A 63,336-nucleotide genomic window follows, 5' to 3' on the forward strand; every position below is an offset into this window, starting at 1 on the left:
CTCCACACTATGGTGGAGGGTATAAAAATCGATTATAAGATTATTGTAGTCGCGCATCTGCGTAATTTGATATGTATTTTGTGTATGTAGTATGTACAGCTCCAGAATAATACTCATCCGAAGGTGCGAATTTTGTGCGATCAAATTTCTAAAAAAACCTATTTTTCGGGCCAAATTTTTAGATCTGTCAACTGAATGATATGGGTACCCTCGATCAATAAGGTTTTTTACGTTTCGGATGATATAAAATCTTCTTCGTGGAAATTCATCTACTAGAACGACGGGATCTGGCCTTCCAAAAACACGAAATTTGGAAAAAAATGTTTTTGAAAATATCGCGGATTTATTTGCGTTTTCTGTGTATCATTTCCGCTTCAATAAATGACCTCATACGGATTTTGATCTTTTTCGAAAAGAGAACTGTAAAAACTTCAGCCGAAAGAGAGATGTACGCAATTTATCTCAAAAATAGTGTGAGCTGGCACATCCATGGTTCTTAATGGATCATATTGAAATCGGTGTAGATCGATGTATTTGTTTAGGGTGCACACCGAAATCGGATGCGCGTTAATGGCATATGGAGTTTTCGGAAATTATTCGCGTTTTACGATTTTTTGGGTACTTCAATGTAACGTGTGGCACATCTTAGCCGTCAAATGAAATTTCGCAAAATATATATGGATTGGAAGATAAACTTCAGTACTTCCTGAAAACCGCATGCGCATCAGATGATTTTGAGAATTACGCGATTTACACGCAATTCAAAATGTATATTCCATAATATTATTTTATTTTAAGATTTATTCCTATTTATAGAATTCTAAGATTTATCGGAAGGGTCTTGATAAAATCCGCAAGGCGTATACTTATACACAAAAAGTTATTATTATATATGTCAATTTTTCGGCGAAATTCGGGTAAAATAGCAGAATAACTCCAACATTTTTTTCTGAAATTTCTTGTATACAATTAAAAAAATAAATATGATGACATTATTTTTTCGAACCAAAAACAAATATTTTTCCTCAATATCATGTTTTGTTGTCGCTGTGATTTACAAGCCGCTGCACGGACTTGTGTGATTTTGATATCATTTGATTTATCATGGTGTTTAGATTATGTAGATATTTTTCAATTAATTTTTAGGTGTGTGTATGTCATTAATATAATGAAAATATTGACGTAATCTCCTATATTTTTATTATTTTTCTCATATTTCACGAAGATGTGCAACTTTTTCGCGATTATTATAATATATTCATATTCTAATTTTACGAAGGATGATATATATCAAAGTTTTTGGTCAATATAATAAACGGCGTAATTTTAAGATTTTTTTCTTATGCCCAAAATTAAAACCTCGATAACTTTTGCGCGCATCAACCAAAAATTTGATCGCGAACGGTTTCGGAGTCAGAACATTTTTCTCTATATGTATACCAAAAATCATTGATGTGCCACAAAAACAAAAAAGCTGATTTTTTGAAAATGGAATATTAAAAAATTGGCAATATTGCCCATATATATGTATATGTTGAATATACTCAAAGTGCTGAATGGTATCATATAGTCGGCATTCGGACTTCTAAAGATATAGTGATAAAAAAAATCGAACCTGACGGTCATTAATTAGGCATAGCCCACATATAACGATTTCCTCAAATATTCGCTAAATCCTAAGGTTTGTATGTATCAATATTGGTAGCCTTTTAGGCATAGCTTCATATCGACGCCTCCGAACCATAGTATGCTAAGTCGACTTAGCATGTTTTAAAGTTCTTTACGTTTTTAGATACTACGGTCCTTAATTTAAATTCTCTGAAATTTTGGTAATCATCGGCCAATCCAAACCAAAGTTATAAGCAAAAATGTACTTAGCATGGCACGTAAGATTTAAGAAACTTCCATACCATAATGTGGTAAGTACGCTTAGCATAGTTCGGCTTGGAACTTTTTGAATTATTTCGAATGCTAAGTAGACTTAGCATATTACAGCACGGACTTTTTTTATGACGAGTTCGCTATGTACTTGGCATTGTCGTTATTTTATTTTTAGTGTTTCTAAGTTCACTTAGCATGATTTTCCCCGAACTTCAAAAAGTAGTTTGTGTGTGTAAGTATACGTAGCATACTATAGTTTGGAAAAAATAGTCGACTTATAAAGAACGAAAATTTTCACATTTTTACAAATGATTGCGTGGAAAAAGCTGAAATTGGCACAAAATATGTCAAAAGGTAATAGTTATATATATTTAGTTTTATATTGTGTTATTAATCTGATTTCGCTTCTAAAAAGGAGAAGTAATAACTACAGAGACCATGCTAAGTAACAAAGAGGAAAATAAAGGTAAGCAATTTAAGAAGACATTAGTTCTCGCGTTTATAAAATATTATATCATTGTGCATATTTTTGTAACAGGCAAAAGAAAACGAGATAGACCTATAGTTCCTTTTGAGAATACGCATAGAATCACTTTCATAGTCGATTTATGCATGTCCGTCCATCAAAATGAAATTTCGGTGCCGGTTCCTTAATGGTCTTGGGAGAATTTTATAGCGACGATGCTTGATTTGGCATTTCCTAGTTGCCGGATGAATTCAATGGAGTACGTTCTAGTCTTTAAAGACAAATTATTGTCACTTTGAGAAAGCAGCAACGATGAAGCAGGACAACTCGCCATTTCATAAAAGTGGCCATACTTTAGAATGGTTAAAATAAAAAAATATTTAAAGTATGAACTGGTCCGCATGTTCTTCCGACGTCGTGTCTATGCGGACCTCACCTCAAGGAAGTAATAATCGATAAATGGCGGTCAATCGACGATGATTTGCAAAAAAATTGATAGAGAGTATGATGCATAGAATTTTTGATCTTATTCAAAATAAGGGAGACCCTACCCATTATTGATTAATGTTATGTTATTTTGTTTAATGTTTTAATAATCATTATATCTAATTTTGTAAAAGTTGTGCAACATCAATAAATTTAAGATTGCAGAATTAGGCGAAACCATAAAGAATAAATCAATTATTTTTGTTGAATAATATGTGTTTTGGTTATTTTACTGTGTACAATAACTCAGTGGGTCCATTTTATTTGTCAACTAATATACCAATTGAATTAATGGTGCGTCTATAGTTGTGACACGTAGTGTATATTATAATCTTAGTTCGTCTAAGTATAATGACAATAAAATGTATCACCATTTTGTTCCAAACCAGCGCATGCTATGTATACTTAGACGACTAATCAGAGTAGAAAGGTCCGTAACAAAACATGCTAAGTCGACTTAGCCGACTTCTTATGAAATGTTTGTCGATGCTAAAGCATTCGTTTTAGCTATAATCTGCTAGAAAAAGTTAAATTTAGACGTCCTACCCAACTTATATTTAAATTTCGTTAAAATCAGTAAAAAACTCAATGTTATATCTCACACAATTCCCGAGATAACGTCCGTAAACTTTGAGAGAAAAAACTCACTTTTCAGACTTAGCATACTATGGTTCGGAGGCGTCGATATAACTTTGCAATCTAAATTGCAGTAGTTTGAGGATTGTATACTCTACCATGCATTATTAGTATCCGTCCACGCTTTGGGGTTTTCATATTTTAGCAAAAATTTCCATTAAAAATTGCTGAAATTTGTATTTGGTGTATATAATCGGTTACATAAATCGGTTTGTAGAATTATCGGTATAGCCCTACTTTTTAGTATGTTCCCTATATTATTGTTGCTAGCATCTGTCAGTAAACCTATGGTGGAGGGCTATCCAAAATTCGGCCCAGCCGAATTTAACGCTTTTCTCACTTGTTTAATTACACTGTGATACAAAACAAAACAAAAAATTTTTTCAGGGGTTCTAATGTACCAATTCCGTTTAGTTGGAGTCCCTGGACTACGAATATACCTTTGGTTTTTCTGGGTCACTTCGAAAATTAGTTTTATAACGGTAAATGTAGAGAAAAACGTGGTTTCATAGATTTTCAACTTGAAATGAGTATAACTTATTTTCTTTCTAACGGATTTATATTATTCTTTCTTTTCGTTGAAAGAGTAGAATTTTTTCTTTCAAACAAGGTATATACTTGGTAAATCGGTTTAGTCTTGGCTGAGTTACAGTGGTTGAAATGTGAAAAAATACGCATAAAATGACAAAATTTATTTTTCTTCGGACTGTACGAAGAAATTATGACATCAAGCCGTATAAGTTTTATTATATTACGGGGAAGACAATTAAATAAGCTTTCGAAAATGAGAAAAATCGAAAAAATCGGTTATAAAATGGACGACTTATACACATTTTTGTATTGATTCTATGCATATTCGCTAAAGGAACTATGGGTCTATCTCGTTTCCTCGCTTCCACATTATGTTTTTAACAGACAAAAGAAAATGAGATAGACCCATATTTCCTTTAGAGAATATGCATGTAATCAATACAAAATTGTGTATAAGTCGCCCATTTTTTAACCGATTTTTTCGATTTTTCTCATTTTCGAAAGCTTATTTAATTGTCTTCCCCGTAATATAATAAAACTTATACGGCTTGATGTCATAATTTCTTCGTACAGTCCGAAGAAAAATAAATTTTGTCATTTTATGCGTATTTTTTCACATTTCAACCACTGTAACTCAGCCAAGACTAAACCGATTTACCAAGTATATACCTTGTTTGAAAGAAAAAATTCTACTCTTTCAACGAAAAGAAGAATAATAAACATCCGTTAGAAAGAAAATAAGTTATACGCATTTCAAGGTGAAAATCTATGAAACCACGTTTTTCTCTACATTTACCGTTATAAAACTAATTTTCGAAGTGACCCAGAAAAACCAAAGGTATATTCGTGGTCCAGGGTCTCCAACTAAACAGAATTGGTACATTAGAACCCCTGAAAAAAATTCGTGTCGCACAGTGTTATCCATCAGGCTTTCTTTATAACACGATTTTTAACAAATAATTTTAAGGCAATATTTAAAAAATTTTTGTTTTAGGCAAATACTCGCTTATGGGTAATGAGAATATATTCCCTTTGATACGGCAAAAGGTGTCTCATCGAAATATTAATTTGAGACCCCATTTTTTCTTTGAATCAAACCCATTTTAGACAATTTGGAGTCGATTTAGAAATAACCGTCCGTCTTTGTCCATATGTGTGTTTAATGCCATTTCCCTGGTTTCGATGTAAAACAAAGAAAAAACACAATTTTATTTATTTTTAATACATTCTTTACAAAATTGTTTATTTATTCTATTATATAAAAAAATAAAAATATAATTTTTCACAAATTATATAATTTCTACATATTTATATATACTATATATAAAATCTATTACAAAACTAAAAACAAATTGTTTGCTAAAGAAATTCTTTTTTTCGTGTTTTCTTTTCGTTCACTAGCTTATAAAAGAAATAAAGTTATATAATTAAAAATATTATTAGAACAGATAAGGTAATAGACGATACAACAATTATGTTGAAATACAGATAATAGAAAATTTACAAAATTATAATTTATGTATGTATATATAATGGAAATTGTTTTAAAGCTTTATAAATTATATAGTTAATTTAAATACATTCCATTTAATTTTTAGTTTTTCTTTTATTATAAAACTAATTTAAAAATAATTATAATGTAAATTATATATTATATGTATGTATATAAATCTTATGGCAAGATTTTTCGTTTCGTTTTTTATTTTTATTTTTTTATTTAATGTTAGACATTTTTTTTATAAAAATAAATTTGTATTTTAATTTTTACAAAAGGTATATTAAAAATTTTTCTTTTTATAGCACACTGTATTTTTATATGCATTATTATTTATATATGTTTATATTAATTATACTTTAAATAAAGAAATTTGTTAAATTATGTTATATGAAATTATTAAGCATGGACAAGGAAATCGCAAATATTCCCAATTTTTTTTAACAAAATGAAACTGAATTGGAATTGAAAATAAAGTGAAAATGTATCGAGATTTCCCAACTTTCCATGATTATGATGATTTTTTTATTTTTGTTAAAAAAATGTTAATTTTATATATCCTAATCAAAATGCTTTTAAGCACAAACCTTAAATGTTGTTACATGAGTATGTATGGGTGTATGTATGTCAGTTATGTTTGGCTTGTTGCTATGGTTATTACTTTACAAGTCTGTTGTTACATACATGTTATGTTATTCTAAAATTCAAAAAATTATATATCTATATATGTATATATAAATGTAGGTAGGTGGTAGTTATTGCTATATAAGTTAGGACACAAACCTTGATACAAGGTGATACACTTATATTCAATATTCGATTATTTTTAATTTAACGGTCTTAAAGTATTTAAAAATAAAATATTTTAAACTTATTTAATGACTTAAAATTGTATTAAAAAAAATTTTATTTTATTTATATATGAATTTATAAATTTATGTATATATAAATTTGTTATTAAATCAGTTCATGTTACATGAGTGTTTGCGATATTTTTGTAAATATATTTGTTTTTTATTTATTGTCTTTTGAAAAAGGCACTGTTGTTGTTTATAGTTCATCATATTGGAAGACTTCTTAAATCAAACGAAAAGTATATATTTTTATGTATAAATGAAAATGCTTGTGAGTGAGTATTATTATTATTTGAAATGTTAAATGGCATTTGTTAATTCAGACATTAAATGTTATTTCATATTTTATATATAAGCATGGCATTTAAAAAATGTTTTTTGTGAAAATGAAAAAATTTAAAATTTTCGTTAATTAGTTTTAAAATAAAAATATATGTTTAAAGAAATAAAAACTATTTTTAATTTAGAAAAATAAATTTTCAAATTATTTTTTTATATTAATTTAGAAATAAAAAAAATATAAATTTCAAATCATAAATATTTTAACAAAATTTCTATAGTAATATTAATTAAATTATATATTAGTTTTTTTTTTACATATAATAAACAATTAACACAGCATTTTTTCTCGTTTGCTATTTTCTATGATTTCTTATAATTATTTACTTTTTATTTGTATATATGTATATAAATTTGTTTTTATATATAAAAATTTTTTTATTTTTATTTATTGTATATATCATTTATATATAGAATGGTCACAATATATATTTTTACATGAGGTTTGTGGCATAAAAAAAATCGGGAGCTAAATATGAGTCTAGATAAATTGTTATACCCTGTACGATAGAGTCAATACCTTGACAAAAATTTCCAAATATTTATCGGATACCTTATAAAGTTAAGGATAAGCATAGAAAATTTGCACATAGATTGTTACTACTCCAAAGATAATTGGCATTCAAAATGGGATAAATCGGTCCTACTTACGATTGGATCTGTATAATTGTTTATTCATTGGAGATCTCATAAAGGATATATAGTCTCGATCAGTATATATCAATACAAATATTCCATATCCTCTTGAAACCACCATATTCAAGACAGAGCTTTTAAACTTTGCACACAGATTGTTTCAACTCCCAGGATGATTGGTATTCAATGTGGGATAAATAGATCCACCTTATGATTTGGGCCACCACATAAAACGGTGCGGCAAAATTTTCAGATCTTTTCCGGTTTTAGCAGCACTTTTTATAATCGAAGTGGTGTTAAAAACGCATTTCAGATTCATAGATAAACTAATTTCGATATAGGCATTTATTTTTTAATAGCTTCCAGGTGAAGGCTCCAATCTATTCCCGCTATAAGGTGGAGTTTGCAACACCTCGAAATATATACCGGAGAACCCCTAAAGTAAAATTCTATGTCGATATAAATACTTGCCCGTCTGTCTGTTGAAATCTCGATAGAGATCGCCATATTTGAATTATAATTAAGTAGAAAAGTTCCCTAACAAAAATTACCAATATTTGCCCAATTTGTCGGTTAGCTGTCTTATAATCGTAAATCCATTATTTGGTATTTTGGAGGGTTTTAAGTACTTTTAAACGAATCTTTATATTTTGATCTTTTAAGTTCTCATGGGGTTTCAAACCTTCCTACTACTTTCTACTTTTTTTTTTCCTACTATTTCCTACTTTTTGGGTAAGTCCCCATATAACGCTACATAGCAAATTTCGGAATTTTAGGGAGCTTGGGCACATGCTTCAACCAAATTAGCTTTAATTTTATTTTTTGGTTTCTCGTTGAGTAGAAAATCTCCCTACCAAAAATAATCAATATTGGCCCACGTTTCCGGGTGTCGCCATATAAAACCCATTATTCGGTATTCGGGGGGGTTTGGACATGTTTTTCAACCGAATTCGGTCTAATTTCAATTTCTCAAATTATGTATTACCTTGGATCCAGGAGTATTATTTCCATGGAGGTGGCTGTAATTTCCGAATTCTTTATAGTTAAAATGTTTGTTAGCAGAAAATGTTCACTATGGGCCAGATTCCGGACTATGGAATTCCGGATTTTTTGAAGCTAACAAATTGAAAACGACCCCTATATTAAAATCCCGTCTTATTTTGGGGAAGGGTTTCTGGTGGAAAGGAAACTTCATCACCATATTTTAGGTAGGTTGGTTATCCTAATCTTATTTTCCAACCGAAATGCCTGAAAATTGTCATTAGAACCATTTTGTGTAACTGAAGGACGCCTGAGACCTTCAACTTGATGGTATTCCGGTTTCTAAGACCGATGCACATTTTTCAAAGTGGGCGATGATTGCACATTAATGGTTTCTGATGGATAGGTAACTTCTTTGTAGAAAAGTTTCGAAATAGGTTCCGCCATATTTTAGGTACTTTTAATATCCTAGGCCTATTTTCAACCGAAGTGCCTTGACGGCAACAAAAACGCCTTCGAAGAGAGTTTTAAATACTCTGCATAATTTTAAGTACATTAAGGACGACCGAGAGCCCAGGCTGTCCATATTTTTGTAATTCGAAAGCTTCTTAACCTGTCCCGTGCCCTTTTATACTTTATGGATGGTTCTGGCTACATTTTCTAACCGAAGTTGCCGGTAAATTGGTATTCCGATTTCAAAGAGGCTAAAAACCAGCTTCGCGGACGTTTTTCAGAAGGTCCGTTCGGGTTTCTGATAGATAGGAAATGTATTCGCAGAAAATTTGCTAGATTCCGCCACATTTTATGTACTTTGAGTATAGAAGGCCTCTTTCCCAACCGAAGGTTCCTTGACGGCTACAAAAACGTCTTCGCAGAAAATTTTCATTGGAGAACCTTATTTTGAAATAACCCATATATAAATGTTCCACATCATTTTAAATAGCATAAGGGAGCTCGAGACCTTCAACGTAATGATTTAGCAGTCCAGATTCCGGGGGGTCAAAAGCTTCTTAACCTGCTTTTAAACGATGGTCCTGGACACCTTTTCTCACAGAAGTTGACAGTAAATTGATATTCCGGTTTCTAGGGTGTTGAAAAATTGCTTAGCAAACATTTTTCCATAGGTCCATATTTTGTCACAGTGTCCATATAAAAGATCGGGACCCTAGGCACATTTTTCAAACTAAGTGGCCGGTAATACACACATTTCGGGTTTGTGGTAGACTTCCCGGCTTTTAAGTGGATGAGAAAATTAAAATATTCAAAATAGGTCCATGTTTTGTCTACACCCTATATAATTTCGCCATGACAATGCTCCAAACCGAATCTTTGATTCGTCATTGAAAGAGCTCGAAGTTTATCGAAGCGGATTGTAATCGGGCAAAATGTAATCAAATCAAAAAAATGTTTCTTAGAAAAGTTTCAATATAGGTCCATGTTTTGATATATACCCTATATAAAGACACTGTCACATATTAATGGTTTTCACATGATTTAATTCAGAAGTCTTTGAATTTACATGAAATTTAAAGGAAATATATATATATATATATATATCGGAGCCTATTTCAAAAGAAGTTCGAAGTTTCGCCATTTACATAAAATATGAGGAAATTTTATATGGGATCTATATTTAAATCTGAAATGATTGAAATCCAATTTAAACATTCGTCACTCTAGACTCAGAACAATACACTGTGCAAAATTCCGTGTCATTCGGACAGATATAATGTATTTAAATTCAAAAATTTTGGTTCGTAGTATATGCTCAAAAGTAACTATGGATTTATACTGCTTACAGAAAGACATATAACCCTTAGTGCTGTATAAATATTCTACACGCGAATAACTTAAAAATCTCATTAATTTCAGTCTAATTTTCTTCGTGCTCATCACTGCCTGAAAACGAATGAATTTATCGACAATATTCTCTTCAAGCTCCCGATTCTGCTTTTCAGACATAATTTAATCTCTTATAAGGTATATTCTATTTTTACAACAATTATTCTTGGTAAGTAATTTAAATCAATCTCTAACTCTCTCTCTCATACACACGCTCTCTTCACATAAAATTGTCACACTCATTTTCCATAATTCTCATATTTGACATATCTACTTTACTCCTCTCTCTCCCTCCCGCCCTTACTATCTCCATCATACATATTCCTCCGATTGCTTTTGTTGTTGTTGCTGTTGCATTCTCAACGAGCCCGTTGGCCTTTGATCTCCTCTCACCGAATCCGGCAGCTCCTGAATATCCTTAAACACTCCCACAATACTTTGTATATTTGGTCCCCAATTCACCAGGTATTCCCAACCAATTGGTGGTGGTGCTGATGGTGAGGCGGCACTATTCGCCTGCCGGTACAGCGCTCCCATATGTGTTGACATATCATCATCACTGGCCACTAGAGTACTGAGTGAACCACGAAAGGAAGAATCGAAACCATCGAAGGAATGTGGTGGCATTGGTGGTGGTTTCGCCACGCTTGGTCCACGGCTACCATCTCCACTCATGGCCCTACTGACAGGGTTACGTTCATCGGAAATACTTTTACTGGTGGAGTATTTTGCATCGCCATTAATGCTATTGTTGTCATATTCAATTTCGGAACAGGTGAAGCTATCGTTGCCACTTTCGTCGGTCGAGGTGGAGCTATGGGCATCTACATCTGTGCTGTGCAGACCACCTCCGAGAGATAAGTGGTGAGCTCCCACTGTGCCACGGGGAGCTTCACTGCTGGAGGAGACAGCATCGAGGGTGGAAACTAGACTTGAGGTGCGAGGTCTTCCATTAAGACGTTCGATTTCTTCCGCCGTCAGACCCATTGAGGTCTGGGCTGTTGTCTGCGCTGAAACGACAGGTTTTTGGCGACTGGCACTTGAACTCTGTCCGGATAGTTGTGACATTACAGGGCTGTTGAGGCTACGCTCACTATTACTGTGCAGGGCATCTTTGCCCACACCTCCAGAACTGGAAGTGGTGGCCAGAAGGGCACTTTGCAGAGGTTTACCGGATATATCATGTAGCGTCAAGATCCTTGGTTGTTGTGATGAAAGTTCCGAGCTGGGAGACAATCTTGCCAAGGGTGTACTTTGATGTTGCCGTGGGGTACTTGAAGGTGGTGGTGGTTGTGCTGCCTGAGGTGGTACCCCTCTTGGGGCAAATGGTCCTCCCACACCATGCCGTGGAGAATGGCGATGTTGTTGTTGCTGTGTCGCCGATTGATGTTTGTGATGGGTATAACTGGCCACTGGGGCCGGTGTGGCTTTGTATTTCCGAACCCCACCCGCCTCTCGATATCCCTTGTAGTGATAGACAATATCAATATCCGATGGAGCTATGGAACTGGCATTTTCCAAATCATAGTGTTCTAAATATTCCGAATTCATATCTACCGAACCCACATGATCATGCGGGTGATGTGTTTGACTAGGTGGTGGTATCGGCGGATGATGTTCATCCCGCATGGGACTTTTACTAACCACTTCTCGTTCGATAATGTCAGGCCTCTGGGGCCTCTGCTGTTGATGATCTCCCGGATTGATTTCACGTTCTTTGAATTTTTTCGATATCAATTCGGGGCCGACCATATGATGTCCTGGAACTCCGCGTATTAAATCACCACCATCATTGTGATAACCCACCTGGGCTTCGGAGTGCATACCACGTGAGAGTACATGATCTGCCTGATTTTGTGAGGCTCCCGAACCGCCCAACATTGTGGCCGGGGAATTGTGTTTGATTTTGAATCCCGGCACCCCACAACTGAGGCTCCCGATTTTCTCCTGTTTTCCACGGAACCTGTAAATGATGTAGGAACCCAAAATGGCCACAACCAAGATGACAAAGAAAACAATGACCAAGGTGACACCGATACTAATGGGATCGGCGACTTGAGCAGCACCAATGCCCATGACGCCAACACAGCCTTGGGAAACCTTGCCATGCATATGGACATCTCCAAAAACACTTCCGGAACCATTGAACGGCTGAATTTCATTATTGATCGTAAAGTTCGCCAAGCAACCTTCATAGCTCGAGGGCAGGTGCTCCGCTTGAAGAAATTCCTTCCTTGCACCACCCACTGAGAGCACCGTCAAGTAGGGATCCAAATAATCATGTATCCCTGCATAATCCAATTCTTCTCCCGCTCGCGAACCATCAATAATGAAACGTAAAATCCGATTACTCGTATGCAGTGTTAGATTATGCCATTTACCATCATTCAGCTTATTTGTATTCGCAATGGTCATATTGACCACACTATCCTGATTGGAATAATACAAAAGTTTACCATTCATCAGCTCCAGTGAGGTATATTGATTATTTGTGGCCGCAAATAGCATCAGGCCACTCTCCTTAAATGTGCGGAACATAAGGCTAAGAGTCTTCGGGGCTTCACTAATTTGTGCCAGGGCCGTAAAATTATTCCTCTCCAGGGTATATCTCCTCTGGCGACTGATGTCATATGACCAAATACTATTGCCAGCATAGAGATTATCCAGTAACTGCATGCGGCGATGTTTTTCCGATATTTGAAATTCCACATAACCACCTCCTTCGCCGAAGCTTATGGGTTCCAAAGACATTTGACAATTGGGCGCCAATAGACCACCTCCACATTCACACACCGCTGTATCCCATCTATCCATACAAGTGCCGAGTAGGCCACATAGTGATGTGCTGGGATCATTATATGCCGAAGCTGAGCATAGGCCACCCTGCAGATTATGTTTACAGCTTGAAGATATACCACGTTGCTTCAGAGGTTGGCTGAGATTTAAAGCACGACCGTTTATTGTGACACTGTGAACACAGCCCACCAAATCGTCGCTATGTATTTGACCAGGACGTTCCAGCACCGGATCGGCAGATACCAGGCCACCAAGTAGCAGAGGTTGTTTGTTGAAGTTCAGAGTTCTGAAAAGAAAAATAATGGAATTAATATTTTTTGGATTAAATTAAAAATTATGAATACAAAATTGTGATGAAATCGGCCGAATCTATATCCGGGACCTATATCTTAATCTGAACCGATTTGATAAAACTAAATACACGTAATTATAGGCCCAAATCGATTCGCTGTGCAAAATTTCGTCGAAATCCGATAAACTTTGGGTGTGTCGGACGAAAATATATATAGGAGCTATATCTAAATCTGAACCGATTTCAACCGAACTTAACACATGTCATTCTAAGATCAATTCGGTAGACTGTGCAAAATTTCGTTGCGATCGACCAAGGATTGGGAGTTTGGTCCATCATTTAGATTAAATAGGCCTAATAGGATACGCTGAGAAACGTTTCGTATCAATCAGACAAAAGATAGGCATGTGGTGCACAAGTTTCCGGAAATCGCCCGAAAATATATGTGGGAGCTATATCTAAATCGGAACCGATTTGCACCATTTCAAATGAGGTTCACACGCCGAATAACTGAGCTGTGCCAAATTTCAGCTCATTCGGATAATAAATGTGACCTGTACACGAAGATAAGATTCGACGTATATCCTCTTAAGGAACTATGGGTCTATTTTTATATATTTTTGTTCTACTATTAAATTATAGAATACTCACCCAATTGGTCCCACATCATCCGCATAACACGAACTATCACCGGGTCGGCATTCATCACAGCTATCACCATTTTCCGTACACTTGGCCACACTCAACGACATGACACGACCATTCCGCGTCGCCGTCACTTTATGCCAATTACCATCTGCCAAATTCAAATTACTATTTCCGCCAACCACCACTGTGGTTATGGCTGTCCTTACACCACCAAATGAAAAGAAGGCCTTACCCCGCACCACTTCGATGGCAACAAAATCTGATCGACCACCCGATTGTATACCATAATTATACATTAGCAATGCATCGGGTTTAGTGGTGGCAAACACAATTGAAATATCATTGGTCGCGGCATCCAGTGAAGGGAATGTCATATAGGAGAGATCACCAAATCCATAGGTGGTCCTTTCACAATGACGGCCATAACGTCCCTCAGGGCAGTTGCATTTATATCCCGGCTTAAGAGCCACACACACTCCACCATAATGGCAGGGATTGGGACGACACGAATCGGTGGCATGTTCACATTGATTACCACGGTAGCCAGGTCGGCAGAGACAAAAGAAGGATGACCCATCAGGACTGCTGCGACAGGAACCACCATTACCACAGGGATTACCGGAACAAACATCACCTCTCTCCTGCTGGCAATAACGTCCCTCGCGATTAACAGGGCAAATGCATTGGAAGTCGAAGCCCAAACGTCGACATTGCGAGTTACCGTGACAGGGATTCGGTGAGCAGGGATCTTGACGTTTATCGCATTGTTGACCCATAAAACCATCGGGACATTTGCACACAAAATCATGGGTGACCAAAGGACCACTAAATATCAGCGATTCACTGTCCACAATATATAGGGAGTGGGTGTCATGCAACCGGCGTTCGGAGGTACAGAGTCCACCATTATCACAAGCCTTGGCCATGGTACACGGGTCGTAACCAATTACCACCGATGAGGAACCTTGCATCATCCTCTGCAATACTTCACGTTTCTTGGCCAAGCGCTCCACAACATAGTGTGGCAAACGATAACCTTGATTTGACATTTTCAGAGCCACCAAAACTTCAAGATCGGTGGAATTTGAACTGCTTGTGGTGTTGTGGACACTGTAGACTATCAGCTCATCGGAAGAATCTATGGCCGACTTAAGAGTTTCCACAAATTGCCGGTAATGATTGGCTAGGAAATTTTCCGCAGTTGTGTTACGAACCAAAATTGTGATAGAGTTCGCAATTGTACTATTATCGAAGCTCTGGAATCCCACGGTCACCGTGGACACAACATCACCATGTTTACCATCATTACCGGACACAGAATAGGAATAGCCATTATTTAACGAGGTTTGTTCGGTAGTATACAGATCACAGGCATGGTGTATGGTCAGCAGACCTTTGGGACTCGATTGACTGTTGGGTTCAATGCGACAACGATAGTTTCCGCTTATATCCGGATCATTCGGATGGACATCGGCAATTTTGCCCACCGGCATAATATCATTGAAAACATTGAGGAGCACATGGACTGTCCTTGATGTCGAGGGACTATCATTTTGATCGAGGACCCTGATTCGCAATTTGTGTTGGGCCTTTTGCTTCGGCTGGCCATTATCTTCCACCTCTATTATGACTTCCAATTCGGGGGTTTGTTCTCGATCGAAACTGCGTGTGGATTTCACCAGACCTGAATGTTTATCTATGGTGATGAAGGATTTATGTTTACCGCCGATCAGTTGATATGTGAAGGGTCCTCCATTGGGCGGCAAATCAGGATCTGTGGCCTGTAGGGTCATTATTGTACTTCCTGCCGGCTCATTTTCTTGTATGTAACCGATGAGACCCTCCGCTGGGAAGGTAGGGCCATTATCATTGACATCTTGCAGCTCGATGCGTACCAATGTGGTACCCGTTTGAGCGGGTAGACCCGTATCAATTGCCCCCACCACCAGGTTATATTCAGGGATTTGTTCCCTATCCAAATACCGTGCTGTTTCAATTTCTCCCGACTGCGGATCCACCTTGAAGGTTTGATTGATGTTACCTCCAATGAGGGAATAGGTAAACTGATTATTTTGGGGACGCACATCCTTGTCCACTGCCTTGACGGTGGTGACCTTGGTTCCAATATTTACCGCCTCGGATATTTTGGCGGTATAAAGAGATTTCAAGAACTCCGGAGGATCATTACCGTCCTGAATTGATATGATGACCTGTGCCTCATCTGTATCATTACCCCTAATGCTGCCATAATTTTTCGCCAGTACCGTAAGCACCGCACGACTCTGGGTCTCACGATCCAAATGTCGGGATACATAAATGAAACCAGTATTCGGATTAATGGCAAAACCTTTGTCATTGCTGGAACCCACCAGGAGATAATAGACATTGCCATCTTCTCCGGCATCCTTGTCGGTGGCTTGTATAGAACCCACTGCGGTGCCCACTTCCGCCGATTCGGAAACATCAAAATGAAAGACAGGTTGTATAAACTGCGGATAGAATTCGTTGACTCCGCGTATGTGGACCACAACACGACAGAGGCTGTGCATTGGAGAATCGGGATTCGCGGCCATGATGTGTAGCAGATACTCCCTCCTCTCTTCGTAGTCGAAACTCACCGAGGACGTGATCACCCCCGTTGAGGGATTGATGGCAAAGAACGATTTTCCCGATCCACCATTTATGGAGTAACGAATTATGGCATTTTTCGGAGAATCCTTATCCTTGGCCTGGGCCTTGAAGACAAACGATTGTGGGGGTTTATTTTCCGCTATGAAGGCATGATATTCCGATTGATTAAACAAGGGAGGATTATCATTGATGTCCGTTACTATCACAGTTACTTGAGCAATTGCGGTTTTGGGTTTAAAACCCAGGTCCTGGACCGAAATATTTAAATGGTATTCTTGTATCGAATCATAGTCCAACGGTTCTAGTATGATAACAGCACCCGTTTCAGCATCCACTTTGAACTCGGAACGTTCATTACCTCCCGCAATGGCATAGTGTAACATACCATTGGGGCCCTCATCACGATCGGTGGCCGATACCGTGAGAATTGTCGAACCAATTGGCTCATTTTCGGGTACAATAACCTGATAGCTAAGTGCCGTGAATTTCGGTGCAAAATCATTTTCTCCGGTGACAATAATTTCCACATGGGCTTCATCACTTTTCGATGGGACACCGTGATCGGCAGCCTTGACATTCAATGCGAAATGGGTATTGGCTGGAACCTCCAATAATTTGGCCAACGAAATCCAACCATCATGTGGACCAATATTGAAATATTCTGTACCATTACCCCCGGTAAAGGAGTAATGGATCTCGGCATTAACTCCTGTATCCAAAGAATCATGGGCCTGAACCCTTACCACTCGTTGGCCCATGCGGGCATGTTCGGGTATGGGAGAGAGGTAGCGTGGCTTCTCAAATTTCGGTGGATGATTATTGGCATCGACAATATTTATGTTCACCATACATTCCGAATAGAGCGGTGGTTTACCATTATCTGTGGCAATCACAGTCAGGGTGTAGGTATTCTCCGGTGAGGCCTCATATTGGGAGTGTTTATATTTTATCGTTTTCTTACTGAAAATCTCCCCGGTGGCTGGATCTATGGTAAAAACATCTGAGGGTTGTTGCAGCGAATATGAAATGACGGAATTTGGTCCATGTTTATCACGATCATTGGCCACCACTTGACCCACAAATGCCACCGATCTCTGCAGTTCGGGGAAATTAAAACTATAGAACGTGTGATCAAATTCCGGTGCATTATCATTTTGATCTTGTATGGTAATGGTTATGGGGGTATCCGAACGCCAGGCACCATCCGAGGCAGTGATCTTTAGTATGTATTCATCCTGTTCCTCCCGATCAATATGTCCCGCCACAGTGATATTACCACTCAGTGAATCCAAACGGAATTTCTCTCCCGGATTTTCGGTCAACGTGTACAAGGCATTCGCATTAATGCCCTGATCCAAATCCATGGAGGTCACCTGGATAACAAAGCTACCAATCTCAGCATTTTCTGTGACATTAACGGAAAACAGTCTGGTGAATTTTGGTGGATTATCATTTTTATCCAAGAGGTTAATGACCACCGTTGCGGATCCACTTAGCTGAGGCATACCCTGATCCACCGCCACCACGGACAACTCATAACGGCTAACCTCCTCACGATCCAAACGTAGGGTTGTGTAAATTTCTCCCGAATCTGCATCAATTTCAAAGGTTCCCTCATAATCATCCACTAGGCGATAGCTGACCTCTCCGTTTTCCCCGGAATCGCGATCGTGGGCCTTCACCCTGACAATTGTCTGGGGTGGTGATTCTTCCTCCATAATTTCGGTATTATAAATTAATTTCTCCATCACAGGGGCATTATCATTTGCATCGGTGACATTAATGGTCAGCAGCATAACACTACGCAGTGGGATGCGATCCGAATCCAAAGCCTCGAGCCAAATTTCATATTGGCTGGCCAGTTCATAATCCAAACCATCTTTGCCAATTGTGACTACACCATTGGTGGCGTCAATGCGTACCGCTTCACCTAAATTACCACCAGCAATGGAATAGCGAATACTACCGGCCGCTCCTTTCTTGGGGGAACTGGCCATAATTGTGGTTATCCTTTTGCCCGGCTCAATATCTTCCGCCAGTAGAAATTGGGTATTGGCCATATAATTAAAACTGGGAAATGCTGCTGCAGGTTTCAAAGAGATCATCAATTCCGCTTGTGAAGACTTCGACGGTACACCCTGATCATAGGCATGTATAATCAACGAATACTGCCGATTCAAATCGGAACCCAAGTTCTTCTGGGTCTTAATAACACCCGTCTTCGCATTGATTTGAAAATACCCCACATCCTTGCCGCTGATGTTATACATAACCAAAGAATTCAGACCTTCATCGGCATCCCTGGCCCAGGCACCAAAAACAAATTCGTTGAGACCCGTTTTATCGGGGATATTTACATGGAATTGATTGGCTTCAAAACGTGGCATATTATCGTTGACATCGCTGACGGTTATTGTCAAATTTACCGCAGTGGCTCTTGGCTCCGTGGCTGAACTATCCTGGGCCATGAGGGTGAGGAAATACATTGAGGTCTCCTCACGATCCAAAACACTGGCTGTTGTTATTTCTCCCGTTTCGGAATTACAATGGAATCGTTCCAGTTTCTCTCCTAGCAGGGTGAAACGTATTTTGGCATTTAGACCTGCATCTTTGTCGAATGCATGGGGTTGGATCACCTTCGTACCAATCGCCATGTTTTCTTGTATTGTAGCATAATAGGATTGTCGCTCAAATTCCGGGCTATGATCGTTGACATCTTGGACAATGACTTTTACCACACCCGTTCCAGTGAGAGGGGGAGAACCTGGAAAGATAGAAAAAAAGCGAAAATTAATAGACTGAAGGAAGCCGTAAATTCCTTAAAGAATATTTTTTCCACACCTAAACAAGGCGTCGATTTTTTAAAAGAATATTTTTGAAAACCCATAAACAAGGCGTCGATGTTTATACCCTTCACCACTTTGTGGTACAGGGTAGTATATCTTTGTGCATATGTTTGTAACAGGCAAAAGGAAACGAATAGGCACATGGTTCCTTTTGAGAATATGCATATAATCACTTTCTGAGTCGATTTATGCATGTCCGTCCGTCCGTCTGTCTGTCGATGTTAAATTGTAAACAAAGTACAGGTCGCATTTATAATCCGAATTGGATGAAATTTGGCATAGGTCATTTATTTGGCCCAAGGACGAACCCTATTGAAATTGGGAAAAATCGGTTCAGATTTAGATATAGCTCCCATATATATTTTCGCCCGATTTAATGTAAACGGTCCCTATATATCTTTCGATTTCCACGAAATTTGGAACAGCATACTGAATTAAGCCTAAAACTATGTGTTTTAAATTTCGTGAAAATCGGTTCAGATTTGGATATAGCTCTCATATATATTTTCGTCTGATTTTAGGTAAATAGTGCACAAAAGTCCCTATAGATCCTTCGATTTCCACGAAATTTGGCACAGCATTCTCAATTAAGCCTAAAACTATGTGTTTTAAATTTCGTGAAAATCGGTTCAGATTTAGATATAGCTCCCATATATAGTTTCGTCCGATTTAAGGTAAATGGGTCCCTATATAGCATTCGATTTGCACGAAATTTGGCATAGCATACTGAATAAGGACTAGAACGAAGTGTATTAAATTTCGTGAAAATCGGTTTAGATTTAGATATAGCTCCCATATAAAGTTTTGTCCGATTTAAGGTAAATGGTGCACCAAAGTCCCTATATATCATTCGATTTGCACGAAATTAGGCATAGAGTACTGAAATAGGTCCAGAATGATGTGTGCTAAGTTTCGTGAAAATCGGTCCAGAGTTAGATATAGCTCCCATATATATTTTCGCCCGATTTAAGGTAAATCGGTCTGCAAAGTCCCTATATATCCTTGGATTTGCATGAAATTTGGCATTGGGTACTGAATTGGATCCAGAATAAAGTGTTCAACGTTTCGTAGAAATCGGTCCACATTTAGATATAGCTCCCATATATAGTTTCGTCCGATTTAAGGTAAATGGGGCGCCAAAGTCCCTATATATCTTTCGAATTCCACGTCCAATTATATGTAAATGTTGCACCAAAGTCCCTATATATCCTTCGATTTGCACGAAATTTGGCACAGCGTACTGAATTAAGCCTAGAATGATGTGTCCTAAGTTTCATGAAAATCGGTTCAGATTTAGATATAGCTCCCATATATATTTTCGTCCGATTTTTTGCAAATAGTGCACCAAATTCCCTAAATATCTTTCGATTTGCACGAAATTTGGCACAGCGTAATGAATTAGGTCTAGAATGATGTGTGAATGATCGGTTCGGATTTAGATATAGCTTCTATATCTGACCAAATGAAAAAAATAATATCGGCTGCAGTATGACATGTTTATGGATCCAATTTCATTATACTGGTCCTTTAGGATTCATCTGTTTAATACACCCAAAGTGGTGAAGGGTATCATATAGTCGGCCCGTCCGACTTTACTACTTTCCTTACTGTTTATTCTTTAATATTTTTGAAAAGGCCTAAACAAGGCGTCGATTTTTTAAATAATATTTGTATATAAAAATCATGGTGTAGTGTATTGCATTGTCGTCCCCGTCCGACTCTTATATTTTCCGTACTTTATATATTTTTCCATTGTACCTACTAATGCTTAAACACAACTCCATTTTTTTCCTCCAACATTAGTATTGTGCTGGCATGCCGAATTATATTTTGCCAAGGGGTTAAATTTATGGATCTATGCAAATACGTATTATATTAACTTCATTGCTCGCTGCATGGATTGTCGATTAAGAAAATTGTTAAAGGAAAACAAAAAAACTATCAAAGACAACGAACAAAGTTCATGGGAGTGATATTGAAATATGACCATATACTGGTTATATTCTCCTGAGGCATGAATATCAGGTTTATATAGAATTTCCATAAATAAGAAAATTTTCTTACTACACCAAAGAAAAAAAAATTGTACATAAACACATTATTAGTTGCGTCTTTTTTGGTGTGGCCAAAAGAGATATATGATTTGTTTTGAAATTAGATATTCATCGGAAATTGGATATATGCAGTTAGAAATAAAAAAAAATATTAAATCAAACTGGGAAGCTCAAAACAATACAATTTATTTCTTCCTGTTTTTTTTAAGGAAATCACATCATGTTTGTTGTTGTCTTCATTTATGTTACACACATGTCAATATTTTTTGTACCACTTATCCATGGCTGATGTGATGGTGACGATGACAAAGTCCAGCCCACCGGTACAACAAGTCATAACTTTAATAATCGTATCTTCACTCACTCACTCACACGACGAACACAGAAATTTCCCCTCCAATTCATAATTACAAGAAGCCCAACCCAATTGCTTAGAGTCGGTTAACAAAAACAAAAAGAAATGTTGACCAATATGCGTTTTCTTGTTCTTGGCTACTTTTTATGTTTGTGGTGGCTTTAAAACTGAAGGAGAACAGAAAAAAGTGTTACTCTTTAAAATACATTCACCATATTATGCTAACTCGAACACGCACACACACCTACATATGTGTTTTTTCCCGTCAAAGTCTTATCATCATATTAAATGAAAACTTCTGATGTGAAATTTTATATCGCTTACAGTATTTGGTCAGAGTATTATGTAGCCGAGGCGTGGCTTGAAAAATATTATTTAATCATGGTCGTCAAATGATTGCCCTTAAAAATAAAATCAAATAAAACGTTGTTAAGTTCCGTCTGGCCACCACTATGTGTTGGATATTCAAAATACCTGATGTCGAGGGGATATGTTATGGTAAATTGCTACCAGGGGATATTAAATACCAAACTACAAGCAGCCAGGTTGAAAAAATGTTCTACCGGGGGGTTACATTTATAAGCCTTTACCAAAACCTAGAATGATATTGTTCAAAGGAACCAAAAATATATTTTTCCATCCAACTCGGTTAGAAAGAATCCCCGTTACCGTTATATGAAATTTACCCTAGGACATTAATAATTTTTTGGTAGGCACAATTGGGGCTATAAATATTTAATAACAGTCCATATTTAATAACAGCCCGATTGAAAAACATTTCCATCCTGCATCATGACCTAACTGCAGACACAAGCGTTACACACTGAAGACATATCTAGATCATCATAGAACTTCACCTAGTCAAGAATAAAACTCTATATATTAAAAAAATATATTTAAAAATTTTACTATCGAGGATCCTTAAAAATATATTCCTTAATAAAATCTATATTTGCTGGCCTTTGAAAACAAATCTACACCTCTACATTTAAAACCAGTAAAGTCGGACGGGGCCGACTATATGATACCCTTCACCACTTTGGGTATATTCAACAGATGCAAACTAACAGACTTCGCATTTTTGAAAAACCATTAAAACAAATCGAAAGATATATAGGGACTTTGAAGACCCATTTTCCTTAAATCGGACGAAAATATATATGGGAGCAATATATAAATCTGACCCGATTTTGTCGAAACTTGGCACACGTTATTCTTGACCTAATTCAGTACTTTATACCAAATTTCGTGCAACTCGAAAGATATATAGGGACTTTGGTGCCCCATTTACCTTCAATCGGACGAAAATATATATGGGAATTATATCTAAATCTGGACCGATTCAGTACGCTGTGCCAAATTTCATGCAAATCGAAAGGAATATAGGGACTTTTGTGCACCATTTACCTTAAATCGGACGAAAATATATATAGGAGCTATATCTAAATCTGAACCGATTTTCTCGAAACTTTGCACACATAATTTTGGACCTTATTCAGTACGCTTCGATAAACTTCGTGCAAATCGAAGGATATATAGCGACTTTGATGCACTACTTACCTAAAATCGGACGAAAATATATATGGGAACTATATCTGAATCTAAACCGATTTTCACGAAATTTAACACACATTATTCTAGACTCAATTCAGAGCGATATGCCAAATTTCGTGCAAATCGAAAGACATATAGGGACTTTGGTATACCATCTTCATTAAATCGGGCGAAAATATATATGGGAGCTATATCTAAATCTAAAACGATTTTCAAGAAATTTTACACACATCATTCTATACTCAACCCAGTACGATATGCCAAATTTCGTACAAATCGAACGGTATATAGGGACTTTGATGCACCATTTACATAAAATCGGACGAAAATATATATGGGAGCTATATCTAAATCTGAAGCGATTTTCACGAAACTTGGTTGACATCACTCTAGACTCAATTCAGAACGATATGCCAAATTTCGTGCAAATCGAAAGATATATAGGGACTTTGGTATACCATTTCCATTAAATCGGGCGAAAATATATATGGGAGCTATATCTAAATCTATACCGATTTCCAAGAAATTTTATACACATCATTCTAGACTCAATCCAGTACGATATGCCAAATTTCGTACAAATCGAAAGATATATAGGGCTTTACATGAAATCGGGCGAAATCATATATGAGAGCTATATCTAAATCTATACCGATTTACAAGAAATTGTACACACATCATTCTAGACTCAATCCAGTACGCTATGCCAAATTTCGTACAAATCGAAAGATATGGTGAACCATTTACACTAAATCGGACAAAAAATATATATGTGAGCTATATTTAAATCTGAACCGATTTTCGCGAAACTTAGCACACGCCATTCTAGCCTTAATTCAGTACGCTATAACAATTTTCGTGCAAATCGAATGATTTTCCGAGACTTTGGTGCACCAATTACCTAAAATCGGATGAAATATGGGAGCTATATCTAAATTTGAACCGATTTTTACGAAACTTTGCACACACCATTCTAGACTTAATTCAGTACACTATACCAATATTCGTGCAAGTCAAAAGATTTCCAAGGACTTTAGTGGACTATTTACCTAAAAGCGGGCAAAACTATATATGGGAGCTATATCGAAACTTGAACCGGGTTTTCCCAAATAAGTGCCAAATTTCATCTAAAATCGGGCGAAACTATATATGGGAGCTATATCGAAACTTGAATAATAAGTGCCAAATTTCATCTAAATCTAATTTTTGGGAAGGAGGTTTGTTACCATATACGACTACAAAAAACCAAATTACAAAGAATTTGGTTGAAAAACGCCCTCAAGAACCCCAAAATACCGAAAATTGGGGGGTACCCATATATGGGGGCTACCCGAAAAAATTGAATTGAAACATACGATCAAAACCCCCAAAATACCAAAAATTTGGGAGTATCGTCATATGGGGACTACCAGAAAAACTGGACCTATATTTATAATTTTTAGTGGAGTAATTTGGTACCCAATAATAACCCAATGTACAAAGTTTCTGAGAACTCAGTTATAAAGCAAGCCCAAGAACCCCAAAATACCGAAAATTTGGGGTATCCTTATATGGGGGCTATCCGCAAAAATCGACCTATATTTATAATTTTTAGTAGGGAGATTTGCTACCCAATAAGAACTCAATGTACCAAATTTCAGCGAATTCGGTCGCAAACTGCGATCAAAACCCCCAAAATACCCCAAAACCCCCAAATTGGGGGTACCCTTATATGGGGGCTATCCAAAAATATGGACCCATATTTATAATTTTTAGTGGAGAGATTTGCTACCCAATAAGAACTCAAAGTTCCAAATTGTAGCGAATTCAGTCACAAAACGCGCTCAAGAACCTCAAAATATCGAAAATTGGTGGGTACCCTTATATGGGAGCTATGCCTAAACGTAGACCGATTTTCTTCCTTGGGCCAATTAAGTGACCTGTGCCAAATTTCATCCAAATCGGATCATAAATGCGACCTGCACTTTGTTAACAAAAATACATGAACGGACGGACATGCGTAAATCGACTCAGAAAGTGATTCTATGCATATTCTCAAAAGGAACCATGGGTCTATCTCGATTATTTTTGACTGTTACAAACATATGCACAAAGACATAATACCCTGTACGACAGTGTGGTGAAGGGTATAAAAACTGCACCTGTATGTCCCAAAACATTCCCTAAAAAATCTACGCCTGTTGACCCTTAAAAATCCTTAAAAATCTATACATTTTGGTCCCTATTAATATTCATTAACAATACTATGCCTGTTGATCACAAACAATTTTCCTTTACAAAATATGCAATTATTAGTTTTTGAAAAATTATTTTTTAAAAGTCGATGACTATTAGTTTTTTTAAAACTATTTTTTAAACAAATCTTCGTTTATTGGACCCTAAAAATGCTCTTAAAAAATATTCTTTAAAAAAATATTGCCTTTAAAAATATTCTTAAAAGAAATCTACGCCTTTTGGTCTTTAAAAACAGTTTTTAAAAAATCTACATCTGTTGCCCTTAAAAAATTATAAAAAATATTCTTTAGAACACCAACGCCCATTGGTCCCAAAAAATATTCTTTAAAAAATTTACGCCTAAACTTAAACCATTCCTTAAAAATCTACGCCTATTGGCCTGTATAAAATTAAATTATTTAAAATAATCTACGTGTTAAAAAAAAAACTATATTAAAATCTACTCTTTCTTAATAATCCCCAAGCATTGTTTTTTTTATAACGAAATAATAACTGAAAACGTTGTGTGAAATTTCAACAAATATTCTTTTAATAATTTGCACATAAAAAGATTTGTTGGTCACAAATTTTTTAAATTCGAAAAAAAAACAATATTTGAATAAACCCGTTCTTATAGATCCACTAAACCTTCCAAAAAGTTCTGGTATAAAATTGTTCTAGTCCTTCTAAAAAATATTGTTAAACCCCTCTTCTATCTTTCATCTCCAGTTCATTAAAAAATTCGTGTTTGTGTCTTAAGTCTTTTGTTTTGTTTTTGTCTCTAAAGATAAATCATATTTTGTTTTGTATAGAAAACAAAACAATGAATACAAATGATGTACGACACATTTTTGTTGTTGTTGTTTTTTTAAACAAATCCTGAGAATATTTCCTATTTTCACCCACAAAATTCTTAAAATGATTTCAACACTCATGTGTCTGTCTGATATCAACATTGTTACAATTTACACGCACGCATAACCTATATGGCATTGTTATGGACAATATGGAGAGAATTCATGGTGGCCAGTACGAACTAGGAGAGTTAATTAGAACTATTGTAACAAAAGAAAAAAAAACATCAGCCAGCTTGGATTTTCTTCATATGCAAAATATTTGTGGCAATTTATTGGTTGGCAAACGTAAGAAAAGAAATCTAGAACACAAACAATAAGAACAATCAGTTCAGCGTACAACCAGTAGGACTTTTGTGCCAGAATCTCTGTTTTCGAAAATTGTTATTGTCAGATCCAGAACAGAAATGGTTCGGACTTTGCCGGTAGTTCCATTTAACATAAATGTGATGATCCTTTTTTTCGCTTCATATGTTATCATCATCGGTAGCCAACGATTGGCAAGCTACAATGTGTGTGGCTAAGTTTTTGCTATGACCTTTTATGGTTATATTTCAATTTGTGTTCATTAAATTAGAACGCATACGAAGATTCTGCCGTAGCAAAACGTAGTAGGAGACACAGGAAAATGTATAAATAAAACTATTGTTATACATATCGCACTTATTTTTGGAGTAGTCATGCCAGGCAGTGAACCCCCCAAAAAAAAAACTCCAACGACAACATGAAGAATGTACTACGCAACACCATTATAGAGTAGTTCTTCATCTTTTCTGGTTGGTTGGTTTTTTGTTTTAGATTTAAATCTATTGATAATATTGAAGAGCCAAGAACCGAAATAGCAAAGAGTAAAAAATCTCATAGCGAAGCACTCACACGCATCATTGCTACATGGCAATTGTTTACAATGTTACATGGTCGTCGCCTGAATACTTTTCACATATTTTAAATCACAATTTTCTGCCATCACAAAAAAAACATTTTGTACGTGCTCCCCACATCACAGATTATTTTGAGCAAACATTTTAGTTAGACGAATTTTTGTAATGCTACTTCAAAATATTTATGAAAAAAGTTATCCATAAAAATATTGTTAAAAATCCACACTGGGGAAGGGCCTTGAAAACATCATTTTTGAAAAATCCAATCTTGTGGAAGACCTTTAAAAAATTATTTGTGGAGGGTCTTTAAACAAATATTTAAAAAAAATCCACGCTTGTGGAGGACCTTCAATGTTTTTTTAAATCATCACCTGCTTCGAGGACCTTAAAAATTGATTTTAAAAAATCAAGGTCTGTTGCGAAGAACTTTAAAAAATCCACGCTTGTTTTTAAAAAATCAACGCCTTCTGTGAGGACCATAAAAAATTATTTTTAAACCAGTAAGGAAAGTAGTAAAGTTGGACTGGGCCGACTATATGATACCCTTCACCACTTTTGGTATATTCTACATATGTATCCTAAACAAACGTATCGAGTTTGTTATAAATCTATATCTGAACCGATTTTAGGGAAACTTGCCAGAGACTAATTTATAATACTTCAGTACGTTGTGCCTAGCTATGGATCTTTTCACGAAGCTTAGCAACATTAATTCAGTACCCTATACCAAAATTCGTGCAAATCAAAAGATATATAGGGACTTTGGTACACCAATTACATAAAATCGGACAAAAATATATAAAATAGGCACTTTTTTTTTTATAAAATATTCAACATATATAACAACTATATGGCTGATTATTGTCCTCTGACACTTAATTATGAAAAAGGTACCAAAAAGATATATAAAATAGTATTAGTTAAAAAATTTTACAGTTTTGTAAAAAAAGTCAAATTAGTAAAGTTGGACTGGGCACATTTGCACCATAGTCATAGCCGGGTAATTGTCATCGCTATCAGTTTGGTTGAAATTCTACATATCTAAAGGTTCTATTTGGTTTTAATACGCCACACAACGTAGCGGCGGACGTTTGTTATAAATCACACATCATCAGAAAACCGCATTTTCGTCAATATAAACGTTTGATCTTTTATATGCAATTTATATATAAAGGATTAGTTTTAAAGACAAACTCAAAAACATTTTAAGGAAATAATATTGCACAACCTGTATATGGCCGAATGTCTTTAAAATGCCGAACGAATGTACTTTTTATAGTTTTTTCATTTTTTTCGATCAGTTTTGTAAAAATATTATATTTTTAAATATTTCTATAATAATACACATCGTAGTTAACCACTTTTTAATAATATTGTCTTAAAAATTTAAAAAGTTTTATACACGAAATACTTACGAAATGGAATTGAAATATACAGAAACATCTATAAAAATACAAAAACCTATATATAAGCTTATTAGCTAGAAATTTCAAACTTGGTGTAAGTTATTTATTTCGATATTCGATACCTATGTATCGAATATCGAAAACGCGATTTGCACACTAAATCTGAACCGATTTTCATGAAACTTTTCACACATCATTCTAGACTTCATTCAGTACGCTATGCCAAATTTGGTGCAAATATAATGATTTTCAAAGACTTTGGTGCACCAATTACCGAAAATCGGATGAATATATATGGGAGCTATATCTACATCGGAACCGATTTTCACGAAACTTTGCACACATCATTCTAGACTTAATTCAGTAGGCTAATTTCGTGCAAATCGAAAGATATATAGGGACTTTGGTACACCATTTGCCTTAAATCGGACGAGGATATATATGGGAGGTATATCTAAATCTGAACCGATTTTCACGAAACTTAAAACACATCATTCTATATCCTATTCATTACGCTGTGCCAAATTCGAAAGATATATAGGGGCTTTGGTACACCATTTACATAAAATCGGACGAAACTATATAGGGGAGCTATATCTAAATCTGAACCGATTTTCACGAAACTTTGCACACGTCATTCTAGACTCAATTTAGTACGCTGTACCAAATTTCATGCAAATCGAAGGATATATAGGGACTTTGGTGCACCATTTACATTAAATCGGAAGAAAATATATATATGGAGCTATATCTAAATCTGGACCGATTTTCACAAAACTTAGCACACATCATTCTACACTTAATTCAGTACGCTGTGCCAAATTTCATGCAAATGAAGGATATATAGGGACTTTGGTGCACCATTTACCTAAAATCGGGCGAAACTTTATATAGGAGCTATATTTAAATCTGAACCGATTTTCACGAAACTTTGCACACATCATTCTAGACTTAATTCTGTACGCTGTGCCAAATTTCGTGCAAATCGAAAGATATATAGGGACTTTGGTACACCATTTACCTAAAATCGGACGAAAATATATATGGGAGCTATATCTAAATATGAACCGATTTATCCCAATTTCAATAGGGTTGGGCCAAACGAATGAACTGTGCCAAATTTTATCCAATTCAGATCATAAATGTGACCTGTACTTTCTTTACAATTTAACATGGACAGACGCACGGACGGACATGCATATATCGACTCAGAAGGTGATTCTATGCATATTCTCAAAAGGAACCATGGGTCTATCTCGATTATTTTTGCCTGTCACAAACATATGCAAAGACATAATACCCGGTACCACAGTGTGGTGAAGGGTATAAAAACCCACGTTGGTCTAAGAAAAATAATTTAAAAAAAATCCAATCCAAAATCCAGTCGAGGTCCCTGAAACCCACTTGAGGCCTACGAAAAAAAATATTGTTAAAAAAATCATCGCCTGTCGCCGTCCATGTAACCTATTTTTAAAAAATCTATGCCTGTTGCGGTCCACGAAAAAAATATTGCTAAAAATCCACGATCGTAGCGGTCCGTGAAACCTATATTTAACAAATCTACGCCTGTTGCGATCCACGAAAAAATATTGTTAAAAAAATAGTAACACCTGTTGCGGTCCACGAAAAATATATTTAAAAAAAAAAAAATTCCCGCCTGTTGTGGTCTACGAAAAAGGTATTCTTAGAAAATTCGAACAAATACTTTATTTAAACTTTTTTTCCATGATCCTCAAGCAGAGTGAATTTTTCAAAAATATATATTAATCGTGGATCGCAACAAGCATGGATTTTTAAAACATAAAGCGTGGATTTTTAAAAAAATATTTTTTCGAGACCTTTGACGTACTAAATATACCCTCCACAATATTGTAGCGGCTATTTAAAAATTGTATCTGTTGTTCCCTCTTCCTCTCTTTCCAATTCTATTCGTGGTAAAATGTCCTTGCCATTATAATTTCGTTTGTGGTTCTCTAGATTTTTTTGTTGCATATGGTGTTCGAGTAGAGATATTTGAACATTTATGTTCTTGTTTGAGCTTGTTAAAATTTTTATATGAAAGAAATGATTGCCTTAAAGTTTATTGGTATTGTTGTTGTTGGGGTTGTTCATGTCATTTTAATATAATCTCTGATATTGACCATATTTTGTCTATCCACAGATTGTAAGCAAAATATACATTTAATTTTAAATGCAGTCAAACAAAAGAGTTAAGAAACAAACACGCAAAGATTTCGTTGTCTCAATTGCATCAACAGCCTTAAACATATTCTTTAAAAATCCTCGCCTTGTTGAGAGCTGGACAAAATATTCTTTAAAAAATCTATGATTAGTTGAGGGCTTGAAAAATATTCTTCAAAACAATCCACTCCTTGTTTAGTCCTTGAAAAAATAATCTTTAAAAAATCCTCGCCTTGATTAGGCCTTGTAAAAATGTTCTTTAAAATATCTACACCTGTACGAGCCATCGAAAAAAAAAATATTTTTAATAGATCCACACCAGTAAAGACACTTGAAGAAATATTTTAAAAAGATCCACGCTTGTAAGGAACTTTGAAAAAATATTCTGTAAAAAATCAACGTCAGTATAGCCGTGGTGCTTGCTATGATTGTGCTCAAAGTTTGATTCTTAAGTCTTTCGTTTACGACAATGTTTACACAAGATTTCAATTCGTAATAATTCTCAGCTACACACTGTAAACCATAAGGAATATTAGTTTACATTAAAACAACAAATCATGTGTTGGTATTTGTGTGTAAGACCGTGTCATAAAATACCACACATGTCAGTCATTAAACTATGGCGTCTTCACTTTATTTCAAAAAATATGAGCTTACATTGGGTGTGTGTATAAATGTGTGCATACTTTATAATCCGGCTACTACGTTTTGCTTGTGCCACCAATGTGTGAGTGTGGACGTGTGTATCGCTTAGATGAAGTGTAATTATCTTTATGTTTTATACTTTCCCCTAGTGTGTATGTTGGCATTGCCTTCTTATCTTACAAAAATGGGGAAGAAGAAGAAAAAATAATGAAACTCTCCCATTCCAGCATTATTATGAATGGAGTTACTTGTTGGCCATTGGCTTAATAGTCAGCAGAGGCTATCTACATGCCATAGTTGGTAGGTAGATGGGTTGGCTTGGTTTGGATGGATGAAATTATGATGGCGCTTAGAGTTTGTGCTTTTGTTGACAAAGTGACCAGCCACTCAGCAGGCTAACTGAGTAGTCGGTAGAGACATGGTAATTACCATATTTAAAATACTACTTTTTTCTTTGTCATGAAGACCAAAAACAGAAAAAGAAGAAAGGAAAGAAAAAAACTGATAAAGAAGATATAGCAAGTGTATTTTAATCAAATGGGCGCCATTTTAATATGTGGCGAAGAAAGTTTTAAATACAACAGGTGCTTCATAGGTAGGAGGGGTTAAAAAAATATGAAATTCTCTTTCTTCGTTTGAAATTCAAAAGTTGTTCTCCTTCTATTACAGATTTATTCTATTTGATAATTTTTGTGGTTTTCAAAAATATTTCAAAATCTCCAAAATAAAATCTTACCCACATATATCATGGAAATCAAACGATTTTCATCACCTATACTAAATAAATATTTCCTAAGAAAAAATTTCAGTTTTTTTATCATAAATCTTACTTAAGCTGACATTAAATACACTGGCTCTTTTTGTTTTTTCTTTGGTGAACAAAAATTTTAGGCAAAAAAAAAAAAAAAAAAAAAACAAATAAAAATTCAATTCCATTTAAAATTCGGCAGCCAATAAATTTGCATAAACGGTGGCCAGACAAAGCTGCATTAAAATTATTTTTTTTGTATAATGGACGACTTAATTTCACTTTATTCAATTGCAACATTTTACAATTTTTTAAACTAATTTTCAGAGAAAATGAGAAAAAAAATCTAAAAAATACAAATACGAGCTGCTAAAAGAAAATGTAAATATTTTGAGCCTAGCACATCTTGATATATTTATTGAATTAAATAAATGGTTGGCCTTCTGTTTAAACATTGGGCTTCTCATCCCTGTGGATAAAAATAATTTTTAGAGTCTGTGCTAACCGATTTTATAAAAAAAACGGAAGTTATGGTGAAAACTTTCAAAAAGCAGAAGACCATTATATGGGGCAAACCAGATACTTGTACCAATATTGATCACTTTCAAAGGAAGATTTTCTACTCAATAAGAAACCATTTTTAATATCAAACATACTTTGTTTTTACTCCTAGGATGTGTGGTATCGAAAATGGAATATATCGCTCTACTTTTTGGCATAGCTGTTTTAATAGAAATTTATTTTTAAAAATTCTACGTATATTTAGGATCCTTAGGAAAATATTTTTATAAAATCCACGCTTGTTTAGGGCTTTTCAGGGTTATTTAGGTCTTTTGAAAAATACTTGTAAAAAATTCCTTAGATAAATATTAGGGATCTTAGATAAATATTTAAAAAAATACCGCTAATTTATAATTATTAAACAAATTAAAAATATTCCACGCTAATTGATAATATTTAATATTTAATATAAACAAATATTTAAGAAAATCAAAGCTTAGGATCCTTAATCCACACTTATTTAGTTTCCTTAGAAAAATATTAAAAAAAATCGCGCTTATATAGAGTCCCAAGACATGATCCAAATCATGAAAAAACCAGTGGACGAAGCAATATAGTCGGATACCCTACACAACTACCTCGGAACTCTAACTTTCTGCGGATGTTTATTCCAAAAACTTGTATTATTTCGTAATATTTGCATCCTCTTGCCCAATTGGAGGTCAACAGCATTTCTTCCTTACACTGATATATTTTTCGAATATTACTAATATTCAGTACAGTCCCTCCAATTACTTGTTCCGATTCCCTTAACCGTGGGTTGTGTTATGATGTTCGACTTATAATTGTGGCCTATAAATCGACGCAGAAAACACACACAAATAAAAATATGTTTTCGGTCCACTTCATCCAAAAATTATTATTTGATCATCACCGAAAATTATAGACGTTGTCCTCGTCCATAACAGGAACCTAATGGAGAATTTTAAAGCGATCAGCGCTATATTTCCGTCCTCGCAGTAAAAAAAAAAATATTTGTTGTTTTTTATTTGGTGCATTCAGTTGTCTAAAATTGGCTTGTTAGCAGTCGAGTCATCGGCCAGGAGTTAAAAATCGACCATAAAACTGTTGTAATCCATTTACAATTGACCAGAAACGGCCAGAATTGTCCACCAAGCGATTATAAAAACTTGGTATCTAGGGAGGATTGTAAAAACCGACTACTAGAGTTTTTTTTGCAAATAGAGAGCAGGACATTATGAAGTTACCTTTAAAAATTTTCCCTAACCTATATTTTGAAAATTCCACTCCTTTTTCAGGACCATAAAACAACCCTAATTTTTTAAAGCGACCATTCTTTTTGGTACATGAATTCCAAATTTGGTTAGGATCAATCAAAAATATTTTAAAGATTCAAAAGTTATTTATGACCCTTAATTTTTATAAAGCCACATTTCTTATGTCTCCTTTAAGACAGTTCTTTATAATGTACAATTTCTTCGAAATTTATTAGTGTTCGTAAGTGTGTTCGTGTTTCTGAACAAGGATCGGATAAAAATAGAAAAGAACGATCAAAACATATCGATTTTTTTTGTCTAAAATATTGTGAGCGACATTTTTGTAGAGTATTTGGATGCAAAACAATTTCGTCTTGTGGCAATTAGGTTACTGTTCAAGAAAATAAGGGTAAAAAAGACTCACAAGGACTCGGGATAAAGGATGGATATATTTTACAAATATATTACTCATTCGATTTGATGGCATGCGTTTAGCCATCTCAAAAATTACCTGCAATAGCCGAAAATAATGATATACAGCATTTCCTTCATGAACATTAAAGTTATCATCAACAAATCCATAACGCTATGACTTATAGCGAATTTGTCTTTCTGGCATGGTGTAATCGAGCTTATGGAGTATAGAAAATGGATTTTAAAAATCCAATAATTTGTATTCCCCTATTGATCAATTCTCACATATCGATTTCGTAATTTATTGTAAATATTGTAGTGTATTTAAGTAATCGTGTAGTGATTTCAATTTTTTTTTAGTTTTTGATTTGGTATTTTGTAAAATATTTGCGGCGTAAATTGTTGTATTTTTTCTGCAGATTTTTTTCGGTGATATTTGTTTTGTTTAAATTATTTTCACACATTTATTTTACGTTTTTTTCATGGTTTTGTTGATTATAGCGGCTACGGCCGACCACTTATGTAATGCGAATCATTGATACTTTTAAATCTTTACCGCCTTATTTTCAGCCAGTCTGTTAGCCTGCCACTATATATTAAATATAAATTTTCTAGTTTCTTTCAATAGATTGGTTTAAATGTACACTAGACATTAAAAAAAAAAAACAACAACCAAAAAAATTCGGCAGCCTTTTTTGGTTATAGATTTCCATCAAAATTGTTGAGTTTAAGAAAAAAAAAAAAAATAGACAAAAATAAAGTAATCCTCCAAAAAATTTAAGCTGGCTGGCTGTTTGACTACTGGTAGTGGTGGTGGATATTTCTATAAACGTTACATTGTTTCTTTATGTCGTTGGTTTTTTTGTTTTTGTTTTCTTCAATTTTTTTCTTTGGCTGGGGGTTTTTCATTGGAAAAACTTGTATTTCATAATAATGTTCATATGTGCGGACTTTGGGTTTCTTTTTATTTCTAATATTTTTGGTGTTGTTGATGTTGTTGTTGCTGTTGTGTATTTCCTACAAGGTATCCTAAGCTATAGCTTAAGGCTGATATCTCAAGCGTTTTGAAACTAGTGTTTCTTACGTATTTAAAACTATTTATGGTTTAATACAGCAGCTGTCGTCTACAAGCCTAGGTACTAGGCTGCTGTTGCCATTGAAGTTGGTGGTGGCGGTGGTAGCTGTTGTTGATAATACCTATTGGCCACAATCATCACAATAAGCCAGCCAGCCACCAAGCAAAGCAAATAAAACTGACTTCCAAAACAACCAGCCACAGCTTCAAGCCAAAAAAAATGAAATTTTTCTAAACTGAAGAAAAAACTAAAAATAACCTTAAAAAGACCAGCAGCTATGTGGCACCAACGCCGCCACCACCACCACTGCCACCAAGAAAATCATCAACCAGCACCGCTACCAACCAACCAGCCAGCCATTACCAACATCGTCATCATCGCCACCTTTTTGGCTTTTTGGTGGTGGCACATTTGGTTTCTTCGATTTGACTGCTCGTTCGCTCGCTCTCTTATCTTGGTTGAAATGCACGTCTTGTATTACCTTCATTAACCATCATCATCATCAAAAACACATAAATTTTTTAAACAATTTAATATAAAACTATTGTTTTGAAGTGATGATAAATAACGAGCGTGGACCGTTAAGTCCCCACTTTACCCAGTATGCCATTCAAACCCAACGAAGAAGAAGAAAAAAGGTTAGAAGCTACAACTGTGATGTTTGATTTTGAAATATGACGGCTTGTGGACATCTACGGGAATGGGAATTGTTTGATGGCATAGGAGCTAGAAAACGGAACGGTTACCATGAGGAATGGGACAATTATATGTCGAATATAAATAATAAATATACAGGTCTTCTATAGGTAGAAGCCTCTTCTATCTATGAAAGATCCTATAGATATAATACCCTTTGGATTTTTTAAAGAATATTTTTATGGGCCTCTACAAGGCGTGGATTTTTTTAAGATTTTTCATGGGCCTCTACAAGGCGTGGATTTTTTAAAGATTATTTTTCATGGGCCTCTACAAGGCGTGGATTTTTTAAAGATTTTTTTTCATGGGTCTCTACAAGGCTTGGATTTTTTAAAGATTTTTTTTCAAAGCCAAAACAAGGCGTGGATTTTTTAAAGATTTTTTTTTTCATGGGCCTCTGCAAGGCGTGGATTTTTTAACGATTTTTTTTCAAGGCCAAAACAAGGCGTGGATTTTTTAAAGATTTTTTTTTCATGGGCCTCTGCAAGGCGTGGATTTTTTAAAGATTTTTTTTTCATGGGCCTCTGCAAGGCGTGGATTTTTTAAAGATTTTTTTTCGTGGATCTCTACAGGGCGTGGATTTTTTAAAGATTTTTTTTCAAGGCCAAAACTAGGCGTAGATTTTTTAATGATTTTTTTTCGTGGATCTCTACAGGGCGTGGATTTTTTAAAGATTTTTTTTCAAGGCCAAAACTAGGCGTAGATTTTTTAATGATTTTTTTTCGTGGATCTCTACAGGGCGTGGATTTTTTAAAGATTTTTTTTCAAGGCCAAAACTAGGCGTAGATTTTTTAATGATTTTTTTTCAAGGCCAAAACAAGGCGTGGATTTTTTAAAGACTTTTTTTCGTGGGCCTCTACAAGGCGTGGATTTTTAAAGAATATTTTTCAAGGCCAAAACAAGGCGTGGATTTTTTAAAGAATATTTTTCAAGGCCAAAACAAAGCGTGGATTTTTTTAAGAATATTTTTCAAGACTAAAACAAGGCGTGGATTTTTTAAAGAATATTTTTCAAGGCCTAAACAAGGCATGAATTTTTCAAAGAATATGTTTTCAAGGCCGTAACAAGGCATGTAGTTTTCAAAGAATATTTTTCAAGGCCGTAACAAGGCATGGATTTTCAAAGAATATTTTAGTTTTTTTTTTGGGTGGCGTAGGGGATGATAGATACCAAGCAACGGCTCTGATTGGCTTTAACATGGCGAAGTGCAGGCTTATTTTGGTCCCTCTTTCATCTCAATTGTGGACACTGACCTCCCCGCGGTGCCACCTGGGGAGCTATTCTCATCACCCGATGAAATAGTGAGCTAATATGTGCCGCGAGTTCACCCATAAGAACTATAAAAAAATGGGTTGAGGCGTCGGGTTAGTTGCCCACTCTCGGAAAACCCAACCTTCTATGAAAAAGCTAGGAAAAAGAAAACCAAACCCCTCTATAAAGGACCACTATCTGCGAATCTGCACTTGGAATGTGCGCTCGTTGTACAGAACAGGCGCAGTGTTCGCTTTGGCGGATGTACTCAAGAAGTAGAAAGCCGATATTATTGTCTTACAGGAAATGCGATGGAAAGGGACAGGCGTAAGTAAATCAAACGATTATGCCCTGTATTATAGCTGCCATGAAACGATACATGAATTTGGATTTATGGATAACAGGAGAATAAAAGACCTTGTCTCCTGATTCACTCCAATAGACGAGCGAATTGCTATAATCCGTTTAAAAGCGAAGTTCTTCTACATCAGTCTCATTTGCGCCCATGCTCCGACCGAAGATAAAGATGAACAGACCAAAGACATATTTTACGAGCGTCTAAAAAACAGCATATGAGCGCTGCCCTGGTCATGATATTAAAATTCTGCTAGGATATTTTAATGCAAAAATCGGAAGGGAAAATATCTTTGGCCCCACCGTCGGAAAATTCAGCCTCCATGAAGGAACATCAGACAACGGCATGAGGTTGATTGACTTCGCGGCAGCAAAAAACATGGTAGTAGTAGCAGCACCAGATTCAAGCATCTCGATATACACAAGGCCACTTGGATTTCTCCCGATCGAACAACGAGAAATCAAATCGATCATGTTGTGATAGACGGAAGGCATTCATCCAGTGTTTTAGACGTCCGATCGATCCGAGGAGCAAATATCGATTCGGACATTTATCTTGTGGCAGCCAAGATACGCACCCGTCTTAATGTAGCAGTAATGGTGCGATCTAATGTAATACGGAAACTCGACGTCGAAAAAAAAGCTGCAAACACAACATATAGCAGAAGCCTACCCAACTGCTTGACGAAAACGCCCCATGTTCCGATAATAATACAGAAGCACAATGGCAAAGAATTGCCCACTCCCTACAAACAGCAGCAAAAAGCAACACCTGGGTACCAAAGACCACCATCAAGGAATCCGTGTTACGATCAGGAGTGTCGTAATACTACTGATATGAAAAACGCAGCGTATAGGGCAACCCTGCGGACAATAGTAACACGTATTGCGATGGAGAACTGCCGGGAGAAAAGGAGAGAGGAGAAACGTATTTTCAGAAAAAAGAAGAAAGAACAAGAAAAATGTGAGCGTGAGCAAATCGAGATGTTCAGGAGTGTCAGAATGAAGTCCGAAAATTCTACCAACGGGTAAAACACCAAACCGAAGGCTTTGGTGCAGGCACATCCTCCTGCAGAGATAAAGAAGGAAACTTGGTGACAGATACAGACAGCGTGCTGAGGATCTGGAAGGAGCATTTTGAAAAACTTTTGGTATCAAATAGTAGCAGTGAAGTGGATACCCCAGAACCAATAAAAGATGACGGTATAGAGTGTATACCACCTAGCCAAGATGAAGTCAGAATAGCACTTAATCGGCTGAAGAATAATAAAACAGCAGGTGGCGATGGGTTACAAGCTGAACTATTCAAGACTGGTGGTCAGATGCTGGTAAGGAGCATGCACCAGCTGATAAGTACAATTTGGCTAGAAGAATGTATGCATAATGATTGGAATCTCAGCATCTTGTGTCCCGTGCACAAAAAAGGAGACAGGACGATATGTGTCTACTATAGAGGAATAAGTCTCCTTCCTATCGCATATAAAGTGCTATGCAGCGTACTGTGTGAACGACTGAAGCCAAAGGTCAATGACATTATTGGACCATACTAATGCGGCTTCAGACCTGGACCAAATTTTCACTCTGCGCCAAATCCTGGAAAAAACCTACGAAAAACACATCGACATATTCCACCTATTTGTCGACTATAAAGCCGGCATAGGTTACTGAATTAGGTCCAGAATGATGCGTGCTAAGTTTGATGAAAATCGGTTCAGATTTAGATATAGCTTCAATATATATTTTCGACCGATTTAATTTAAATTTTGCACTAAAGACCCAAAGATGGGGTGATCGGTGCACAATTTTGTGCAATGTACTGTTACTATAACATTTCGTGCGTCAAGTTTTCTTGAAGGTTCAGATTTACATATACATTCTATATATATTTTCGTCCGATTTTAAGTAAATGGTACACTAAAGGCCCATACAGACCCATACACGTACAGAAATTAATAAAAACCTAGTAAGTTTTCTTGAAATCGGTTCAGATTAGCTTCTATAAATAATTTCGACCTACTCATGTTGACTGTACACCAAATCATCAATGGGTGCCTGATTGATACATTTTAAACAGTGCGTGTGATTTAAATCTATTTACAAAATGTAGAACCTATTCTAGAATGGCATGTGTTGGAATTGATGTTAGTCGGTTTACTTATAGATAAATATCGCATATTTAAGTTCGTTCAATTTCATGTCAATGTTTCTTAGAAAAGGCGACGTCTGTTAGGATACATATTATACATATGTATCCCCAGTGGTGAAGGGTATCATATAGTCGGCCCAGTCTGACTTTACTACTTTCCTTACTGGTTTTTTATTTCTATAATAAAATTTTTGAAGTATGTGTCGTAAGTCTTTTGTTTAATATATATCCAAATATTTAAAACTCCTAAGAAATATTAAAAATTTATGTATAGGGACACACATATTGTACACACAACTATTTTTCATCTCAATAAACAAAATTAATTTCTATTTCCTTTATATTTTCTTTTGTAAACAAAACAATTTCCTCCACATCTTAAGAAATACTTCACTTATTAAAACAATAAATAACAACAACAGCAACTACAAAACAATTTACATTTTTTCCAACATTTCTTAATGTTAACATTTCCTGCTTAAATCGTCAACATTAATTTTGTTACAATTAAGGCCAGAGATATCTCTCTTCCTCGCAGTAGTTACCCGGGCTTAGCTTAAATCCATCCACCATCATAGGCAAAAGGAAAATGCGGCAATTATTCAAATCAAGGAAAAGTGACCAAAGAAAACACCTTAATTTATGCATTGCATTAGCAGCAGCAGCAGCAGCAGTGAGTTTTGGTTTAGAGATCTTCGCGTAATGGTTGGTGTGATAATTCTACTGTCGCACCATACCACTAAAATACCAGTCAACAAGATTAATTACTTTAATCCCTTTTCTTGGACACCATTGTAAATGGAGAGTATTTGTTTGTTTTTTTCTCCCGATTTGTTTATATTAGTTACGGAAAGTGTGAACTTGAAACATAAATTTTTTTCGTGTTTTTGGTATTTATCCCACAAAATGGCTTAACTATGTGGAAATAAATTAATGAAATTAAATAACTTAATGCTACATTTATTTTATATGATAATAAAACAATTTAAATATTTTTGGGGGAAGAATTTAAGAAAAGTGTAAATGGGAAAATAAGGGTTTTAGTGAGCTGTTGGGAATTCGAGTTTTGTTTTGGGAAATGAAGAAAATATAAATTAATTTTGTTTATTGAAGTGGAAAATGTTTATGGATGTTCTCCCACATCCACATATATTTCAAAACTTTTTTTATCTTTTTGAAACATTTATAAATATATTAAACAAAAGATTTAGGACACATACTTGATACATATTAACAAGAATATTAATTCGTTAACATTTAAAAAGGGACCCTCAAATGAAATGGATTTTTTAGGAAAATTTTTAAAGAACCATTGTAGGTGGTTATTCAAATAATTATAATGTGGATTATTATCCCAACTGTAGACCTGACATTTTTAAAGGGGACTTATTTTCTAACTATATCCTTTCAAGACGGATTTTATTTCGAGAATATTTTCCCAATAATCAGCCATCAGCCATAAGGGGGAGTGCATTTGTTACAGGTTGGTATTTTGGTTTCTCATTGGGTGGAAAATCTTTCTGGGCAAAATGATAAATTTTAGGGTACGCCCGAAATAACGGTATTGTGGGGAGTTTGACCATGTTTTCAACCAAATTGGTTACAGTTTTATATTTTGGATTCTCATTGGATTGAAAATATCCCCACCAAAAAAGTGATTCATATTGGTTTCCTTTTTGAGGTAACTTCTAAATTTCGATTTTTGGGAAGTTGAACACATTTTATATCCCAATTGAGTAGAAAATCTCTCTACCAAAAATTACATCTATTGATCAAATTTCGAAGTAGTTCCCATATAACAGTACCTCGCAGATTTTAGTATTTTCAGAATTTCAAAGACCTTTTCCAAACATACTGGCTAAAAAAATATTTTTTTTTTGGATCTCATTGGTCCATGTTCATGCATAACCCCTATATAGCAGTACCACCAAATTTTCCTGATACGGTATTTTGAGGTCATGCGTTATATTCCGTATGTTGTAGGTCGTAGCAGTTTAGTTTAATAATTTGTTTTATCCTGCTAGAAATTCAATATGGCATTGGCCCCCATTACAAAGTCCTGAGCTATGATCCCCATCTAATGGCCAAGACTTGGATAGGTATTTTGATTGATGGTATAGGGGTATTTTTCAACCGAAGTGACTTTTTATACCCTTCACCACACTGTGGCACAGGGTATTATGTCTTGTACTTTGAGTTCTTATTGGGTAGCAAATCTCCCTACTAAAAATTATAATTGTAGGTCCATTTTTTCGGATAGTACCCATATAAGGGTACCCCCCATTTTCGGTATTTTGGGGGTTTTGATCGCATTTTTAGACCGAATTCGCTGAAATTTGGTACTTTGAGTTCTTATTGGGTAGTAAATCTCCCTACTAAAAATTATAAATATAGGTCTATTTTTTTCGGATAGTCCCCAATTTTCGGTTTTTTGGGGTTCTTGGGCTCGTTTTATAACTGAATTCACTGAAATTTTGTACATTGGGTTCTTATTGGGTACTAAATTACTCCACTAAATATTATAAATATAGGTCCAGTTTTTCTGGCAGTCCCCATATAACGGTACCCCCAAATGCTTGGTATTTTGGGGGTTCTGATCCTATTTTTTAACCGAATTGACTGTAATATAGTACGTCGAGTTCTTATTAGGTAGCAGATCTCTCCACTATAAATAATAAATATAGGTTAATTTTTTGAGGTAGCCTCTATATTTTCGGTATTTTGGGGTTCTTGAGCGCGTTTTTCAACCAAATTCTTTGTAATTTGGTTTTTTGTAGTCGTATATGGTAACAAACCTTCCTCCCAAAAAATATTAATATTCGCCCCCTTTTAGGGGTAGTCCCCATATAAACCCCTTGTTATACCCTTCACCACACTGTGGTACAGGGTATTGTGGCTTTGTGCATATGTTTGTAACAGGCAAAAAATCGAGATAGACCCATTGTTCCTTTTGAGAATATGCATAGAATCACTTTCTGAGTCGATTTATGCATGTCCGTCCGTCTGTAGATGTTAAATTGTAAACAAATTGCAGGTCGCATTTATGATCCGATGATGAAATTTGGCACAGGTCACATAATAGGCCCAAGGACGTAGGACATTTTCAATACAAGTATAAATTTTACATAGTAGGGGAGACTGGGGCACCTTCGGCATCGGGGCACCTTCGGCAATCGCGTTTTCGATATGAAGCTCTCACCGTACATCACTAGTTTCGATACATAGGTATCGAATATCGAAATAAATAACTGACACAAAGTTTGAAATTTCTAGCTAATAAACTTATTTAGATACATGGGTTTTTATATTTTTATAGATGTTTCTGTAATATTTCAATTCCACTTCGTAAGTATTTCGCGTATAAAACTTTTTAAATTTTTAAGACAATATTATTAAAAAGTGGTTAACTACGATGTGTATTATTTTAGAAATGTTTAAAAATATAATGTTTTTAAAAACTGATCGAAAAAAATGAAAAAAACTATAAAAAGTACATTCGGGGTACATTCGGCATTTTAAAGTGGGGCACATTCGGCAATATTATTTCCTTAAAATGTTTTTGAGTTTGTCTTTAAAACTAATCCTTTAATATGGTCCGAAATTGCATATATAAGATCAAACGTACTTGTATTGACGAAAATGCGATAGAAACTCCTTATTTCTGATGCTGTGTGCGAGCTTGAGATGTAAACGTACGCCGTTAGAAAATAAAGCCCTATAATTCAAACATTGTGTGGCGTATTAAAACCAAATAGAGCCTTTAGAGGATCAGAATTTCAACCAGACTGATAGCGATGACAATTACCCGGCTATGACTATGTTGCCGAATGTGCCCCATCAAATGTCGAAGCTACCCCGGGTTGGGGCACATTCGGCGAATTTGACTTTTTTTACAAAACTGTAAAATTTTTTAACTAATACTATTGTTTTATATCTTGTTTGTACTATTTTTTACAATTAAGTGTCTGAGGACAATAATCAGCCATAAAGTTGTTATATATGTTGAATAAGTACTGAGATATAGAGCTCTAAAAAAAAAGTGCCGAAGGTGCCCCAGTCTCCCCTACTCATACACTCATACTCACACACGCTATTCGGTTAAAACAGATATTAATTTTAGTATGTTTTTCAAAATGTTGTGTCAATAAGCATAGCATTGAGTCTTTAATGCACCTTAAAATCGGACGAAGATATATATGAACCCTTGTCAACAAAACTTGACGCACGTAAGTTTATACTAACTTCATTCATTGTACAAAGTTGTGTTCCAATCGGTCAAACTTTGGGTCTTTAGTGAACAATTTACATAAACTCGGAAGAAAATATATATAGGAGCTATATATAAATCTGAACCGATGTTTACTAAACATAGCAAAAAGACTCATTTCAGTACACTGTGCCAAATTTCGTAAAAATCGAAAACTATATCGATTTCCACCAATTTCAATAGGGTTTGTCCTTGAGTCAAATAATTGAACTGTACCAAATTTTATCTAAATTGGATTATAAATGTGAATTTAACATCAACAGACGGAAGGACATGCATAAATCGACTCAGACAGTGAATCTATGCATATTCTCAAAAGGAACCATATGTTAATTTCATTTCCATTGTACCCTGTAACACAGTCTGTTGAAGGGTATACAAAGTATTTGAGTATAGCAATCTGCATCTTATGGAATATTCAAACGAAGTGACTACATTTGACCAATACAAAATGACATTTTGTGACCATAGTGTCTAAATTACTTTTTCACATAAAATTTTGAATATAAATCCCTGTTTCTACATAGTCCTAATACTAAGGTCATGCGTCATTTTCGATGTGTTCAAGGTCTAAGCCAACTTTTTCTTATGGTGGAGCTTATGTGATTAACAAATCATTCGAATGATCATCGCCCTTAAAGGCATAACTCAAATAAACAAATATTATTCCAACTGAGCATGGCTAGAATTGGAACCTAGGTTCCCAAAGCAACACAAAACATGGAAGCTATAATAGGTGTGTGGATTAATTATCCATTGCTAGAAATGACTGTTTTTAGAGTGAATAAAAATGTCGTAACCTGGTATATTTGAATTTAATTCGCAGATGCAACTTCGCATTAATTTGGATATAAATACAAGTTATCAGCATACGAACTCTGTAAAGCCACATAGCTCAATATGCCTGATGAACCGCTTAACCAACGACGTAACGCGTCGCATAATGGAGGGTACGTAGGTTCATCCCTTGGCATTCCTTTTCATTTTTTCAACTCAAATATAAACTCGACTGGAAAGAGAAAAAAACTGACTTAAATACCTTTTCTTAAGGCATATAGAAGGCGCGGTTTATATTTCTGATTTTTTAATTGATATTTTTTCAAGTCATAAATAAGGCGTGGATTTTTTAATTGATATTTTTTCAAGTCATAAATAAGGCGTGGATTTTTTTAAATATTTTAAATAAAAAATATTTTCAATAATTATTTAAAGTATATGGTTTTTCAAACGAAAGACTTAAGACACGAACACATTTACAATTGCTTATAATATTTTTAAAGCCAATGTTACTTGAAATTGTTGTCTGATTAAAGAAATGCAACAAAATTATGTACCACAAAAAACATAATCCACCATCCAGCAAATATTGAACAAAGGAAAAACTAATAATAACAAATCTACTTGAATTTGGTTTCTATCAATATTTTTCTCCCAAAAAAAATAAAAAATCGAGAAGACAACAAAAATTGAATAGCAATAGAAGAGAGATCATAAAACATTTAGGCTATTGTAAGTTGTAATATATGTTGTAAATTGCTAGTTAAGTTTGGTGTAAAGATGTTTGATTTCTATGCCAAAAAAACACCACGATGACAATGGGAAAACATGGGGCGGCGGCGTGTAGCAGCAGTACCAATAACATCATCCGTAAAACCATCAGCAGCAGGAGGATTTTTTGTCGTTTGCCAACAAATATTGGCCGCTGATAGTGGTAGAGCTGGTGCGGGTAGTAGTACGGCTGATGGTGGTATTACTGCCTGCTAAAGTTGTTGCTGTTGGCCAGTTAGTTGCTTTAAAAAGACGTGCAGCCAACAAGCAACAACCAAACGAATGACTAACTTGTTGTTAAAATTTTACAAAAAAAAAAGCCTCCACAATAGTTGCAGAAATGAAAGAATAAAACAAACACTAAATCCAAAGCTTAAAGCTGATGCATCTCAACTGCGGCTGCTGCGGCTGATGATGATGACGATTTTCACGTTTTCCTATTTGTGGTGGCACCATGGAAATACACACACATTTCACACTAATATCAACTGAGAAGGATTTTTTTTGTCTTATTGGCTTAAGGTGACTGTGTGCTGTTGTTGTTTCGTTCTCCAAACAGTTGTAGATTTTGTTGTAACTGCATTGCAAACACCATTCCAATGCGTAGCAATTTCTAGTATTTATTTTGTTAAGATTTTTTCGCGTTTTTTCTGTTATTTTTTAATTCTGCTACACTACACTCATCATGGGTCCTTTAGTTGGCCATGGTCTTCGAGGCGGGTTGAGATGGTGTTGGCTGGAATCGGCTTGAGGTTGAAAACAACATTTTGATCAAAATACGGTGGTAATGGTGGCAGTATTGCCATTTTCGAAAAAATTAGCTATCCGAAAATATTAAAAAAAAAAATCCTTAACAAATCGGTCCGAATTTTTAGAAAACAGTATTCTTTTAAAAAATTCACGCCCAAAACTATCCGATTTTTTCCAAAATTTTTCTTCAAAAAATCTTAAAAAATTCCACAACAAGGACAACCTTACCCCCATTCTTCTATACCCAATTTATATTCCATACCCCTCTCTTAATAGAAAGGAGGTGCGTTTAGTTACCCATATGGGCTGACATTACGAACAATTTTTTACCCAGTAGTTATAGTTGAGATCAACACAAATGCACACACACATAAGCCGAACATCAAAAACTGGGATCTAACAAGCTTTTTATTTATCCTAGAATTTCTAATACAACCACATAACTAAGCGTATAGTGTCGTGGTATTTGCTTGAAGAGAAAAACAAACAAATAAATCCCATAGTAAGGCAAAAGAAAAAACAACAGAAGAACAGAAGTAAAAGATTTCGAACGAGATTTATCACACATGCCAAACTATAACCATCCAAGCATTCAGTAATCCAGGCAAACAACCAATTCAAATAGAAGAACACACAGATATACACACACATATATATGTACAACAACTTTTAACAACCTTGACAAACAATTTAAAAAACCATACATGAGGCACAGTATTTGGGAGGGACGAATATTCTTCAAAAATCCAAACTTTGGAGAGACCCATGAAAAAATATTCTTTAAAAAATCCAAACTTAGGAGAGGCCCATGAAAAAATATTCTTTAAAAAATCCAAACTAACCCCTCCCTAGGTGATGGCCCATTCAAAAATATTCTTTAAAAAATCCAAACATAGGAGAGGCCCATGAAAAAATATTCTCTAAAAAATCCAAACTTTGGAGAGACCCATGAAAAAATATTCTTTAAAAAATCCAAACATAGGAGAGGCCCATGAAAAAATATTCTCTAAAAAATCCAAACTTTGGAAAGGCCCATGAAAAAATATTCTCTAAAAAATCCAAACTTTGGAGAGGCCCATGAAAAAATATTCTCTAAAAAATCCAAACTTTGGAGAGGCCCATGAAAAAATATTCTCTAAAAAATCCAAACTTTGGAGAGGCCCATGAAAAAATATTCTCTAAAAAATCCAAACTCTGGAGAGGCCCATGAACAAATACTCTCTAAAAAATTCAAACTCTGGAGAGGCCCATGAACAAATATTCTTTAAAAAATCCAAACTATATAGGCCCATGAAAAATATTTTAAAAAATCCAAAAAATGGAGAGGCCCATGAAAAAATATTCTTAAAAAATATAGGCCCTTCTAAAAAAAAACTCTGGATAGGCCCATGAAAAATATTCTTTAAAAAATCCACGCCTCAGTTGGCCCATGAAAAATATTCTTTAATAAATCCACGCCTCAGTTGGCCCATGAAAAATATTCTTTAATAAATCCACGCCTCAGTTGGCCCTTGAAAAATATTATTTAAAAAATCCACGCCATCTGTTGGCCTTTGAAAAATATTCTTTAAAAAATCCACGCCTTATATAGGCCTTTGAAAAATATTCTTTAAAACATCCACGCCTATAGCTCTGATAATCTTTTAAAAATATTCTTTACAACTCCACGCCTATAGCTCTAATAATTCTTTAAAAAAATATTCTTTAAAAAATCCACGCCTTATATGGCCTTTGAAAAATATTCTTAAAAAAATCCACGCCTTGAATAGTCCTTTGGAAAATATTCTTTAAAGAATCCACGCTTTGTATAGTCCTTTGAAAAATATTCTTTAAAAAATCTACGCCTTATATAGTCCTTTGAAAAATATTCTTTAAAAAATCCACGCCTTATATAGGCCTTGAGAAAATATTCTTTAAAAAATCCACGCCTTATATAGGCCTTTGAAAAATATTCTTTAAAAAAAAGTCAGGACTGTTTTTGTTCTTTGAAAAAAGAAAAATGGGAAATTTTATGGTCCCCGACCACTATGCTTTCTTACACTAGTCTAGAGTTTCATATGTTCGACTCCAGAAGAAAAAAACACCAACAAATTCCATTCTGTTGTTGTTGGTTGTTTGGTTAGTTACCTCGTTTTGCTTCGTTTAGTTTGCTCTAACAATCAGTTAACTCTTTTTGGCGTTTCAGAATTACTTTTAAGCCGTTTGTCGTCGTCATCATCAGCAGCAGCATCGGCAGCATCATCATCCTTAGCCCCAGCAATGTTGTTACTGTTACTGATTTTTCATCTTTCGCACTTAGGCGATTAGTTAAGCCTCCAAGTTACGGGTAAGGAAGTCAAATCAGCCAGGCAGCCAGGCAGCCAAGCATCCAAGAAGAAAACAGAATGCCACTGTGAGTGAGTGGCTGACTGAATGAACGATGACAATGTGAGTGAGTGTGTGTGTTTGGAGTATGTCTTATCATCTCTCCCTGAACTATGAAGGTATAATCATGCATCCATGTGGCCAACGATTTCTTTTTTCTTTTGCATTGTTAAGGGTTTTTTAGCTTTGGTATCAGTTTAGATATTTTTTCCATCCCAATCGAATTGATGAGGTGGAAGGCCCTCAAGCGGAACTAACAGAAATCAAATTTTTCTCATTCCTCTTATGGCAATGATGGTATAGAGGGAAAAGTTCTATTTTTAATTTGACATCGCAGACGACAAATAATCCAATGAAGAAGAAGTCAAAAACGAAGAAGAAATAGAAGAAAAAGTGTAGCAGAACAAAACATTTGTATGTGGGAAATTTGATCTCCCCAGAGATATGTCGCGTTGGATGGAAGCCATTGGAGGGAAAACTGTAAAACATTTTGTCCATGTTAACATTTAATTGAACATATGTTTATTAATTGATGTGATGTCGTCACCACCAGCAGCACCACCAGCAGCACCACCACCATAGCCATGGCTCCGAACATCATTGACATTGTCTTCGGTATGGTCTGTTTGTTACATTTCATTTTGCGAACAATTTTCTGAAAGTATTTCCTTAACAACAACAGTAGCCGGATAAATAGTTAACCGCAATAATATTGTGATCAGTGAACAATAACTGTATCATGTGGTTGGTTGGAGACAATGGAGTAACGAGGTGGCCAATGAGCTTAGCTGGCTGCGGATCATGACAACAACGATGACGACGGCGATGATGATGATGATGGAGAAGGAAATATTTTTCAAAGGCCTATATAAGGCGTGGATTTTTTAAAGAATATTTTTCAAAGGCCTATATAAGGCGTGGATTTTTTAAAGAATATTTTTCAAAGGCCTATATAAGGCGTGGATTTTTTAAAGAATATTTTTCAAAGGCCTATATGAGGCGTGGATTTATTAAAGAATATTTTTCAAAGGCCTATATGAGGCGTGGATTTATTAAAGAATATTTTTCAAAGGCCAACTGAGGCGTGGATTTATTAAAGAATATTTTTCAAAGGCCAACTGAGGCGTGGATTTATTAAAGAATATTTTTCAAAGGCCTACCCAAGGCGTGGATTTATTAAAGAATTTTTTTCAAAGGCCTGTATAAGGTGTGGATTTATTAAAGAATTTTTTTCAAAGGCCTATATAAGGCGTGGATTTATTAAAGAATATTTTTCAAAGGCCTATATAAGGCGTGGATTTTTTAAAGAATATTTTTCAAAGGCCTATATAAGGCGTGGCTTTTTTAAAGAATATTTTTCAAAGGCCTATATTTAAAGAATATTTTTTCAAGGCTTACATAAGGCGTGGATTTTTTAAAGAATATTTTTTCAAGGCTTACATAAGGCGTGGATTTTTTAAAGAATATTTTTTCAAGGCTTACATAAGGCGTGGATTTTTTAAAGAATATTTTTTCAAGGCTTACATAAGGCGTGGATTTTTTAAAGTATATTTTTTCAAGGCTTAAATAATGCGTGGATTTTTTAAAGAATATTTTTTCAAGGCTTACATAAGGCGTGGATTTTTTAAAGAATATTTTTTCAAGGCTTACAAAAGGCGTGGATTTTTTAAAGAATATTTTTTCCAGGATCATAATTGGCGTGGATTTTTTAAAGAGTGTTTTTCCCAGGGTCATAATTGGCGTGGAGTTTGTAAAGAATATTTTTTCCAGGGTCATAACAGACGTGGAGTTTTTAAAGAATATTTTTTCAAGGTTCAGAAACAGGCGTGGATTTTTTAAAGAATATTTTTTCAGGGTCATAACAGGCGTGGATTTTTTAAAGAATATTTTTTCCAGGGTCATAACAGGCGTGGATGTTTTAAAGAGTATTTTTTCCAGGGTCATAACAGGCGTGGATTTTTTAAAGAATATTTTTTCCAGGGTCATAACAGGCGTGGATTTTTTAAAGAATATTTTTTCCAGGGTCATAACAGGCGTGGATTTTTTAAAGAATATTTTTTCCAGGGTCATAACAGGCGTGGATTTTTTAAAGAATATTTTTTTTCGTGGATTTTTTAAAGAATAAGGGTCATAACAGGCGTGGATTTTTTAAAGAATATTTTTTCCAGGGCTTCGATAGGTCTGGATTTTTTAAATAATATTTTTTCCAGGGCTTCGATAGGCCTGGATTTTTTAAAGAATATTTTTTCCAGGGCTTCGATAGGCGTGGATTTTGTAAAGAATATTTTTTCCAGGGCTTCGATAGGCGTGGATTTTTTAAAGAATATTTTTTCCAGGGTCATAAAAGGCATTGAGGATTTTTTCCAGGGTCATAATTTGTTTTTCGGTGTATTAAAGATTTTTTCCAGGCGTCATAAAAGGCATAAAAGGCTAGGATTTCTTCAGACGTCAATTTTTTCCAGGGTCATAAAAGGCGAGGATTTCTTCAGACGTCAATTTTTTCCAGGGTCATAAAAGGCGAGGATTTCTTCAGACGTCAATTTTTTCCAGGGTCATAAAAGGCGAGGATTTCTTCAGACGTCAATTTTTCCAGAGTCATAAAAGGCGAGGATTTCTTCAGACGTGGGTTTTTCAAAAGCTCAAAAAAGAAATGTTTTAAGCTTAGTCGTGAGGTTTTTTAACTAATTTTTGGAGCGATTCAACTTGAAATTTCCTTGCATAGTAATTTGTTATTATTGATCAAATTAGCCTCCCTTCATGGAATATTTTTTTTGTTCCTACCCATCAAAACATTTTAAGGTTTTTATGTTTGCACATTAAGTGCTGATATTTTGTTTTCAGTTTTCCTTTTTTGCCCTGTTGCAAATTGAGTGGGTAGCCAAAGTCAAATAGGGTGGATAATCAAAAAATATTTTTTCAAGTTTTATTAAAGGCTTGGATATTCAAAAACCAGTAAGGAAAGTACAAAAGTCAACGGCATTACAATGTTGCGCTCTAGATAAGATTTTGGTTGGAAAGTGCAAGGAGTAGTTTTGCCGCAGAGTCAATTCTGCTGCTATGTTTTTATTTGCCTAGTAGACTGACATTGTCTGGTGGTGTCACGCATACGATTGAAAGCGCCTGTGCTTTAAATTTTGCCTTACAGACAATAACAATAAACCATGGTTAATGTGTGTCCATGTAATTACGAAAAACTTAAGACACAAACATTGTATGGTTTTTCGATTGAATTATGGTCTTGAATAATTTATTATCGCCAGGGTAAAATTGTAGTAGTAGTTCAGTAAAAAAAAAAAAAAAACGAAAAAGGGTTCTGTTGGTTATTTGTTTTTCGGTGTGTAGTTTGTTCCTTGATGTGTGGAGTTTTTGTTTTTGAAGGGAAGGAAAGGGTTATTATTGCTCATATGGTCACAGGGCATGAAATGTGGTTCGGTACATGTGTTGGGGGATATTGGGTATGATACAAATAGTCTAATGTTAGAAATTAGTTACTATTAATCACAAATCGTTAAAAATTAGTAACTTGAAGGACTCTTGGAGCATTATTTGTAACATTTTGTTAGAAAAATGTTTTTAATGGTCGTTTAGGGCGTGGATTTTTTAAAAAATACTTTTTCAAGTTATACTCTAATAAGATTTTAAAATTTTTATTCTAATTTAGTTGAATGTGAGACTGAAATCTTTCAATTTTATCATAATCCTGCTATGTTAGTGTCAATTTTAATTTTTTTTCTTGCAAAATCTTTATAACAGTCATTATCCTAAATATATTTTAATATATTTCCTAAATATCCTTTAATATAAATTCTTAAATTCTTCTGTCAAATAAACTATAAACAGATGCTTTAAGATCGATGGTGGATGTCATTATCCTAAATATATTTTAATATATTTCCTAAATATCCATTCAAGTTAAACTATGTTAAAACCATTACAACTTTTTTTCTCTTTCAAATTCCAACTGATAAGACAAACATCAGCTGTTGCTGTCCTGCTATTTTTTTCATATCCATTTAACTCTAAGAAGAATATTTTTAACAAATGTTCTTGCCTACTACTGTGAAGATTCATTAATTTCCGTTGAATTTATCTCAGAAAAAAAAACAACAACAGAAAGCACAAATTAATTTTCCACCATCATATAACAATGGCAATTGTTGTTGTCTTTTTATGGATTCATAAGTAACATATGCATATTACCGTTATGGCTAAGGCTAAGTAACAAACAAAAAAACTTGGCAAGACAAAATGCAAAAGATTCAAAGAAGCAAAAATAACGATCATCAGTCGCACATAATATGCCACCAGGTTTATGTAAAACAATAAATTATACTGGAGTCGCACACACACTAACATACACATATAGAGAGACAATCACATATATCGATGCAGCATCATCAGCAAAGTAGCCAACCAGTAGTAATAACAACTACAGTGCTGCCAGTTAGTGATGCAGGATACAGGGTGGGGGGCGAAATTACCCCCCACCTTCAGCCTCACCATCGAGTAGGAAGAATTCTTTTGGGCCATAGCATATTTGTCAAACTTACACTTTAAAATAATCATAAACTACCGAATGCATCAGCAGCAATAACCCTCAACAGCATTATTACTGACTGATGACGATGAGCGGCAATGGCAGTCGCGCTGTGCTGATGTTGCTATGTGCCACATAAGAAAGAACTACTGGCTGAATGATGCTGCTGCTGCACTTGCTCCAACTATGGCAACATTATTTGCCTGCCTTCCTCGGTGGCTGGCTGGCTGACTGACTGGTTGACTGCCTGCATTCAAAGGCTAACGAAATCACATGAAGAACGAACAACTCTTAACAAATTACAGTAATTATCAAAATGTATTTTAGTTTAAGGGCACACACATACAAACACACACTCTCGCACATAGTGGCCAGGGGGACGTACAATCAACAATCGTTGCTGCTACATGCTAAATAACAAAAATAAAATTCAAGCTCCATGAAAACGGGTAGATTCATATTTTAAGATACGAGGTATACATATGTTGTTGTCTTTCTTGGTGTGTGTGTGAAAGAATTGCTAAAGTTAGTGTATTTGTAGTGGTAATATTTCCCGATTCCAAATCTTCTTCCTGCATTTTTTTGTGATTTTTTTATAAAGAATGTGTTGGGGAGTTTTGGTCAGTGCTAAAAAATATTGACAACTTTAAAGCATTTTTGATAGGCACCACCCAAATTTGATGATAAACCAAAAAAATGATTTAATGTCCTTTTTTATGGGCCATTCATAGCCACAGGCTGTCAACCAACAATAACAATGTGGTTGTTACTTTCTTATCAAGTGCATGGAATTTTATTTTCTAAGAATTATGTAAAATTGTTTAGCATTACACCAGACTAGAACAAAGGAGAAATCGCTAAGGGGGAATGATTAGAAATATGAATATGTAGGAGCCCTTGTAAAGGAAAGGAAATCTATTCAAAAAATCTTAAAACCCCAACGATGAATGCCTTAAAAACCCTTCAAAATATTTCTTAAAAATTCCACACTTTTTCTCCTACGAATCTTTCCAAGATATTTCATAAAAACTCCAAGATTATCGTCCCAAGAGTACTTCAAAACTATTAATTAAAAACCTCATGGCTTGTGTCTTAAAAGTCCGTCAAAAATATTACTTAAAAATATCACTATTTTTGTCCTGAGATTCCATTAATATATTCCTTAAAGACACCGCAAGTATTATCTTGAATGTCCTTCAAAAATATTCATTGGGGTCCTCGAAAAAATATTCTTTAATAATCCACGCCTGTTTGAGGTCCTTGAAAAATATTCTTTAATAATCCACGCCTGTTTGAGGTCCTTGAAAAATATTCTTTAATAATCTACGCCTGTTTGAGGTCCTTGAAAAATATTCTTTAATAATTTACGCCTGTTTGAGGTTCTTGAGAAATATTATTTAATAATCTACGCCTGTTTGAGGTCCTTGAAAAATATCCACGACTAAAATAATCATAGGAAACATATTTATACCCTTCACCACACTGCGGTACAGGGTATTATGTCTTTGTGCATATGTTTGTAACAGGCAAAAGGAATCGAGATAGACCCATGGTTCCTTTTGAGAATATGCATATAATCACTTTCTGAGTCGATTTATGCATGTTCGTCCGTCTGTCCATGTTAAATTGTAAACAATGTACAGGTCGCATTTATGATCAGAATTGGATGAAAATTGGCATAGGTCACTAATTTGGCCCAAGGACGAACCCTATTAAAATTGGAAAAAAATCGGTTCAGATTTAGATATAGCTCCCATATATATTTTCGTCCGATTTGAGGTAAATGGTGCATATATATTTTCGTCCGATTTGAGGTAAATGGTGCACCAAAGTCCCTACATATTTTTCGATTTGCACGAAATTTGGCACAGCGTAATGAATTATCTCTAGAATGATGTGTGTTAAGTTTCCTGAAAATTGGTTCAGATTTAGATATAGCTCTCATATATAATTTTGTCCGATTTAATGTAAATGGTCCACCAAAGTCCCTATATATATTTCGATTTGCACGAAATTTGGCACAGCGTAACAAATTAGGTCTAGAATAATGTGTGTTATGTTTCCTGAAAATCGGTTCAAATTTATATATAGCTCCCATATATATTTTTCTCCGATTTAATGTAAATGATGCACCAAAGTCCCTTAATATCTTTCGGTTTGCACTAAATTTGGCGCAGCGTAATGAATTAGGTCTAGATGTGTGTTAAGTTTCCTAAAATCGGTTCAGATTTACTACTTTCCTTACTGGTTTTTTGAGGATATTTTTGTCCTATGGTGCGCAGACGACTCTAAATCTGTCCGAATGAAATTAAATTTATCATAAGCAGAAATACATGAGTATGTTCCTTCGAGGCAACATTAACATGCAATTGTAAGGATACAAATATACATTATACCCAAAGTGGTGAAGGGTATAATATAGTCGCCACAATCCGACTTTCCTTACTGGTTTTTAACTCGGTTTGTAATCAATAATGAGCAATTTTCTAAAAATCAAATAAACCCTTAACTAGTATTTTACGAAGAAAACAATTCAGAGATATGTCTGAGCAATTTATATGAGCAGCAGTTTATCAATAATAACTTTTCTACGCACTTCTAGGATCATTTATGATCATGCAAAGCTTCCACTTATTGTCAGTATTTTTGTGCTAATGATCAGTATTTTCAAAATTTTATCCGCATTTTACAAAACTTGGTAATCCAGATTCCTTGTGTAAAAGAAATGTACTTCCAAAATTATTAGTAAGGTGTTATGGTTGTTTTGAACATACTCTTCTCCTGTATTTTATTAAATAGAAATAAATATTTTGATTAAAAACACAAACAAAAATAGGGATGATTACCTGAAAATCTGGTTAAAAAATGCTAGGTCCGAATCTGTCTCTAGCGATTAGATATATTAACGTGATAAGCACGTTAATAGGTGATTGTCATATATATTTATGGTAAATATTTCAGATGAATCCACCACTTTTTTATAAACTACCATTTATACGTAATTAGATTTTTTGAGCAAGGACCGGTTTAAAATGGAAAAGGACAAGGATAAATTATCCATTTTTTGTCTATAAGTATGCTATAATAACTCTTATGAGTCACATTTTTGTTGAATATGTTGAGGTCCAAAAATCTTGTATTGTGGTATTTAAATGGCGGTTCAGGAAAATAAGGACGTAAAAGAAACACAAGGAATCTATATAGAATGATTTGACTAAAGAAGTGTGAGTAGCTCAAAACCTGGGCATATAGGGAAACGTCATTTGTAGATAGAAGGTATGTATAGAAGTCCTGAATTGGAATTAAGAAGATACTTCTTCAATATTTTTCTATAAAATACCTGCTGAAAATCTTTATCTATAGAAGGACTTTTAGAAGAAGGCATAGAACATCTATAGATTAATAAATAAACTTCCAATATCTAAGGGAATCCATATAAAATGAAAAAAAAAATTGAAGATATTTTGTCTTATAAAAATAATAGAACGTTATAAACATATTTTTATAAAGAGTTTCTAGAAGACTTGTGGCAGCTTTTACTACCTATAAAAATGTTGTGAAATACATTTTATCAACAAGAAAATACATTATTGCTGATAACTTCTGAAGAAGCCTTTTGGTAAGCTATGCAAATCATTAACCTTTAATAATTTTTTGTTGCAGTTACTTCTTGTCCTTCATGCGAAACAACACTCACACATACAAACATATGTGAATGCATACCAAATTAGCCTGTCGGTTGGTTCAGCGGCTGCTGCTGAACATCGATTATTATAATCTTTAAAACATATTTCAAAATAATATCAATATCGATCATTACTATAAGCAAAATGTGTAACGATGTAGAATTTTATGGCTTTTTATGTTGTTTTCAATTTTTTTTATCTTCAAAAAAAGAAAAAAAATGGAGGAGAATAAGGCAAGCTGTGGTATGTAAAAAAAGATCTTTAGCCTTTAAGCAAAATATAAAATTCTTTCAGTGAAATGATTGTAATCAACAACATCTCAAAAATAAGGGAGAGCAAAGCAACGAAAAAGCTATGGCGAATAATCATCATCATCCTCATCATGGTCAGTCACATGGCGAAGTAACTCCTGGTGCTGCTCATTTAAATATTACAGCGTGTTTTGTTGTTGCCTGAATTATGATTTTCTTTGTAGTGAAGAAGTTTTTTTTCCTGTGCATCCTAACTAAAAACCTCTTTTGCATATTCCCCCCATTTACAAAGTTGAAAGGCTTTAATGGCCGAACACTTGTTGCCAAAGATTATAATCAATATATACTTTTTTCCTCTTCTTAAAATATAACTATGCACTTACCCGTATCCATGGCAACCAGCGTCAATGTATATTCCGATTTCGCCTCCCGGTCCAATGAACGCAGCAGCGATATTTCACCCGTCGATGCATTTATGCGAAATAGATCGGTATCACCTTCTTTGAGAAAATATCGTACCAATGAATTGAATGGTGGTGTATCGGCATCATAGGCTTGGACACTAAGGACATAACCACCATTGGGTGGTACAACATTTTCCATAACATATGCCAAATAAGGTGAATCCAAGAAGGTCGGTGGATTGTCATTAATATCGGTAATGACTATGACCATTTCCGCCAAATCATAACGATTTTCAAATAAATGTGTTAGCTTTTGCCTTCCCTTTTCATTTTCATAGGCCAAACCCAAATCCGCTGCAGAATCTTCAGCCTTAATGGACAATACATATCTCGATTTCCTTTCATAATTCAAATTCTTCGATACTCTCACAATTCCCGAATCCTCACTAATCATAAAATCACGATTATCATCACCGGCCACAATGGAATAACGTACCCGGCCATTGGCCCCATCATCCACATCTGTGGCCGACACTTGCAATACCATGGCTCCAATACTGGCATTTTCAGCCACCGAGGCGGTATATTGCTTGGGATCAAATATCGGTGCATTATCATTTTCATCCAACACTCGAACATATAATTGACTTTGGGTCAGCTTGGCCGGTTCTCCACGATCACGTGCTGTAATATTGAGCAGATATGATGTCTGGGTTTCACGATCTAATTTGCCGGAGACTCGTAGTAAACCATCCACTGGACCCAATGTAAAGGGTACCTGGGTTTCACCATTACCACCACCATCCAGTGTGTATTCGATATAACCATTTTTGCCTTCATCACGATCAATGGCCTTGACTACCATTACCACAGTGTTAAGTGGTATATTTTCGAGAATTTCTGTATAATTACTGCTAACAAAGATGGGAGCTTCATCGTTGACGTCTTTGAGGATAATTGTGACCTAGAAAAAAATAAAAACAATTCTTTATTAGCAAAGTCAAAATTATGAAGAATATTAATAAATTTAATAAGGTGGTCTTGATGGTTCTACCCTCAATTTCCAACGCAGGTGACTATAGCAAATCATATGCAGTGGGTGTTACTTGAAAAAAAAAATCAATCGGATCCAAATTCGAATATTTTATTCTCAATATTCAATATTCCATTCATCCAACTTTATATTACGGCTTTCAAAGTTTTGACGAAATCGTGTACACACTTCGATAGTTATAGTGGCTACCAGTCATCCAGAAAGTGATCCCAACCCCATTATCCGGTTTGCCCTTTTTGGCTCGCTCCATAAAATTAAGTAGGTAATTCTTTAGATCCATATTTCCTTTTATTTCGATCGTTCGTCGCATAGAAAAGGCAGTAGATTGAGCCATCCAGAGGAAAATTGGGATACTAAATAAACAAGGGCCCCAACCACTGAAGAAAATTCAAGGGTACCATGAGTATAAGCAACTACAGATGGAAACCTAGGAAAACAGCTTTCAATGAGGTTTTCTAATAAATAGACTAAAGGCACACGAAACCTTCTGACATTCTAATTCTGTATAAAATTCAAGTAGGCGATGTTTCTAGGCAATGGTAGATGGCTACCCACAATCTTTTCTCACAGATGAAAATGACAAGACTAAATAAGCAATGATCCAAACCACTGTAAAAAGTCAAAAGTTGTTTCTAGGCAGCGATAGATGTCAGGCCCATTACCTAGGAAAAATTTGTATAATATAAATTTTGAATATTTAAAAAAATCTTAAATCACCCTCGAAGTCACCTGACATTCTCATAACAAACATCGACATCAAAATCAACACATGATGATAACACAAACTAGAAATAACAGGAGATAGCGCCACCCAGAGGAAAATGACAGCAAGATTACAGTCAATGACATATGACAGTATTATCACCCAGGACTATTTTAAAGTTATTTTCAAATATTTTTAAATATGTCCTTACATCCCCATCCTAACATTAACACATGATGATAACACTAAATAGGAATCACAGGAGATAGCGGCTACCAGAAGCAAATGGCAACACAAAATAAGAAAGGACCCCATCAAGGTATACAATTCAAGAAGTCTCTGATAATATACAACGTTAGATTGCATCCTAATGAAACCTCGGCATTAACACATGATGATAACACTAAATAGGAATCACATGAGATAGCGGCTCCCAGAAGCAAATGGCAACACTAAATAAGAAAGGACCCCATCAAGGTATACAATTCAAGAAGTCTCTGATAATATGCAACGTTAGATGACAGCTTCATCATTGAAAATTTCTTTCAATATGACTTTCGAATATCTTATATCCCTCTCTAAAGCCTAGCATCAACTCTGACGATAACCCAAAATAGGAATGGTAAGAGATAGCAACACTCAGAGGAATGTGGCGAAATTTGCAAAGAACATAACCACTGCAAAAAAAATCCCAGAAGAGGTTATTTCTAGTTAACGACAAATGATAGTCTCATCTCCTAGGAAATAATTTTCAATGAGGTTTGGTAATACTTTAAAAAAGAGGTTTTCATCTCTCTTCATTTGAAATGCTTTCGAATACCACATACATTTTAATAACTAACCTCGGCGTCAACATAAACACATGAAGATGACACAAATTGTAAATGGCAGGAGATGACGCCACCCAAACCAAAATGGCGACACTAAATAAACAAAGACCACAACCACTGTTCAGAACTCGACGTTGGTTCTAGACAATTATAGATGGCAGCCTCTTCTAGGGAAACACATTTCAATGTGAATTTCAAATACTTACCACCTCCCTAAAAATGTTATGCGTTAGAAGCTCCCTGACAATATTTTAACTAACCTCGACATCACACACCAGGTTAACACAAAATATATATGACAGGAGATAATGCCACACAGAGAAAAATTGCAACACTAAATAAGCCAAGGCTCCAACCAATGTAAAAATTTAAGGAGACGTTGGATTTCGAGACAACGACAGATGGCAGTCCTATCACCTAGAATTGCTTTTAATGTAGTTTTCGAATATTTTAAAATTAGACATAACCCCCATCCTGATGAAATGCGTCCGATGCCAGGCGGATATTCTTATAAGTAACCTCGTCATCAACACGGATGAATGCTCACAATAGGAATGGCAGAACATAACAAAACCCCGAGGATAATTACTAAACTACATAAGCAAAGACCCCAACAACTTTACTTTCGTTTTCATGACAGGGGGTATATATGATCCGAAACGACCCGAGTCATACTCGACCAAAGTCCGTCTCCTCAGCCGATTGTGTAAAGGTGAGGGGGCTGCTACAACAACAACCTTTTTACAAAGGCGATGTTGTTTCTAGGCAGCGATTGATGGCAGACCCATCACCTAAAAAAAAAACCAAAAAAAGCTTACATCTCTCTCCAAATGAAATACACCAGAAGTCCCCTGTCATTCTAATAATTTACTTCGTCATCAACACATGAGGATAAGACAGAATAGAAATGACAGGAGACAGACAGCATTATCCAGAAGAAAATGACAATTCCTAATAATCCAGAATACAAACATAGTACCTGACCTCGGTATCGACATGCGAAACAATTCAATTCATTGGCACAAGTTCATAAATTCGAACAATAAACGCGAAGATTTAAATGAACGATTGGATCAAAATAATATAGGCGAACGCGAGCAAATAGGATTGATTGGGCCAAAAATGGGCAAAGAATTCAGACATTGTAGAAAGGATGCGTTGTTTCTAGTCCACGATAGACGGTAGCCACATAGTCTAGGACAGGATACAGCAGAACAATATTCTACTTTGCTGGACCAAATAAACATGATTAACGAAAATAACGCAAGGGCTAATCGAGTTAGAAGGTGATGCTTTGTGGAAGCTCCGTGCTCTCAAGAAAACTGACAGAAGTAAAAGTCACCAATGTGGCCGTAATTTGCCATTTCGGATTTCTTTATTGCACATATTCCAAATATTGAATTTTTGGGCATACAAATTCGAAACGTTCGAACTTCAAGCCATGTGGCTACTACAAAAATGTGGTTCATCAAAATATCGGTTATATACGCCAGAGAAACGTCCGTTTGAGACAATATGGAGTCGATTTAGAAATGTCCCATCTAGGGATACGTAGTCGAGCGCAAAAGTCGATTTTTAGACATTTCGATTTCTGCCTCTGACCAAAAAGGTCGACTTTTAAATATTTCGAATTTTGTATTTGACTTAAAAGTTGACTTTTCGATTTTTTGATTTTGTCAAACCTGTTCGAAATCTATTTTCAACTTTAACGGACTAAAGCAAAATCGACTTAAAATTAGATTATTAGAAGTATTGTTGTCAACAGATCAAATAAAATTTTGGAATGTGTAATTTTTGGGCAACTTCGGCTTTCACAAATTTCAAAAGTTGATTTCGACTTTTAGACTTTTCAATACAAAAAGTTGTTTAATCGATTAGTCGAAAGTCGATTTGCTTATCCCTAGTCCCATCTGTTTAACCGACTGGTGCGTACGATAACTCTCAAAGGCTGTAAATAATGTCAGACATCTGGTAACATCCACATAAAATAGTCGAAATTTAGTTATAAATTAATATTATGCCTGTATAATGTTCCATCCACCCCTTCTGGTGCATCACCCACAAAGTGTCAACAAGTTTTATACTTCTTTAGAAAAGTGCTACTCTCCCACAAGGTGAAGGTGATTTCAATATTAATGTACGACAATTAACGCCAAACTGAAGATGATATTTCATTATAATGATCACAAATTCGAAACATTAGCAGACACTTCTGGCTAACTACTGCTAGTTGGTGAAAAAATGAAAATCTCCATTTTATTGCATTTAAAATGACATTAGTCGGGGAAACATAAGGGGGGAATGCTGAGGACAAGTGTTTCAGCCTAGCAGATACCACATTCCAAAATTCGCTTTGGGTCCACGGACTATATGCAAATATTCATGCACAAATGTTGTTGTTGTTGGTTTTATTTTCTATAAATAAAATATTTATCGTTTTTGTATTCGTATCAATAGTTTATTATGGGGTTCTATATACCTTTCTATAAAGGATGCTTAGAATGTTTAGTTGTATGGAATAGAGGAATAGAATTTTTAAAATACAGGAAGAGAAAAAGCTGTTACTCTTGTGGCATGCAACAATGTATGTTGTATTGCAAATTGCTATCATTAATTTTTGTTTACAAAACAATGTTGCATTTGTCTGTTAAGCCGGTAGTTGTTGAGAAGCATCATATCTAAGCAAGGTTGGTTAGCTGGCAGTCAGGCAGGCCGTTTATAATGAAATGTAGGGTATGTTGAGTTAAGGAAGGTGTTGGGAAAATTTTGGGAATATATTTATTTTTTTGTCAGGTCAATAATTTTGAACTAAAAAATGTAGGATTTTTGTGCAATGTGAGATTTTATAAAAATTTGTGAATCGGTGTTTTGAATATTCCAGCACAGCAATCTTCTGAAGCAATAGTGTCCTGTTGTAGGGTATGCCATTGCAATTCCCTCCTACATTTGTATTGCTTATTAATAAGAGTATTTTT

At 35.2% G+C, this 63,336-nt stretch overlaps 1 protein-coding gene across 1 annotated transcript; it reads right to left on the bottom strand.

The window, feature by feature from the left end:
• Positions 1-10,456: 10,456 nt before the first annotated feature.
• On the bottom strand, positions 10,457-58,738 carry LOC133333872 (cadherin-related tumor suppressor; the record flags this gene model as incomplete). The annotated part of the gene is made up of 3 exons (XM_061542182.1): positions 10,457-13,229; positions 13,887-19,278; positions 57,754-58,738. Coding segments are annotated over 3 exons (9,147 nt in total), but the record flags the coding sequence as incomplete, so codon positions are not given.
• Positions 58,739-63,336: the final 4,598 nt, after the last annotated feature.

This window comes from Musca vetustissima, unplaced genomic scaffold (assembly GCF_032173495.1).
Source record: "Musca vetustissima isolate MV318-11 ecotype Yass unplaced genomic scaffold, APGP_CSIRO_Mvet_v1 utg18288, whole genome shotgun sequence".
NCBI lineage: Eukaryota > Metazoa > Arthropoda > Insecta > Diptera > Muscidae > Musca > Musca vetustissima.